Source organism: Cryptomeria japonica, chromosome 8, assembly GCF_030272615.1.
Source record: "Cryptomeria japonica chromosome 8, Sugi_1.0, whole genome shotgun sequence".
In the NCBI taxonomy this organism is placed as follows: Eukaryota; Viridiplantae; Streptophyta; class Pinopsida; order Cupressales; family Cupressaceae; genus Cryptomeria; species Cryptomeria japonica.
The window spans coordinates 171960379-172032467 of record NC_081412.1 but is presented as its reverse complement, the minus strand read 5'-3'; the positions used below and the strand labels follow the sequence as shown (position 1 = coordinate 172032467).

Here is a 72089-nt window from a genome sequence, read left to right as displayed (position 1 = left end):
CTCTGCTATGATTGTGGATAATTCCTGGAATATTGTAAGGAATGTATGGTTTTAAATGTATCTTGCCAATGGATTATGGCGTTTGTAAAAGATTTAGCAATAATATTTCATTTATTTATGGAAAGATTCTATGTGCAATTTGACCTTTGTTGAATGAGTTTCAGGGCTGATGCGTACGACATGTTCTTCATCTAGCTTTACGACTTCCAGGAGTAAGTCGGAACCTAGGGGGGGAGAATGTAGTACCCCTACCCTAGTCTACGTCTAACCTTGGTTTAATCTGGATTAGTTTATCGTAATATTATGATTAGTGTCAGATGTTTGATTTAACGCCTAACTATTGATGTGGTTCTCACACTAGTTGTATGCAGGTTATTCAGTGTACCTATTTCGTGATTTTAGTATCGGACTAACGCTTTCATTAGATTTTATAAATGTATGCATGTATGATCTTTTGTTGCAGGAGATTTCAGGTACGAAGTCGCAGGAGTGCGAGGTTCGTCGTCACCTGATTTTACAGGTTTGAGTGTACCCTTTTAATCCTTAGAGTTGGATTAGGTGGTCGTAAGACCTTAGTCGACCTTAGTCGTGCTCAAGTGAGCATTGCCAGTCGTCGTCGGTAATCCCTTCTTGTTTGGGTTTGCGAGTCGTCTGTTTGGTTGACCTTCTCGGTTTGCGTGCCTGGTGTGTTTGGTTAATCGATTAATTAGTCCTTAATAATTATCTTGATTAAATATGCGTTTGTGCATTGATGATTAATGGATTAAATTGATTGAGAATTTGTTATGCGATTTTCGTTGTTAATGAATTGCCTGTTTTAAATTGGAAGTAAATTTGAATTAATGACTGATTTTGATTATTAAATGCATTTGTATATGCGGATGAAAAGAAAGTTGTGTATTTATCGCAATGGACGTAATTACATTCTGTTGAATTATTAAATTAGAAAGATTAAATTTCGATAAAATGAGAAATCGTTTCTTGATTTGATAAAGCAAGTTATTTTGTGGTTGCATTTAGAAAAGGGTTATTTTTTTTTTTGAGGAATTATTTGAAAATAAAAGTTTTAATTCCAAAAATGGAATTCTTGGGTCAACTCTCCCATATAACCCAAATTTGGGGAAATTGGAAGGGATGGACATTTTGGAAGAGATTTTGGCTGGAGAGATTTTTGGGGGTTTTGGAGTAGAGGCAATTGGTTGATTCTGGCAGGATTGGGCTCTCCCTCAGCCATACCAGGATTGCGAATGAAGGTAGGAATTCTGAATTGCCTTCTTGTTGCCAAAAGAAATTTATTGTGTTGATTGAAAGAAATGAATTTGTGATTGAAAATCAATTTGTTTGGCTGGAGATTTTAAATGGAAATGTGTATTTTTCTTCATGGCTGTTGGGCGTTTGAAACCCTTGGCTGCTTGTTGAGAATGAGAAAACCCAACATGAAAACGTGAATATCAATCTCAGTTGTTAAAAAAAAACCGAATTGTATTGAATCGGAATTCATTATCAACCTGGTAGTGGGCGTTTTGTTTTATAGTTCGAACTGTGTTTTTAAGAAAAATGGAAACATTATTTTTTTATATCGAACTGTGTGTATTAAAGAAAAAATAAATAAAGGAAAGATTTTATTTTCGAACTGTGCGTTCGTTTTGTTTGTTCGGACTGTGCGTATTTGTGTTTAAACCGAACTGGGCGCGTGTTTATACTTTATTAAAAACGCGTGGGTTTAGGGTATGGAGGCGGGGAGCGGAGCTCCACCGCTCCCTCTCCCCTCTCCCCCGCGCGTTCCTCCCCCTTCTCCTCCGTTCTCGCCCCGCAGTGTTTGTGTTGTGCGTGGTCTGCGGCCCACGGCGGTGGCCGCAGGGGCCGCGACACCTGCGGGCACCGTCGTGAGCGCCGCCCACGAGGACCCTCAATGCTTGCGGCTGGGGTAGGGTTAGGGCACGGCCCGCCCTCCCCCTTTGCCAAATACGTTTTTTTTTAATTAGTTTTCTTTTAAATGCGATTTTCGTTGGTGTAAAAAAAAAAAATGGTTTATTAAATGTTTTTTTTTTTAATGTGTATTTTTTTAATCATTCAAAAAAAAAATAAAAAATGCAAATGATATGTAATAGCATGTTAATGTAGGTTATTTTAAATGTTGAGTATCAACTAGTTCTTAATCTTGGTTAAGACAACAAAAGGATGATAACGATAATTTGATGTTAATTAACTCTATAATGGAGTTTGTAAGTTAGTCAATATCCAATCTCATTTCATGACTTATGCTCTTTTTCTATTTAAGTTCTAAAACTATTGATTATCGCAATTGAATATTGTTGATTATATTTTGTCTGATCTTGGATTAATAAACCTAGATCCTACCTTCTAGCTAATTAGAACACTTGGCTAAGCGAGGTAGTCCTGGTTAAAAATTCTAGAGAATAATATGTATTGGAAGATCATTGAAATTACGAAACTGTAGAGGTCAGTTTTGGACCGGTATGTAATGACGTTTTGTTGGAGATTAAATGTATCCTTGTTTAAATTGCTTAATGGTTGTCAATTTTATTAATATGAATTGGTTAAGACTCTTTATGGCTTAATTTGCCTGTTCGATGTTTTGAACCGTAGGAGTTAGAAAACCAAGAACATCTTAACCCTTGATGAGATAGATAACTGTAATCGGATTTAGATCTTGTAGAAAACTTGATCGACTTTAATGATTAAATCTATTTGAGGAATATTGTCTTTTCTGATTATTGCCTTGCGAGTTTAATTACTGTATTCGCTTTAATTTATGAAATGACATGTTTTGCTTTGTTTAAAAGGACCCTGTCGTATGGATGATTTGGTGTTCCTGTTTCAGTCCTCGAATTTTGAGTTGACTATGGATTGTGACGTTGACTTAGTTGGTTATATCCTCTTTGTGTGAGTCGAATGCTGATCCATGGCTAACCTTAGTTGTCAGGTCTCTAGTTAGAGTACCGTCAGTAAGTGATTACCCTTGAGTCGTGTTTGACCAGATGATTTTCTCTTCTTGAACTCCGTTCGTCTTGCCATGTGTATTCCGTGGTTTGAGTTCGCCTGAGTATAGTCTAGTGTCGTATGGGAAAGTGGCTTTCGATTGGGGGCCGCGCCCAAAGTGGCTGCTGGGTAACCCGTCGAAAGTGAGTCTAATAAGTGATAACCTAAGTAGATTAGAAAATAAACTCTAAATAAGATAATGTGCCTCACACATGGGACGAATGCTATCATAGATTCGGCATGCTGTGAGAAGGCCTGAAATGGCAAACCATCTTCCTTGTCTTCACGAAAGGATGTGTGGGTCCACACGAGGCTTGGATGGGCCGGAAGTTCGGATTAGGTTGCCAGGGTTACCAGTGTATGGGCCGGGACCTATGAAGACTTGCCATGGTATCCATACCAGGTTGTGTGATGACACTTGTCCCTACGTTCGCTAGTGTGTTGTCGTTTGTCCTTTGTAAGTCGTCATTTCGTCTCTGCCCTTGTGAGTGTCAGTTCCATGTTTGACCTTGGGTGGTGATGGCTCAGTGTTATGGATGCTCTTCTGGACCTCTTGTATTAGCTTGATTATGTTCAGCTGGATCCTGTTCTTCTTAAGGATCGTTTATGTATTAATGGACCGATGCGGTCGTTTGTATATTGTTATGTATCGCCTTGAGGGCTGGATTGTATGATGTAACCTCTTGTACTCTTAACCTTATTATTTATCAGAGGGGGTCTTGCAGTTGAGCAGACCCGGAGATGTAGCCCTTTAGGGGTGAACTCCGAGATCACTATGGTGTTATGTGATGCGTTCTTTTATGTCTCTTATTTCAGCTTTATCATGTAGGATTAATTTATGTTGAATGGTTAAGTGGATAATTGGAATTAACTATAAATGCTTTTATTCAGTTCTTTCTTGAATGCCATGTGGATCGAATGCATAATTGGTTGAGATGCGATTTATCGTAATGCATATGTGAAATCGTCCTTTTAATGCAATAGGTTGGTATATGAATGGATGTAACTTAGAGTAACGAATTATACTTGTTGTTGTTAAGGAATTTAAATATGCTTGGAAAGATCTCATATGTTATGATGAAATCCTTGTGAATTAGAATGTTGATGTATGGTTTGTAATTTTAAATGAAAAGCTTGAATGGGAAATTATGAATGGACCTTATTGGATTAATGGTGTGAGTTAAATGAATTGTGAAATCTAAGTAATCTCGTTGGGAAACTCTTTAGGAGTTAGTTGAAGTCTTCCGCTATGTAACCTGAATCTTTGTTATCTTGTTGCATCTTATGTGTTGTAACTTTTAAAAAAAAAAATTTGCACTCTATTCTTGTGTTTTGGCTTAATCCCTTCGGGGTTTCCTAGCGGGGCATTACACAACAACTGGTGCAAGGCTCCCCAATATCCAAGAATTTGCATAAAATCAAATTAAAAAAACTAAGTTTCATTCAAAACATAGAAGAAAACTGAACAATTTGAAGCAATGGAGGACTGCATATTTAATATGACATGATCAACTGTTTCCCAGAAAAATTCAAATTTGAAAATAGCTAGCTACCACAATAGAATGCATTGCACATTCGAATTATATTATAAGACAAAATATTTCATGTCACTTTCATTGCATATTCCTGAGCTCTAGAAATAGCCTTTACACATTCCTTATTCAAGCGTGCACATTCAGGTTGGTACACACAGAATAACTAAATTCCCTCTGCAGTCAACGTTAAATGCCATAAATCTTTCAATTGAAATTATACTATTTTCAATGAACCAAAATTTCTTTCAATATAGTCACTGTAAATAATATTAACAACCATATTGGATGTCCAATGATGGTTTAGCTCCTTCATAGCTGCATTATGCTTTGTCTGTTGATGATTTCTTTGTATGCGGTTTACAGTTTCATTTCAATGCTCTCTTACAGTTTAATAGTGCCGAAATCCTCACAGAGAATGGCAAAACAATTGAATATCTCTTCATTTTCTTCGAAACCCTTAATTATTTATCATTTCATTTTATGGGTGCAGTGTTAAATGGTGTGTCTCTATTTATAATGCCAAAATCATTACAGAGAATGAAAAAAATATTGATTATTGTTCATAATTATTCGAAACCCCTTCATTAGTTATCATTACAATAATGTGTATGCCTGATACTATTACTTACAGTGACTATAAGGTTGGTGTCCACATATGTGTGTGTGTTATTGTCGACATATAACAACCTTCTCACATACATGTTATGAGCCACTTGGCACGAATTATTGCCAACTACATTGCCCTAAAAACTTTGGGAAATGAAGATTTTTTGAGGCATTTTCATTGTTTGCTCTTCCTTCAATTTGTTAATATACTCACTGTAAATAATATTATCATGCATACAATAAATTACTTCCAATAAATTTCATATGAGAAATACAAAATCATCATTCAATCATTAGTCATTTGAGAAATGAATATGCATCTTAATACTATATCAGAAATATCCAGTTTTTAATCACATCACAGTTACAATTTTCACTCATGCATCTCGTGCCTCTAGTTTCTCTCCTTGTTATATAATGTTTTAATTTATGTACCTCTGTGTGTGTGTGTGTGTGTGTGTGTGTGTGTTTGTTTATACACACACACAACACAATTTTATTTTGTTGAAACATGTTCAATGATGTAATTGTTCACTATCTAATAGAATATCAACAATATCCAATTTTCAATCACATCACAGTTACATACTTAACTCCTGCATGGTTGTTTCGAGTGCTCTGGCTATATGGTTATTGTCTATATTATCAGACATACAGAAATAGAGACACAATATCATTTTATTTTGTTCAACGATGTTCAATGACGGATTTGTACTCATTGGTACCTACAGAAATTGATTTGTTTTTCATCATTTATCTCAATGGCATTGAGGGTTTCATTTCAATGATTTATCTTTGTATATATATTTATATAGGCACACACAGTTGCATTTTATCGTTGGTACCTTATCGTTGCAGGTTCACTAAACATAATGGCATGAGGTACAAAAGGGAAACAAATGTGTTAGACATTGAACAATTAGAGTCACTTGTGGGGTGCACTTCCTTGATGAAGATAGTTTTGTCCAAAATAAAGACCTAGTGACTCCTGTTGTAGATGACCAATCACCTAACAATGCAAATAATGTGGAAAGTATTGTTGTACATGACCATTCTACTACAACTTGTAATCGTATTCCAGAAACACCACAAGTACAGGTGGCCTCAAAGGTTCCTAAACCAAAATGGAGCATATCTGACATGAAAGAAGCAATATCATGCATATAAGACAAGCACATGTCTCTTAGAGGCACATCAATAAATTATGGTATCCCCATATCCTCTTTGAGGGCATGGCTGATGGGAACCACAACCATGACTGTGAGGGGTCCACGCACCATTTTATCAGCAGAGGAGGAGGATGAAGTTGTCCAATGGTGCAAAGACATGGCTAAAATTGGTCACCATCTCCAAATCAGTCAACTTCAATCAACCGTTTTCCAAATTACCGAGAATAGGCCTAATCCATTCAAAAATGGGATTCCAAGGAGGTCATGGTGGGCAGGTTTTAAATGAAGGCACCCTGATCTAATGATGAGAACAATAGAAGGAGTAGAATTCGATAGGGATATTATGTTTCAACCTTGTATTGTTGCCTCTTTCTATGACAACTTGGAGGTAATGTATAACCTCAATCACTATGGTATCAGTCAGATTTGGAATTGTGATGAGACTGGTGTGCAAGTTTGGAGGAATTATGGAATAAGAGTGATAGCCAAATTAAGCCAGAGGTGTGTACCACACCTAATTTCCAAGTGTAGAGAGTGGATTATTGTTTTGACATGTGTTAGTGCATGTGGTTTCAGCATTCCTCGATTTTATTTGTTCAAATCTAAGAGGCATATTTGAAACTACATTGCAAACTGTGAGCCAGGAGCATGCATGGATCACAAAGGAGTTGTTCTTCAATTGGTTGGAATATTTTGCACGTTCATTCCCTGATGGAGTTTCACACTCATGTAGGGCCCTACTGATCTTCGACGGTCATGGCAACCATGTAGCCTTGAAGACAATTGAAGAAGCAAGGTGGATAGGTATAGATTTGGTAACCCTTTTGGCTCATACAAGACACAAACTGCAACCACTTGATGTTTCTATATTCTCACCTTTCAAGAATTATTTTAAACAATAGATGAGTATATATGGATGTCAAAGTACCCAGAAATTGAAATTGGAAGGGAAGAATTGGCAACTCTTGCAAGCAAGGCCTTTGCCCAAGCATTGATACCAGCTAATGTAATCAGTGGCTTCTGTAGGATAGGGATTTGGCCACTTAACCAACACGCATTATAGAATGATATGAGACCAAGTGAGGCATTTGAGGTTGCAGTTGATATATAACAGTTGTTGGAACAGAACATGATGACACTTCAAGGTATGAAGAATTAGAGTATATGGCATCGGAAGCTTGCTTGCGGTTGGCTAGTTGTAATGATGAAGACATTCAAGATTTTGTAGAACGCCATAGCGGAACACAAGGAATGGTTGAGGGTACAAGTTTGACACCACAAACTACTCAATCAGGTTTGCCCCCACAAACCTGTCAACCAAATGAGGGTTTGGAAAGTACATCAACAGGCATGTCTTTGCCAACACAAGCTGACATACCAGAATGGACTCAAGAAGCAGCCAACTATGATGATGTAACCCTTTCCATGCCAAGTCTTCCATAAATTGATCCAGCAAATGTGATACATTACTTCACCAATGCAGTCAACTGGGAGCAACAAGATGGTGTTGATTGTGAAGACGAAGTTCACATAAGTGAAGACTAACTTGAGTTTGTGACATGTACACAAGAGGATGGGCAGCAAGTTCCAAGGCAAATCACCATATTAAGACTTTGAGTGCAGAGAATGAATCAATCTTCACGTGGAGGTAGGAAAGGGGTGCTACATCTTAGTAGCCAGTCACAGATCTTGACATCTGAAGAGTACATTCAAAGGAAAAAAGATAAAGATGTTGAAAGGAAAAGAGATGAGGAAGTGGCAGAATGAAAGAAAGAACAAATGAGACAGAGGAAGGCACAACGTGAAGCAGAAGTGATAGAAAAGGAGGCTATGAGGGTGAAAAAACAGGCCAACAAATTGTAGGATTCCCAATACAAGTTCATTCAAAGACAAGAAGGGAAAGAATGAAAATGCCTCAAGTGAGTATATTAACAAATTGAAGGCATAACAAACAATGAAAATGCCTCAAAAAATATTCATTTCCTAAAGTTTTTAGGGCAATGCAGTTGGCGGCAATTCGTGCCAAGTGGCCCATAACATGTATGTGAGAAGGTTGGTTTTTATATATATATATATACATATATATATATATATATATATATACATATATATATATATATAGATAGAGAGAGAGAGAGAGAGAGAGAGAGAGAGAGAGAGAGAGAGAGAGAGAGACACACACACACACATATATACATACATATATATACATATATACATATATATATATATACATACATATATATATATATATATGTATGTATGTATGTATATATAGATATATGTATGTACGTATACATATGTATATACATATATATACGAGTATATATATGAGGACAACAACCTTATAACTAGTATCAGACATACACATTATTGTAATGATAAATAATGAAGGGGTTTCAAATAATTATGAACAATAATCAATCTTTTTTACATTCTTTGTAATGATTTTGGCATTATAAATAGAGAGACACCATTTAACAGCACACCCATAAAATGAAATGATAAATAATGAAGGGGTTTTGAACAATTATGAACAATAACCAATTTTTTTTGCATTCACTATAATGATTTTGACATTATAAATAGAGCGAAACCATTTAACAGTGCACCCATAAAATGAAATGATAAATAATGAAGGGGTTTCGAACAATTATGAACAATAATAAAAAAAAAAATTGCATTCACTATAATGATTTTGACATTATAAATAGAAAGACACCATTTAACAACACACCCATAAAATGAAATGATAAATAATGAAGGGGTTTCAAACAATTATGAACAATAATCATTTTTTTTTGCATTCACTATAATGATTTCGGCATTATAAACAGAGAGACACCATTTAACCACGCACCCATAAAATGAAATGATAAATAATGAAGGGGTTTCGAACAATTATGAACAATAATCATTTTTTTTGCATTCACTGTAATGATTTCAACATTATAAACAAAGAGACACCATTTAACAACGCACTCATAAAATGAAATGATAAATAATGAAGGGGTTTCGAACAATTATGAACAATAATCAATTTGTTTTGCATTCATTGTAATGATTTTGGCATTATAAACAGAGAGACACCATTTAACAGCGCACCCATAAAATGAAATGATAAATAATGATGGTGTTTCGAAGAAAATGAAGAGATAATCAATTGTTCTGTCATTCTCTGTGAGGATTTCGGTATTATAAACAGAGAAACACCATTTAACAATGCAACCATAAAATGAAATGAAAAATAATGTTGGGGTTTCAAAGTAAATGAAGAGATATTCAATTGTTTTGCCATTCTCTATGAGGATTTCAACATTATTAAGCTATAACAGAGCATTGAAATGAAACCCTAAACCACATACAAAGAAATCATCAATAGACAAAGGATAATGCACTTGCAAATGAGCAAAACCATCATTAGACATCCAATATGCAAGGAGGAAGAATGTGACCGTTACCTGGAAGCACAGAAGAGCCAACAAAATGTTGCAGAGGAGGCCAACTAATGGTTGCAATGAATGTATTTTTAATAATATGCATAACATAAACTTTTTAGGTTAATTTTTTTTTTATAAAAAGGTGAAAAACATATTAGTTTTTAGGTATTTTATAAATGGGTATTGGCCTTTTCGTGTGCGGGTATTGGCGCAAAAGAGGTCAAGTATCGGGCGACACTTTGAAATTACCACTTTTTGACCTTTCGATGCATAACGACCCATAGAGATCAGATCATTACTACCCGAAAGCCAGATCAACAGGTTTAAGCAATTAAGTTGCATACGAAGACAACAACAAAAAAAATCCAAATCCGATCTATCGTTTAGGATCTGTGGGTGCACGAAGTTAGCTATGATGCTGGTAAGTTATTTTTTGAACTATGATGACTGATATATTTATTTATTTTCACATGCTTCCTCCTTTTTATTTCAAGAAGTCTTGTTTCACTTCTATTAATTTTGTTGCATGAGCATCACACTTTCTAAAATTCTTTCAAAAAAAATTGTTCGTTTCTAAAATACAGTAAAAAAAACACAAACCTAAATTATATTTTTCAGTAAATTTTAACTTTATTATATCTTTCTACACACCTAATATAAGAGTTGAATTTTAATTCAAGGTCTGCTTGTGACTTACCTTAAAGCTTACATTTTTATACACAAGTTATTCAATGGTACTTCCATAATACTAAAAGTAGTCTCTTCACTAAATCCAAATTGTTAGCCATTGTTCATTATAAATCCTACATCTTTTCTATTATTGGATGAATCTTTTTCATGAATTGGTGAGGGCAAGATGAAGAAGGCTCAACTAAATAAGATTTAAAAAAATAAAAAAATAAATTAAATAAAAAAACATAGAAAGAAAATATAGGCCCACGAATGGGCATCGTCAGGTGAATTCAAGTAATGACAAGCAATTTAAGGAAAAATAGTGTAAGCCAAAGGAGGGTTGGATTAAAATAAACTTTGATAGAGCTTCAAAGGGTAATCTGATACCATCGGGTATTAGATTTGTGGCTCAAGATTGGCAAGGAAATATTTTGGCATTTGGAGCGAAAAGAATAGATGATGGGACAAATAACATAGTGAAGGCAATGGCAGTTCTAACAATAGTTCAGTTTGGAAAGAGTTTGGGTTTCTCAAAGATTCATATGGAAGGATATTCTCTAATCATCATTAATGTGATTATTGCGGGTGGATGTCATGCATGGCACTTGGGAAAGATGATCTTAGCAGTCTGGAATGAGCTGGCTCAGGTTCAACATCTTCATGTGAGTCATGTTTGGTGATCAATGAATGACATTGCAGACACCTTGGCAAAGTGGGCGGTTGGATTTGAAAGGGTTGGGGAATTACGCATTGAATATTTACGTATCATTCCTTCTGATGAAATTTGAGATGGATCTCATTTTCATAAATGTGACATTTATGAGACTGCAAGGAAAATTATAATGTGATGGGACTTCACATGTGTGGGTGGCATTGTATTGGCAACTGGTTGTAGTCGTGTCATTCCTAATTTGGTTTGCAACAATTTGAGGTGGTGGGTTAACATGGAGGCAAACTTTCCTCTTTAAACAGACAGACCACAAGGTGCATTATTTGGGTTAGTCTCGTCGTTGCAGAGGAAGCAACTTTTCAAGATTAAGGATGATGAATTCATCCATTTCATGGAAATGTTATTTGGAGAGGTTTTTCTTGATGCGAGACACAAATATCACTAGAATATGGATGTGGTTACCATGGTGGTTGCATGGGGGCTTGAATTGGGTGACTCAGATTACATTTTATGGGTGGCGAGGTCGATTATGGATGATGAATGGTTAGTGGGGTTGAATTTGGTACTAGAATGGGCTATTCCAGGTGCAGGATTTGATGTTAGTGAATGTTTTGAGGATCTAAGAATGGCAGAACTGCATGAACTCTTTCCTTTCATGCGTTGGCCGACGGGGTACAACGTAAATGTGCGCCAAGTTGAGACCTTAATTGCATGGGATTCCCTAAAATATCTCCTCCGACAAAGGGAAGTTGTGGGTGGTGGAGTGGTGGTTCTGATGGGTAATGTGGGTGGTGCGAATGGAGAACGATAGAGGGGAAGACGATGAGGAAGAAGAGCTCAGGTGTAGTGATCAGGGTGTGTACGTGGGTGACTATTTTTTGACAGCTCTACATGATGATCCCCAATGTCTCATTTCAACATATTTTCTTGGAAAATGTTTTGTTCTCTGGTTTAATGCAAATTGGTCAAGACAATCCTTTGGTTAAATTTAGTACATTATGTAATGGCTTTGGCTGGATTTTGTATATTTGTAAAGGTGATTAGGGTTTGGACTGTAGATTTAAATATGTCTCTCATAGTTGCAGGGTCTGTGAATTTGGTTCTCTATCCTTGATGATGGGCAAATTCATTTTTTATGTTGATATAGAGTTTTTTTGGTAGTTGTATGGCAGATGATAATAGTGGATGCTTACTGATTAGAGTCTGGTTTGTTGACTGTTCGGAGGCTAGGGCAGGGGTTTTTTGGTTTGGCTCTATAAGTTTTCTCATACATAGTGCTTTTGCATAGTGATCTCATAAGCATTGTAATCCCTTTTCGAATGAATATTAATAAAATATCAATATTACCAATCAAAAAAAAAGAAAGAAAATATATAAACAATTAAAGGAATGAAATGGCAATAAATAAATATATATATATATAAAGGATGTTATGTTCCTAGTGAGAGAAATGGCAGCACTGGATGGTAGTAGGATCGACACTACCGATAGGAACAAGGTTACCGATGTGCACTATTCTGGCGCTCAGTCTACGAAGGTTGGATCTTGGAGTGATGAAGTGGACATTGCCTTCCCCATCGAGATAGGTAGATTGCATGTTGTTTAGAAACCGGTTAATGCTGGGAAAGCAGATATGTTCCAGGGCAACAGATATTCCAGGTCGCAGATATGTTCCCTATTGACCCACATAAGTGGAAGGAGAATGGTTCCATTTGGAATAACAAAGGTTGGTTTCGAAAGGCTAAGCATCATGCATCTAAGGCCCCTCGAAATTGGTTTCCACCTCCTCAACCTAGCATTTCTGGTGTGGCACTCCAGAGAGGCAATCCTCACACTGACTCTTTTTTGGTTCCCCCAGTTGATCATGGTAATTTCCAAAAGCGGAATGGGCGCTTTAGGCAAGATAACTCTAGGGCAGATCAAGCCAGGTTTTGGAGATCCAACTTCCGTCCTAAAAATCATAACCCTTGGTCGAACCAAGAAAGACGCCCTGACTTTCGAAGAGCAGCCTCCCTCCCTTAGCGACCCCATTTTCATAAACCGATAAGAAAAAACTCAAGACCCACCATCTTTTTGGATGAGAATAAAATTAATTCTGCTAGGTCAAATTTGTTGGAGTCTTGCCTTTTCATCTGTAATGCCCATACCCTAGTCGGACTTTTAAAACCCATTTAACCTTGATTGACTTCCTATGTGGCATTCTCGAATGGTAGATTAACCGATATGCAATGTGTAGTTTAGATAATATAAATAAACAGAGCATACTTATTATTGTGTTTTTTGCATCGATTCTCATGTAAATGCAATTGTTCCTAACCCTTGTGATAAATCTTGAGCTAACATCTTCATTGAATATGTATTTGTATATGCATGCTTGTATGAATTCATGGGTGCAGGAGATTGCAGGTACAACACCGCTTATGGCAAGGTTCATCTCCTTTGGAATTTGCAAGGTTGAGTATGCTCCTTCATCTTTTGAATTCGGATTTAGGGGTCATATAACTCTCGTCTTGCCTTAGCCATGGTTAGGTGAGCATTGTGTGTGGATTCGTGGGGCTTGCTTTTCATTGGGATGCATGTCGAGAGATTGGAGGACTCCCTTGATTTGCGTGCCATGCGCCAGGTAAGTGAGGTTTGTGATCCTAAGTATTAAATTCAAATTTATGAGTAGACGAGCACATTAGAAATTTAGAAATTTAAATGGGTAGCTTCTTTTATATGATTAATCATTAATTTAAGAAATTGCCTTAAATTATTAATGTAGCAGGCTTAAGGTATTTAACTGGGGTTAGTGTGCTCATTTATGCAATTGTAACTTTTACGTATTTGTAATTGAGAAATTAGCATAAATAAGACTCTTGTACTAGATTAGTCATGTATTTTAAAATGTCGCTTTATTTTGTTGCAGCGAGTTAATTTAATAGTTAATTTTAATAACGACGATTTTAATAAATTACGCGTTTTAGAAAGTAAAAATTTTAAAGTCATTGAGAGATAGAATTAAATTACTCATTTTCGCACTTTGGAAGAAAAAGGGGTAAGTTATTATTACTTAAATGAAATTATTTTCTTTTACTTGTAAAGTCGATAAAGTATAAAAGTTTGACTTTTAGAAAATTAAATTAATCAAATGCCTTACCCGGTCAATAGTTCCAAAATATAAATGTAGAACTAAATCGATATTGAGAAATTAAAAATTTAAAAAGAAATAGAAGCATTATAATTTTAATAAGGAAAACAAATGAGATGTATTAAATAAGGTAAATGAATGACTTCCATTTCATTTTTCATTCATTTTATTTCAAAAATAAATGCCTAATTTCGAAATTAAAAATTAGGGCAAAATTAGGGCTTTTTCTTTTTAACCTAGTTTTGGAGACATTTTGGGGGTTCTTGGCTTGGGAGTTTTTTTTTGAAGAAAAATGGGGAATTTGCAATGGAGCAGCAGATTGGGGAAACTCTTCATCAAGATTCATGCCCGGGATTGCACTATGAGGTAGGATTTGAATCTACCTTTCTACTTCTTGTTAAAAAAAAAAGAGAGAGAATTTTTACTCATGAATGTGTTTTCTTTGAAGAATAGTTGCAGTTTGCTTCTTTAAGCTTGGTTGATTTAGAATGAAGTTTGATGTTGTGTTTCAGCTTGATGAGGAAATATAGTTTTCTCTTAATGGAGTTTATTTTTTTTAGGAAAAATCTGATAAAAGAATGAGGGTTTTTACATTTGTTTTGGTTGATTGGTTCATGAACTTTTCAAAAAAATACAGTTTCCCCAGTTGGTTGTTTGCTATGAGAAATCTGGAAATCTATTTTAGGACTGTAAAAATGGGGTTTTATTTGTTTTACTTTTTCATTTGGGATGTTTTGTTCATGATATTTAAAAAAAATAATACATATAAAAATCTGCTGTAGAATGTTCTTTTCTTTCAGTCTCAGGCTGTGTGAGTGCACTGAGAACCTGGTTATTTCTTTTATTTGTTTTTGACTGTAGTTTAATGGCCTTAACAAAAATAAATTTTTTAAAAAAAGAAAATTTAAAAAAAAACTGTTTTTTTGATGGGCCTTGGTAGCTGCTACCAGCTGGTAGCAACGCTACCAGTGGTAGCAGCGCTACCAAAGGTAGCGCTCTGCTACCATTTGGTAGCAGCGCTACCATCTGTAGCGTAGGCTGCCAATGGGGGGGGGGGGGGGCACGTGGGTTCCCTCCCTCCCTTTTTTTTTGAAACTTCAAAAAAAGGGTTTAGTTTAGTTGTTTTTTTTTAAATTATTATTTGTTTATTATTTTTTTTATATAATATGTTTTAAAAGAAAAAAAAAGGGGATATATGCATGTCACATATAAAAAAAAAGAATTTAGTTTATTTAGTGAATTAAAAATTAGTTTAAGAGATTTGAATCTAGTTGCTTTGATATTAAGTAATTTTTAAATTCAGTATCTTATTTAATTTCAAACTAGTAAATAATATATTTGGAATCCGAGAAGCAACATTTAGTAAATCCTTAGGCGAACACCAGTTTTTAATTTCATGTTGATCACATTATACTCGAGTTGATACTCATTTTTAACATGGAATAACTAGTGATGGTGGTTAATAAGAGTTTTAAATAAAAGTTATTTTAGCTAGTATACCGAAGTATCGATATTATTAGCCAGGGCAATATGATAAAACGAATACCTCTACCGGTTAATGCCTATGTCGAATTAGACTTCTATTATTGATTTTGGGTTATGTAACGGTAAGATTTGGCATGGCAGTGTCTGGTTACAAGTTGGACAAGCCCCTAGTTAGGGTACCGTCAAACAATAGAATTTAGGTTTGTTGTCTTCTTATGTTATGATTTAATTTGACCCGTTTTTAAAAGGGATCACTATGTAATAAACTAACGAGGTAGAGGTGGAATGGTGTATGTGTTCGCCTAAAAGGCAAGATTGTAAAGACATGTAATTATGTAACCTTAACTATATTAAATACCAAAAGGGTCTTGCAGTTGAGCAGACCCGGAGATGTAGCCCATCCGGGGTGAACTCCGAGATCATATCTGTGTTATGTGATGTTTATAGCGTGCATTGTTTTATGTTTTAAATTTTCAGGTATGGTTGTAATCTTGCATGAGTGTATGGTGGAAGTTTAATGAATTCAAATTTAAAAGCATAATATTAAACATCTGGATAAATGTAGTTAATTAAGTTCATAAAACGTTGTGAGTTATGAATATGGCATGGTATTTAAATATTGAAATTAAAGCGTGGGAAAAGTAAATTGGTAATGTTAATTTAAATTGTAATAGAGGAAGAAATCTAGATAGAATTACTTCATTGGACTAATTGTTAAAAAGTATGTTAATGGAATGAATGTAAAAGGGAAAAAAACAAGGATAAAAAAAAATAAAATTATGTCACAATTCCTAAATCGAAATCTAAAAGATGAACATAATAGAAATATCTATCCTTTACCTTAGTAAACGAATCTCGCCATGTCAATTATGTTTCATTGCTTTGGGTAAATATGTTAAGTTATTTCACGTTTTAATCTTAACAATAAACCTCACCAGAGTAAATTGATATTCGTGTGGACTCAATTAGGTAATTCATGTTGTATATTGGGTGAATATACTTAGTAATCTATGTTGTAATTTTAATCAATAATCCTCACCAGTTTAGTTTTAAAATTGGGTTATCTCAACTAGTCTTTAATAATTATAACCTCAACAATGAATTTCTTTAAGATTGCTAAAGATGAACTGAAAAAAAGGGGGATTCAATTAGTTGTTGATACATTAAATCTAATAAAAGAATCTCTCTCACATTATATTCATTTAACGATAAAAAAAAAGTGATTTGCAACGAGATAATTGTAATTCAATCCTAATGGAAGAGCATCTCTTGGAATTTATACTCTAATCTTGAAATGTTAGATAATATCTTGCTAACTATATCTTATAGTTAAAGGATGAACTCTGGTGGCTCAATACATTTTCAACGTAATGATTCTAGACAATCTAGTAGTATTATTTTAAAACTTCAAGTGAATTCCCATGGCTACTCACACTATACCTATCATAAGAATTTTCAACCCATCAGTTGGCTACTCATGGATCCAAATGAAGGGATCTCACTCTGATTGTTGTAGTTAATCCCTAAGGAACGAATTCTTCCTATGAACCATACTTTTTAATATTTAAGAAAGATATCAAATGTGGGTGAATATCTTAAAATCAAATGAAGGAATCCTCGTTTAACTAATCGTAGCTTAACCCTAAAAGAATGAATTCTCGTTAGGCATACTTATAGCATCAAAGGATGATGTCAAGCGTAGATGGTTATTTTTAAAACTCTAATGAATGAACTTGGTTACATTTAAAACGCTTGAACCCATTTGGAGACCTCCTAATGAAATTATGAATTAAAGTGCCTTGAGTAATTAACCTCTCAAGGGTCTCCTCATCAACCAAAGAAATTGAACGCTTCCTAAAATTTTAAGATGTCATACCTTGAAAACACATATATAATCAAGACCTATGCATTTTCCTGTAATATAAGTTATCCAGTTTAATGGATCTAATGACGCAAGTTGAGTTAGGTGTAAGGTTGTGTAATCGCATTAGGAAACTCCTTAGGATTGGCTGAGCCTTCCGTTGTGATATCTAAGTTGACAGATAATCTCCATTGTATTTTTAATGTCGTGTCTAATAATGAATTGAGTTAACTTCAATTTATCTTAATATTGTAACCTTTTCATTAACACTCTTAATTATTATTAAAAAAAATAAAAATAAAAAATTTACACTCTATTTGAGTGTTTTTAATTTAAACCCTTAGGGGTTTCTTGGCGGGGCATTACATCATCAAGTGGGGTGGTAGAAAGCGGGTTAAGGACAACTTTGAATCCTGGTGCAGAGCGCAGTGGGGAAAGGATATTAACATTAATATTCTCCCCAATGATTTCTATATGATTGAATTTATGAGCAATGAGGAGAAATGGAAAGCTAAAAATAAAGGTGCATACATCTTAGATGGCATTGAAATTCACATCATTGATTGGCATCCCAATTTCAACCCCCAAACGTATGTATTGTCGGACAACAAGGTATGGATAAGACTGTATAATTGTCCCTCAGATTATAGGCACATTGATGTCATTAAGGATATATGCAAATACCTTGGCACCTTTGTATCGACAAATGACATCTTGGAGGATAAACTATGGGGAAGCTTCCTCAGAATTTGTATTAGCACAAATCAAATCACCAAGATCCCGGACGAAGTCATAATTATTGGGGCAGGAAGATCTGGATCCAAAAGATTGATAGAGAAGATCAACTGCATATTTGTCCTAAATGCTTTTCCTTGGATCATATTGGTATTAATTGTGATGTTTCGGCAACGATACAATGAAGTTACTCCTGTATGCAATCTCCTATCGAGGCAAAATTGCAACTGGAACCTCCTATTGCCTTTGACACCGAGGATTCTTTTAGCAACGATACTCTTGATAAGGAGAATGTTCCACTAATAGAGGAAACCCCTTTGATCATAGTTCCTCCCTCCTTTGGTCAAAGCGAGAGCCAACAAGATCTTCTCACACTTCTGGAGGAGACCAAAACCCTACAGGCAGACATTGAATCCAAGTTAGCAGATTCACTTCCACCCTCCCCCTTTGTGCCCAGGAATCAACTGGCAATTGAAGATGGCAATTTTTACTCTCAGGGTATGGAGACTGGCACTATGGGGGAGATGGGAGGGCAGATCTGCTCCATGATAGGCATTGAACTCGAAGATGGTGAAATTGAAACCTCCTCCTCGGAGGGGGAGGAAGACTTTGAACTTGAATCAGGTCTTATATTGGAGGGTTCTTCAAAAGGTTTTGGAAAGTCAGATTCAACTATTGAAAAACCAAATTTTAAGCTAAAAAGGTGTGCGGGGGTGCAAGTCCGAAAAATTTATGCTAGCAGTGGCTGGTGCTGCTAGTGGTCAAACCAAACTTAATTTAGGGAAGGGAAATGCCCTTTCCCAAGAGCAATGGAACTCATATCTTGGAATGTCAGTGGCATCAATACCCCTGACAAATGGCACTTGATTAAGCGCCAGATTGATGACACCAAAGGAGATATTTGGCTACTACAGGAAACTAAATGGAGCAAGGTTGAGATTGATGCTAAAATGAGAGTTTGAAAACAGTGGAATGGGATTTTTAGGCAATCGGATGGAGCCTCTGGTGGCTTGGGAATCATTTGGAGCCCCATGAATGTTAAGATCTCACTTGTTGGGGATGATAAGTATTGGCAACATTGCTCGGTTACTATTCTTGGACGGAATGAGAATTTCAATCTTTTCAATGTGTATGGACCATCTACTGCTAGTGATAAACGGGCTCTCTAAGATCTCTTATCCATCAAACTAAATAGTATTACCGATGGTAGTTGTGTGGTAGCCGGGGACTTCAATGCGATCCTTTTTGGCATTGAGAAAAGTGGGGGTATTCAGAGGACTGGTACATCCCAGAAGGACTTTTTGGATTTTGTTGAGAAGAATCACCTTTTAGACATTGTTTTGAAAAATGGAATTTTCACATGGACAAATCGGAGAGTGGGTTTTACTAATATTGTTGAACGGCTTGACCGGTTTCTTGTTACTGGTGAGTGGTTAGGACAAAATCTAGCCTTAGAATCGTTAATTCTCTCGCTTATCAGATCAGATCATTACCCAATCTGTCTAGAGGTTGCCTTGGGTCAAGCGGAGTGAGGTACCCCATTTCGGTTTAAGAAAATGTGGTTCAAAGTGCCTGAACTATATGATCTTATAGCTGCTTGGTGGAATCAACCGGTTTTTGGGAATCAATCGAGACTACTTATTCTCAATGAAAATCTCAAGTATATTAAGGTCAAGATCAAAGAATGGAATAAGAGCCATTTGAAGAATATTCATATGGAGAAATTAAGAATTAAGGTTGAAGTGGCAGATCTAACCAAATCTGTTATCACTTCAGGAATGACTGAGGATCTATTTATCAAAGAAAATTCTCTCAAATCTGATCTAAATGAAATCCTTCGGTGTGAGGAAATCCACTGGCGTCAAAAATCAAGGGAGTTATGGCTAAAGGAAGGTGATAAAAACACCAAATTCTTCCACCAGTCGGCCATTGCCAATTGAAATAGAAACAAAATATCAAAGATTATGAGACCGGATGGAGTCACTGTCGGGAATTATGAGGACATTGCGCAGGAAGCTGTAAGATTCTTTGACTCTTTGTTGAATGGTGACCATCAGATTAACATGAAGCAAGAGCCAGAATTATGAACTCAATCCTATCTGTGATATCCGTTAATCAAAATACATCTCTCTGTACTCCTATTTCAATTGATGAAGTAAGAAATACTACCTTCCAGTTGAAACCAGATAAGACTCTTGGCCCGTATGGCTTTCCTGCTACTTTCTTCAATCATTTCTGGGATATCATTGCTCGAGATCTACATCTTGTAGTAGAAGAATCAAGAAAGAAGATGACTATGATAGGGGCTATCAATCACACCTTTTTTACTCTAATCCCAAAGAAGCAAAATCCACAACAGATGAGTGGCTTTAGGCCCATTGCTCTATGTAACACTATATATAAGATTGTAACAAAGATCATAGCTAACATATTGAAGCCCCTCCTTAAACACATCATATCAGATGAACAAAGTGGTTTTGCCCCTAGAAGATCCATTGTGGAAGGCATTATCGTTGCTCATGAAATGCTTCACACAACCAAGAAGACCAAAGACTCCTGTATGATTTTAAAACTAGACATCCTGAAAGCTTATGACATGGTGGACAGGGATTTCCTATTTGATGTTCTTGATAAATTTGGCTTCTACAAGGAATGGCTCACTTGGGTCATGAGTTGTCTCTCTTCCCCCAAATTCTCTATTCTGGTTAATGGGTCGTCCCATGGTTCTTCTCTTTGACAAGAGGAATCAGACAAGGTGATCCATTATCACCATTTCTGTTTATCATAATGGCTGAAGCTTTAGGTCGATCTATAAGAGCTCTTCAACAAGATGATCATTGGGTTGGAGTTAATGTGGCAACAGGGGTTGAAAAAATGACTCATCTTCAGTTTGCTGATGACACCATTCTGTTTGGTTCGGCCTGTAGGAGGGAAGCTAGAACAATTAAAACATGCATTGATGATTATTGTATGGCTTCTGGGAAAAAAATCAACTAGCACAAATCTGAAGTTCTTTTTGTCAACACTCCGCTTAACTCGCAAGTTGTATTATCAAGGATTCTTAATCTCAGAGTCGTAAACTTCCCAGGGAAGTTTCTTGGAACCCCCCTCTTCATTGGCAGTAACAGAACTCACTACTGGAAGATCTTATTGATAAGTGCAAATCCAAGCTTGCATCTTGGAAAGGCAAGTGGTTATCCTCTGTTGGGAAGCTCACTATGATAAAATTGGTTCTTTCAGCGCTACCGGTTTTTTCCATGGCTTGCCTGAGATTACCGGTGGCAATTGAAGATGATTTGATTTCTCTAATGAGAAATTTCCTTTGGAATGGTTCGGATGACAAAGGTAAATTTCCTTTGATAGCTTGGAAAAAGATCTGCCAACCAAAAAAGGCAGGAGGTGCTAGCATTCGCCAAATCTTGATCATGAATTTAGCAATGGGAGCTAAACTGGTTTGGGAAATTTGTAGCGACAGGAAACGAAAATGGGCAAGGCTCCTGAAACATAAATATTTGGACTCCCTAGAGCCTAAAAGGATTCTGACTATCAACAATCCTCCTAGAGGCTTGGCTATCTAGAATTTTATTGTGGACAACAGGGAAATCATAAGTGATCAGGTTACCTGGGAGGTCAGGAATGGTAGGGATGCCTCCTTTTAGTTTGATTCTTGGTATGGTGAAGATGCCCTATGTCACAAACCCTCTCTGCAACCTATTATGGCATAAACCTGTCGCCTTTGGGTGCACAATATCTATGATTATGGCTATCAGATCCATGAAAATGGTATTGCTAAATGGAAATGGAACTCTTTGGATCAACTAAACTTGGATCAGCTTTAGAAGGACTTGTTTACTGACATTCTCAACAAAAGGATTATTTTCCCTTCCCCTCATAAGGACATTATTAGGTGGTGTAGTTCCTCTGATGGTAAATACAAAGTATGTTTTGGTTACAAGTTGAAAGAAGAAGCTATAGATAAAAAAGACTGGTCTGTTAATCTTTTTTGGCATCAACACCTCCTTCCTAAAGCGGGCTCCTTTGCCTGGTTGGCTTGTCAGAGAAAAATATTAACTCAAGAAAGACTCCATTCAATGGGTATCAATGGACCCATCAGATGTACTTCATGTCTAGAGCAGGAAGAGACTACAGATCATCTTCTTCTCCAATGCAAATTCTTCAGTCACTGTTGGTGGCATTTCATGGGAAAACTGAGAATCTTCGGCCCGTTCCAAGCAGGGCTGGATAAGTGGTTTTTGCAATGGCCTAAACTGGCAGGTAAGGTTGTTTTTGCTGATTTGCTTTTTATCCTCCCATCACTTTTGATTTTGGAAATTTGGAAAGAAAGGAACCATAGAATCTTTCAGGGTAAAGAAATGAGCTTATTGTCTCTTTGTGGGAAAAATGAGAACCACCTAACTGAGCTCCTGAATGAGGTTGCCCAATCCAAAACATTAAAGAAAAATCTGTTCACGGACTGGGATTGTAAGATTAAGCTGGTTCTTCCAAACCTACTCATCCCACCGATCTTCGGTCTGGTCACCCTGGTGGATCAGTCCAATCCAAGAGTGGGGGTGAAATGGGATGCGCTAGAGGATGGGTGGAGCAAGTTAAACTTTGATGGTGCTTCTGCAAAAAACCCAGGTCAAAGTGCTATTGGTTGTATTTTGAGGGACTCTAATGGTCTCTGTATAAAAGAAATCTCTGAAAAGATTGGAGTAGCTACTAATAATGAAGCGGAATTCAAAGTGGCTTTAAGAGGACTTCAGTTAGGGAAGGAGCTAGGGGTGTAGATTATTCATTTGGAGGGAGACTCATTAAATTTTGTTAATGCGATCCACTGTAATAACATCCCTAGTTGGCACCTTAACCAGTGGCTTCAACCAATCCTGGCGCTGCTAGCTACCTTTGATGAATTTCGAGTTAGCCACATCTACAGGGAAGGTAATGGTGAAGTTGATAGACTTTCTAAATTGGCTATAGCTATTAGAGACCCCACCTGAATATCCACCAATGATGATTTTTTGTTGGGCTAGTTGGTGATGTGGCATTGCTTCCACCGGTTGACATGCTATCCTCACTTTCCATTGAGGGGGGACGCTTTCCGATTGGGTCTATTGATGGTTGCACGCTCTCCGGTTCTTTCCACAACTTCCGGTTGTGGAGCAAACCGGTGCTTTGCTCCTCGGTAGCTGCTTTACCCCCTCTCCAATTTATGGTCATGGTTTCCGGTGGAGAGAGCGACAATCTACCCTGTTAACCTATTAAGGCTTCTTCTTATCTACGAGATGTGACACATTGTCGGCATCATTGATTCGTGCTGGTTTTTGGCCCCGTGGCAATTAAATATAAGTGTACTTTATTAATATCTAGTTATGACTAGATCCTCTCAATATTTGTCTATGATCACTTGATGCTTAAAGTCAGTCGACACCAAGTTGAGGAGCTTTGGTGCAGATGGTTTTTTGGATACTGTCAACTCACGCATGTGGGTATTTAATGGGTATGAATTGCTTGCAGGGTGTCGTATTCTCATGTTTGATGCCTTGCTATTTATCAATGGAATACCCTTTCTTTGCATCAAACAATTGCTTTCATTTCTTGGCGACTCACTATGGAGACCCCAATCCTCCTTGAAGCTATTTGTCGCCAAATGGATTTCCTGGGTGAAATCACGGACAAACGTCTGCAAGAGGTCCTCTTCTCTCAACATCCTCTTATTCTCCACAACCTTAAGAGGATTATGGGAAAGGAATTCCTTATGGCTTACCACAGGTACAGAGCCAATGCCGATATCCCAACTTTTTTTCTTGCAATGATAATTTGCATGGGGACTAGTAAGCAGAAAGAAAAACTGTTAACTCAAATGATGTTTAAGCATCGCCTATTGGGGGAAATAGATGTTGTATTGGACAATATTGATGCCAATCTTAGAATTCCACTTCCCAAAAATTACTATATGTCACTAAGAAACGTAGCGGAGGTGAAGAAGCTTGTGATTGTTAATTACCTGGATTTCGAGTCTCTCCAAGCATCCTAGCCTCTCATCTCCAGGAACATTGATTTCTTGCTTAAAGCGGCTGGCATACAAAGCGACTTCATGCCAGAATGGAGGGTAAATTTTCTTTGTGATAAAGAGCTAGCGAGTATTGATGACTTTGGGATTTTGGAGAATGGACATCTGGTGGATGGAAATGACTGGGGTTTTGGGTTGGGCAAAGAGTGGTTCCCATACGACTACCGAATCCCTAAGGAGAAGGAAGAATCGAAAACTCATTCGAACTATGGCACTGAATGTCCCATTGTCCTGGATGTGGCCAATGCGCTTGTGGATGATGCTTTTGAAGACTCTCTTTGATTCCGGTTGACATTAGGTCCTCCGGTCTCTCTGTTTTTTGAGATTGTCTGTTTTTGTCTTAAAACCTCTACATCTTTATGAGGTTGGTATATTTTTGTACTCATCCAGCATTCAGGGTTGGTCTTTCTTGTCTAGGGACTAGAGCTAAGGTAGAGGGTTTTATTCTTGGTTCTTTCCCCCTACCACTCTTATTGAATCAGGCCTTGTATTCTCTTTTTTGTTTAATACAAGGGTGTTGCCCCTCTGCAACTATTTACTTATTAAAAAAAAAAGAAATATTTATATAATTAATTTAAAAAAATGGTAAATATAAAAAGACATAAAGAAGAAATAACAAGAAAAAAATAAACATTTAATAAAAAAGAAAGAAATAAAAGATTAGTGAAAAGATTAAAAATAATAAGAATAGATATATGTCTCTCCTATATATTTAAAATCAAAGAAAACAATGATTAATTCAATACTTTGTCTTAGGTTTATACATATACTTATACATTTTAATTAAGAGGACAAGAGAAGTATATTATAAGAAACCATATACCAAGATGAAGATAAGCATAAAGAAGGCAATACATGGTAGTACAATATAACATGGAATTTAATGTAGGCAAAGGCGAAGTGAAAAATCTAACATGAGAAACGATATAAGATAAATGAGATGTGCATATAATAGATCAAAAGTAATATTGAGAGTGGAATATAAGATGCATAAAGAGTGAATAAGCACTAAAGATGAAACATAAAAACTATGCCTTCAAGAGGGTTAGAAGAAGCGAATATCATAATACCAAAGGGTGAAATGAGAATAGGAAGTAGTGGATAAGGCAAATCAAGAAGCCAAAGTGTAAGGAATCAATGGTTAAATTGGGTAAAAATAAAAGAGAATCAAAAGACACATTGATCCTTTGTTTCACCCTTTGGTATCTAGTAGAAAGAGTCATGTGGTATCTACACAGACCCCTCATGCATATATTTTAGGTAAGTGTTATACCCCTATCCTTCAGCAAGTTTTTTGCAATAATGACACAATTAATTGTTGTGATTCCTAAACCAAGTCTATTAGTTCTCAAGTGCAATTTTCCCACCTTCTTTTGTGTTCCTTGAGTCAACTTTTAAAACCGACCTTCCCCCCTCCACATGCCCTACTCCCTATATTGTATGTGCCTTATGTGTGTAGTCTTTTTATCTTAACATTGGTAGGATCCTAAGCCTAGGGGCTATCACATCTCTCAACTTAGTGTTGTCCCATCTTATCAGTGTTTTGATGAAAATACTTTGCCTTCTTCATACTTTACTTTGTAAGAACACAATTTCATACCGCCACTAAAGTGAAGGTTGTATGTAACATCATAAATTGTCACTGCTTATAATTTCACACTAGGTTTGATACTCAATTTAGCATGTGTGTTTGTTGTTCTTGTTTTATTACCTTTCTAAACATATTGGTTAAGTCCTTTGTTTTTGTTTTTGTTTTTTTGAACAAAAGTGACAAGCCACTGATATATATATATATATATTAATAAGATAATTGATTCAAGAGCTCAATAGGGAAAGAATCAGGAAGAAAACCCTATATCCTTTCTCAGATACAATGAACAAAGAGGAAAAGAGTCTTTGAGAAGGAGCCCCCAAAAGATCCGAAGAGAGAGATAGAACTTGCCCATAGAACAAGCCAGTGAAGTCCTTTGTTACTGGGTCCTTTAAGAACAAATTATGCTTGGACCCTAGCATGATGGACTAGCATCTCAATTGTACGTGTCAAAAGATTTGAATTCAAATGTTGGCCTAGTTACACAAAATGCCACAACCTTGCTTGATGGTCTTACCCAAACAGTTACTTGTAGATGTTCTTAGTTTCATATTTAAGTAAGCTTCTCTCTCCCTCATGAAGGAGAGGAGGGACAAGATACAATACATATAAGATTTGAACTAAGTTCATTTTTCATGCTTGTAAAATTGACCCATAATAAAGAATGGATAAATTGTAAATCAAGTTTGGTCCCTTACATAAAAGACAAATAAGTGAAGACAAGACTGCAATGAAAGGAAAAAAAGCAAGGTGTGCGATTATTACCACTTTAAACTCATAAATAAAATGTCATCAAATGATCTTTGATTTTTATAAAACTGAATGGCTCACAAAAATCCACCAAAAATCAAGTCTTAAAATGCAAAAGTCATGTTGAAAGATCAAAATTATAGCTTTGATCAACTCTCATGGAATGAAGTGCCCTTAATTGAGAGTGATTAGCCAAAAAGTATACTCCTAATATTTAACACCAAGGTAAATGATGTCAATAATTAGTCAATAGGCTAACCTAGTGAGAAAACTCACAACTGAAAAATTTGTCTAACTTCGGAAAAGTCTCACACCGACAATGACTGAAAGATAAGAACATTAAATGAATAGGTCAATTTTGTTAGGATTAAGGTGTCATCTACCTTGGTAAATCTTATGACATGGTTCCAACATCCTTGTAAAGTGTCCTAACACTTATAGATGTCAAGAATAAGATATTTAATGACTTGGGAAGTGGACAAATGAGTGACCTATGGGCTTCTCCAAGTAGAACTTAGAAGAGGCAACAAGTTTCTCTTGGCATTATATCATTTATAACATTTAATGTAATGTTTATCTTGCAAGAATCTGTGCCCAAGTTGGAGGAAAAATGCTAGAGTCAAAATTGGTGTCTTTTCGAGTTTTATGGAGGAATTGCAAGGGTTGTGGTCGTGAGAAATGAAAAGGCTTCTTTGGACATCTTTATTGGTGGTTTTAGAGCTCTTGCTATTCTATAAATTTAGCCTTTTGGGTGTAGAATTATGATATAATAGTTGAATGTAGGTGGGAAGCATAAGGAGGTTGATCACATGTACAAAAGTGCTACTATGGTGGATGCAGAGAGGAGAATGAAAGTGATTGTATTGTAAGTGCATTTATTGTTGATAATGCAAACTTGGCCTCTCTTAACTTGTTTATTTTCCAACAAGTTTTACAACATGCATTAAATGCAACCGGTTTGCTAACTATTTATTATATGCAACCAACTATTTCCACTATGATCAATTTTACAAACATGGGAGTGCACGCCTCCTTGTGACAATTAAAAGAACCAAAATTTATTTATTAAAAAATATTTTTATGTTAAAAAGGAAGGGAAATAAAGTTTTTCACTCCAGCTAATTTAATTGAACGTTTCTTATATTCCATATGAAACCAACACTACAAGATAATATTGTAAAAATATTGTACAAATAATATAAGATAATATAAAAATACTAATTAATTAATAATATTGTAAAAATAATATAAGATAATATTAATCTTCTCCCTCAATTTCTATGTACTCTACCTTACATCTTCACTATTTATATTAATCCTTAAGACTATTATATATGTTATTTTCCATTGTATAATATTTAAGCTATTACTTTTTCTTTTTTTTTAAATTTATTTATTTATTTTTTAATTTTTTTTTTTTCTATGGTAAGAGCTATCATTAAAGGGGATAGCGCCCTTATATTAACTTCAAAAAGTATTACAAAATTGGCTTCTAGGCCTGATATCATCATCCCTCTACCTAATATAACCCCCTGGAAATACAAAAATCCATCTACATGTCATCCTAATACTCTACCTATCTAGACCCTTACATTCTTTAAATATTTGCAGAGAACAGTAAGTCCAAAAGTGGGGATCTTCTCATATCCAAAGACAGAAATAGTAACCACATTATGCACCTCCAAGGAGGGCTTGCATAATAACCCCAACGTACTCACCCACACTGACCACCATGTCATTTAAGCTATTACTTTTAATTTCTATTATATTTATTTGTTTACAAATTTGTTCACCAATTAAATTTAAATATTAAGTTAATTTAAAATATTAATCATCCATATGCTATAACATATTATTATATTGACATCTAATAACTCTAAAGACATATTTAAGATGAAGAATGACAATATATCAAAACATATATAGATTTTAATTATTATATAACTAATTATATAACAATATAATTCATTTAAGTTTTCCCTCCAATATCATATGGACATATCCCTTGACCCTACTAGTTCAATAATTTTTAAGGAGGGAAAAAAGAGACAAAATTCAAGCTGTAAATGATCTTCCCTGTCATAAGCCTCTGCCCCATTTTCCCACTCGGAAATCCATTCGAATTGTATTGATTAGGTGTTCAGCTTTTGCCCGGAGTGGATTAGTTGCACTGAACAACCGAGTCACGTCACTTTTCTCCAAACTCTGAAGAAGGTACATCATATCCACTACTCTATTTTTGTAGTTTGTCTTCTTAATCAGCAACCACTGTATATTGATTTTTTGTTTTCTCTTAACAGAGTTGTGTGTAAATCAAACACAAACATTTCACTAGTACAGGCCCCAGGGTGTGGGTTTAATAGATATGGAAATGGGTGCTAGCACAGAGGATGTAAAAATAACCAATAACAGTGGTAGGCAAAATTCGTATGGAGACAATGGGCGCAGGGCATGGATTCCTAGAGGTAGAGGAAACCATAATCAAAACCCTAACCCTAACACCAATGGGCGCAGGGTTTGGACTCCTAGAGGTAGAGGTAGAGCATCCAAGTGTGGACATAATTCATCATCTCAGGATTTAATGCTCCCCATGAATGACAGAAAGCATCCTTCACAATCTGTACACCATAAGAGATCAGAAATGGAGGATCTTGGACTTATGAACAGGAGTAGTAGCCAGGATTGGAGGTATCACGCTCCATCGTCAGAAGTTAATGCTCGGCCACTTTTGAAGCAGGAAAGTGAGGAGGTTATTCATTTGGAGAGATCAAACGTGCCAAATCTTGTGCAGGAGATTGAACGGAAGCTTCAACAAAGCAAGGTGGAATGCATGATTTGCTATGAGATGGTGGGAAAATCAGCGGCAATATGGTCTTGTAATAGCTGCTATGCACTCTTTCACCTACATTGCATAAGGAAGTGGGCACGAGCTCCGACTTCCAGAGATTTGTCTGCTGGGCAAAGTCAGAGATCTAATTGGAGATGCCCAGGTTGTCAATCAGTGCAGTATTCAAGACCAGAGGATCTTCAGTATTATTGTTTCTGCGGAAAAATGCAAAACCCATACAATGATTTCTATCTGACTCCACACTCATGTGGAGAGCCATGTGGAAAATCACTTGATAAAGGGAAGGAACTGTCTCGTTGCCCTCATACTTGCACACTCCTATGTCATCCAGGCCCTTGTCCTCCTTGCACAGCAATGGCTGCACCTCAGCCATGCCCATGCGGTAAAAAAACAACTACAAGAAGATGTTCCGATCAGAAACCAGCTGAAACATGTGGACAAGTGTGCGAGCAGCTTCTTACCTGTGGTCGACATCTTTGTGATAAAATATGCCATGAGGGTCCTTGTGGTTCATGCACTATTTTAACAAATGCTTCATGCTTTTGTGGGAAAAAAGAGAACATGATGCTTTGCGGGGACCTGGAGTTCCATGGAGAATTAGAGTGGAAAAGTGGTGTATATGCATGTGAGAATCTTTGTATGAAGATGCTCTCGTGTCAAAATCACAATTGCAGCTTGGGATGTCATCCAGGAGAATGCAAAGAATGTGATTTATTACCTGAGAAGTTAAAAACATGCCCCTGTGGTAAAACGCAAATACTAAATCAAAGGAAGAGTTGCCTGGATCCTGTGCCAACATGCTCAGAAGTATGTGAAAAGCTTCTTCCTTGTGGGAAACACAAGTGCATAAATTCTTGTCACCAGGGCATCTGCCCTCCTTGTCTGGTTTCTGTGGATCAGAAATGTCGATGTGGATCTTCTTCCAGAAAAGTCAGTTGTTGGAAAACAACATCAGTCACAAAGGACAACAAAGAATTTTTGTGTGAAAAGGTTTGTGGACAGAAGAAAAACTGTGGTAGACACAGATGCAATGAAAAATGCTGCTCTCTGTCACATCGAGGTCGGTCTGCTATTCAAACAGGTGACTGGGATCCACATTTATGTCTTATGCCATGTGGGAAAAAGATGAGATGTGGTCAACATTACTGCCAGGAACTTTGCCATAGTGGCTACTGCCCCCCATGTCTTGAAACTAATTTTACTGATCTCTCTTGTGCATGTGGGAAGACATCAATTCCTCCTCCAGTACCATGTGGAACACCTATTCCTTCATGTGCATATCCTTGCTCCATTCCTCAGCCATGTGGACATTCTGCAACTCATAATTGCCATCTTGGAGAGTGCCCTCCTTGCACAGCGAGTGCTGCAAAAAAATGTGTAGGAAGTCATGTAATCCTTAGAAATGTTCTATGTGGTTCACGAGAAATAAAATGCAATAAGCTTTGTGGGAAAACAAGGCAATGTGGAATGCATGCTTGTACTAGGACATGCCATATACCACCCTGTGACCCAGTTTCCATGGAAAGTTCATCATCTAAAGCCAGAATCTCATGTGGGCAAACTTGTGGAGCTAGTCGTAGAGATTGCAAACATACGTGTATTTCTCTGTGTCACCCACCTAGGCCTTGCCCTGATACCAGATGCACATTTCCAGTGACTATTACTTGCTCATGTGGTCGAATGACAGCAAAAGTTCCATGTGATGCCGGAGGTAACAATATCAGAGCTGATCCAGTCTTTGAAGCTTCTATTTATCACAAATTGCCTGCTCCCCTTCAGCCAACAGAGTCACATTTGACCAGAGTTCCAATGGGCCAGAGAAAGCTTGCATGTGATGATGAATGTGCAAAGTTGGAGAGGAAGAAGACTCTAGCAAATGCCTTCGACATTTCAACAACAGTTGATCTACAAGAGGTGAATGGAAAAACATCAGAAATGCTTGCTGACTTGATTCGGAGAGAGCCTCAATGGGTCTCAGATGTTGAAGATAGGTTTAAATATTTAGTTCTGGGAAGGACAAAAATAAACACAAACGGTATTCGTGTCCACATTTTCAATGCTGTGCCAAAGGAGAAAAGGGACATATTGAAGCTACTTGCAGGAAGGTGGAATCTTTCTGTATTTTGGGCTGGATGGGAACCAAGACGCTTTTTAATTGTACAGGCCACACAAAAGTCAAGAGCCCCAGCACGCAACCTGTTACTTAATGGTCCATTGCAAACCACAGGGCAGGTGCAACCTCCCATTTTTAATTCATTGGTAGACATGGATCCGAGGCTTGTATTTGCCTTATTTGATTTACCAAGAGAAACAGATGTCAGTGTAAGCTCCCTAATTCTGAGATTCGGTGGGGAGTGTGAACTTGTTTGGCTGAATGACAAGAATGCATTAGCCATATTTACAGACAGGACAAGGGCTGCAACGGCTATGAGACGTGTGGCGCATGCAACTGCATATCAGGGTGCTGTCAATCAAAGGAGCACACCAATAGGTTAGTTGTTCAGCTGAGGATTGGGTCCAGATGTAAGATGGGCAGATGCATGGTCCCCAAAGAAGATTGGGAAGAAACCTCATTTTCTGCAACAAAGGGGTAGTTGAAACTGAACAACACTTCATTATTGATTGTGCAGCATATGAGGATATTCACATTCAGTTTGAAAATATTTTGCAGGTGGACAGTCTGAATAAGATCTTTGAAGAGACAAGACTTCACAATTTCACAAGTTTCTTAATCAAGATACATAATATACATGGAAAGAAGCATGAAAATGGATTAAAGACCCTGATCTCATGAACATAATTAATTTTTTTATTAGTAATAAGTGATGATGATATGAACTATAGTTGACCAAAATAGAAAATAAAATCTTCTAAAATAATAAAACTACTAGATTTTAATGTTAAGGATGGACCTGTCAACTCATATAATAGATATTGCATAAAAATACAGGTGTTGATATCACAATTAGGAAAATAAGAAAATATATGATGTCTATACCAATAAGATCAATTTACATTTTTTTTTAGAAAAACATAATTTAACCATAGAAGTAAATACACAAAAAAAAAGAAAAAAGAAAAAAGAAATAAAAAATAAATGAAAGCCATCAAGTCTGTCATTTTCTTGACTGCAAGAATTAATGTGGGTGATGCATTGATATGCTCTACATAAATGCCAAAATAGAGGCAAATCCACCAAACCGGAAACTTGTTGCTTAAACTCAAGAAACCACTCAAAAGATAGTTTGACTAAGGATTTGGATCTCATTAGACACAGGCCTAAATATGAAAAAGAGAGCACAAAAAATAAATGCAAGACTTGAGAATATGAAACTAAATCTTTACCTCATGCCTAATTACACTTTCATATAAATTTTAAGATACAAGTGAATCCAAAGATACAAGACTACACACAAGCCTCTCAATGTCTCTTCTTGTACACTTTGTTGGGATTTGCTCGATATTTTGGAGGTGGAAATGAAGGTATGTGGATGCTCGATATTTTGGAGGTGGAAATGAAGTAAATATAATGAGAATGTTTGAGAGGGTAGACATTAGGAGAGATGATATTTAATATGGTGTAAATATGAGAGATATTATTTCAAGTTGAAAGGGATTGATCATAGACAATATATATGAAGAAGATAATGGTTCGTATCATAGGTGTATGGAGTGATGGTAAGGGTGAATTGAAGTCGAATTTAGATATGAGATTGATATATTTGGTACTAATAATTGCAGTAGAAGATATTGATACCAACATAATTAGAGAGAAGAGATTATGTACTGTGAAATCAAGATTGAAGATGTAATGATTTAGCTAAAGAAGTAGAGGTGAATTATTACTCTATGGTATAACAAATCAAAGTTGTGGAATTAATGATAGCAACCTAGAGTTGATGATAGACAAAGATATGATGTGGATGATATAATTGTTTGCAATAAATGAAGAATATAATTGGGAAGGTGATGAATTGAAGAGATAGTTTTGGAGACAATTTATAGTAATAAATGATAAAAATAAAAAAACATAAGGAACAATGTAGTAGAATTTACAAAAATACATGATAAATTATGCAATAATACTGAAAAATGGTAGAAATGAACTTCTCAAATAAAATAATAGGAACTTTGTGAAAATGGATTAGGCGATATAACATGTATTGGCTGGATACCACAAATAAGGAAAAATATAGAAAGTGGTCTACAAGATGAATTTTAGTTTGAGTTGAGAAAGATAGGTTGAGGGCTGATGGAAGAGATTTAGTTCTTGGAGAGTCAATTGGAAGATAAAAAAGAAACAATTTAAGGGGATTATAAGTGCATGCAAAAAAATAAATATTGGAGTAGGCCCTAGTTCCTTGATTGGGACTATTAGAGGTGAAAGAAGAAACATAGTTGACTTAATTATAGGAGCTTATCCATTTTTTCAGGGCACATTGAGGTTGGTTACTAGATGAGAGGGTGATTACATTGTTGAACCATTTTTTTTAGAATTATCCTCACAAGTCTTCTACCCAAGATATCTAATGTAAGAGCATCCCATGGTGTACGAGCAATCTTGTATTAACCAAAATATTTTCTTTAATTGTTCAGTTTATTTACAAGTTTTATTTCACATTAGACTCATTACAATTTTATATCACATTTCACTACATCTACATATTTCACCTTGCCATTGGAAACATGCATTCATCTTGGATTCTTCAATGACATAAAAGTCCAATGAGATTATATTTATTATGAAAGCATATAATAATTTATGACCCTTAACAAGCACATCAAAATAATAAGACATTCAATATTATTTTTCAAGGTTTTCATCAACTTCTCAAGGCTTTTGGGAGCTAAGGAACACATTGCAAGGTACATTGGGCCCAATAGATATTATAGCTTGGACCAAACAAAGATTATCAATCCTTTAGTGGAACATTCATTCGAGAAGATGTACCTAAAATTTTTAGAAGGAATTGATATCTATGCCATCTTCTACCAACTAAGAATATCCTCTACAATTATAAGTTGATATTTAAACACTCCCGAAGATCATTAGAAAGTAGCAAAGCGTGTTGGAAAAGAATGTATGTACAATTTGTGGATGAGTCCGTATTAACATATCTTTCAAGTTTTATAATTTTTTTTTTTAGTCAAATTTTCAAGGCCTAGCATGTTGGAAACCCACTATGGTACTCTATAAATCTATTATGACTATGGATTAATAAGGAAAATGTGTTTATTGTATTTTTCATTGAGTTGTTTTGCATATTTATCTATTGTCTACACAACTAGATAATCCTTGGTTGAACCCTTTGGCTATGACTGTGTTAACTGTCTATAAATTCCTTATATGATGCAATGTTAAGAAAACATGAGCCTAAGGGTGGATGAATACAAATATCAGGACTTGAAAAAATAGTATCATCACTATGCATCATAACATCATGGATATCTATTAGAAATCGGCTCTGATCACATACAATATCATCCCTAGTTGTATCACTATGAAATATGGACGCCTCTTAAATATTTATTATATAAGGTATGTCATCATCATGAATCAAAGTTTTTAAAGAAAAATTGCCTAAAGTAAAAATTTCATGGTGCACTAGTCATATAGAAGGTAGAAGGAAGATGGATCTCATGAACAAGTGAAGTGAAGATATCTAAAAGAGAGGCAAGAAAAAATACACTCTATAAAAAAGAAAAAAAAGATTAAAAAACATGATTCAAAATATTAATTTCATACAAAAGACGCTCCCATTTATAAGATACAAAGACATCAAAACATTAGGGATAAAATAGTTGGATGATACAAAGTATAGGAACACAATCAATATTAGTATGAAATGTATGTATAGAGACCAAAGGCAATGAGTGATCAATATTATGATAATTAACCTAGCAATAATACTCAAGGAAAATAGTAGAGTGTTGGTAGAAATAACATAGATGTCTTATAATGAATAAAAAAATAAATTCTACAAAGGAAGATTTCCTTCAAAGTTAACCTCACCCAATAATCTAGGCTAAACTAGTTTAATCTATAAAATAAAATAAAATACAAAATAACTAACTAAATTTGTTACTAAAACTAGATTTGTGAAAATATACAAATATAGAATAGTAAATGTAACTTTCTAATGATAAAATTAAAAAAAAAATGGACGAGAAAGAACATGGATGCCAACATGTCACATTAATGTCCATGTGTAGTTTTATCATCTATACAAATAAAAAACATTGAAACACCTAAAAAGTTTACAAAACTCTAATTTTGTGATTTACCAAACCTGCAAAACCAAAATAAAAAAACGTGCTAACAAATACTATGCAACAAAATACAAAAAAATAAACTAAGATTTAAATGATTGAAAATACTAGAAGAAATTATAAATAAGACAACACTTGGAAACTTATATGCGGTTGAGTTCTCTCAAATTATTTATAAACACAAGGAGAAGGAAAAATGTTTGGGGATTGACTTAGTCAAACCCCTACTTTGGTGATTCAACCTCCATAACGATTGAGATAGAGAAATACATAGAAAATAGTGTGTGAATGCTCCTATCCTAAGTGTTCCTCATAAAGGTCAAAGATAAGAATGTGAAATAGTGTAACTAAAATGAAATAAAGGGGATGTGATAATCCTAAGTCATTCAAGGGAACAAAAGAAAAAATGTTTGCAATAATAATGAAAACTGAAGCAGCTTGAATAAAATATTGCAAAAGAGTTGTAAGAGAGATTGTGATTGTTGTGTATTATAAGGAGGTACTACTTCAAATAGTCTTAGTTGTAATCATTCATCAAAATGGAACAAAACATAGTCAATTATTTAACATCTGAAACACAAAAATATCAAGTAGACTTAAAGGAGAACTAATCACACATGCGTATGATATTATTATCGCATTCTCCTTTTTCACACTCATTTGTGATGAGGGGTGACACAATTAAGTTGGGATCATTATCTTTGGGATCAAATTGGAAATATATCTTTGATTCTTGGGTTCTGTTTCAAGAGCAGGCTTGGTGATCTTTTTCTCTTCCAGGAACTTGTTTAGCAATTGTAGTTCTTTTTCATTCATTTTGTCTCTACCTTATGAGAAGAAGTGAGGGAATTTGATTTTTGTTTCGTAAAATATCATGATTCCCTCCTTCAACACGATAAACCACAAATTCTAGTAGATAAACCACAATTATGCAAAAGATGACCAACAACAAGTTTTTTGAGAATAAGAAACTAGCAAAAACAAGCATTTAAGGGAGCAATCGAGTTTTACTAGATATGGAGCAACCTATGTGACCAAATAGTTTCAAACCAGTTAAGGTTCTAAGAAGGATTAAGCCAATTATAAACCTCCCCCTAGCCTACTGACATCATGTATATCTTGTTGATTGATACATCTCGAAATTAGATCCGTCCTTCCATTTGAGCTTATTGATTAGATCAAAATCTTTTAAAATTCTACCTAGGAACTAGTCCCCCAGCCCTTTTAATACCATTGAGTATGTTTTATTATGTTAATAAGGTATGTTGTACATTATATTCATCTATTCTCAAGACCTCATTTGACCATCAACCAAAAGATCCTAACATCTCTTAACCCCCAATTAGTTTCAATTCTTTGAAATCAGGCCTATGAGATAACCAAGGGCTTTCCATTATGAGCAGTATTCTACCATATGGATTTGTTGGCCACACAAAAAGGAGTTTTTTCCTATACATCCCCATTTAGAAACAACTATCTGACTTTACACCATGCCTTCCAAAGGGTGATAAAAACACTTGAGCCAAATATTTTAACCTCAAAGAAGATGTTATGAATATGTAAGGAAGCCCATTGTTTGCCCTTTTTTGGTTTGGAAAAAGTCAAAATGTTTTTAATCAACACTTTTTAGGTTTCATCTTTATCAAGGGCTTTGAAGATCCATTTGGAGGCTAGATCTTAGCCTTGGATTCTTAAATCCTTAAGTCTAAGACCACACATATTCTTGGGTAAACAACACCAAGCCCAATTCACACCATGTATTTTCTTATTCCCTTTGCCATCAAACCATAAAAATTCTCTAATAATTTTCTAAAGCTTATCAAACTAAACATAAGAAAATAGCGAGGTCAAGGAATGATAAACTGCATATGAGGCAATGACCTTTTGTACAACCTAGATCCTACCTACAAGAGAGAACACGTGATTTTGCCACTTAATAATTTTTTTTAATTTTTAAAATATCCACTCCCATATGCATTTGAGTGATGGGAAGATAGTAAAGGGTATGCCCAAATATATAACAACCTTATTTGGATCAGCCCACTACCAACTCCTCATTACCAACTAGTTATGGGGATCTTTAGGCCACCCTAGCATAATAGCCTTATGAGGGGAGATCTTAGATTCCACAGCATCATAGAAGACCTCCAATCTTTTAATTTTATCAAAATTGGCTTCTATTAATGCAATGAATAAAGTGGTATCATCCACAAATTGAGCATTTAGCAGTTGTTCCTATTTGGGATGTGTAGCTTCCTAAATTGTACTCACCTACATTTTTGTCCTCACTGAGGACTCACTTTGGTGTTCGTCTTCTACGGCCTAAATGGAGCATTGATTATTATCACACCAACTATCAAACACAATTCCCATGTCCACACTATCTGCCCTTGATCTTGGAGCCCTGATTTTTAGGATAATGATGTCCAATGCCATGGTCCTCTAAAAAAGGGCCCAGTTTGGGGCCTCATAACAATCACCTAATTTGGGTAGGGACATAGATCCCATGTCTTCCTATGTCAAAAATTCAAAAAAAAAATCGACCAACAAGTATAAAAGGAGGTCTACCCCTCTCGTTTCAAACTTAATTCGAATCCATAATCAACTCAAGAGAGCAAAATTAAGATCCTACATTCAAGTGAGCAAGTAATCAGTCTTCTATCAATCATTGGAGCTAACATTCATGTTCTATGTTTTATGAAGAGTATCCACATGAAATACTAATTCCTTGTGAAGACAAACAAAACTTCATTAAAGGGATATCATTAGTGTTTCATTGATTTTGAGCCTTTCGCTCAAAAGGAAAGTATTTTTTTGTAGTACTACATTTACATTTTCAATTCAATTTCATGGTTAATTCCAAAACCAAGGCTTGACCTAAGGCAAACCCCTATTCCCAACAATTTCCCCTTTTTCACTGTGTGTAGGAACATGTATAGAGCTGTGTTCGGGAGGATCAATAAGATTCACAAGTACGAACAAGTTCACCTTTTAATGACGAGAAATTCAAAGGACCAGGGAGACCACCACCACGACCCCCAAAAAATTAGGTCGACTTTTTGGGAATAGATCCAAACCATCCTCTTCTACTCAAATCTATGTTGGTGGCTCCACAGAACATTTGTAGCTCATTGTTCTTGCATGATCTCTTTAATAATTCACTATTTTGCCCTAATGTTTAACAATTCAAAAATTCAATTCAATCTTAGGGAAGGAAGAGCTCCATTTAAGAGGCTTGGAATCTGATCATAATCTTGATCTCTCAAAGTCAAATCTATCAAATTCTTATATTTTCCTATTGTAATGGTAAATTAAGCAAAACCAATGGTTTTATTACATTTTATGGTGAAACCCTAATTTTCACCATTACATTTTTGGTGAACCCAACTTCTTACACCTTAATTTATGATTTGCAATCTCAAATCTAAATGTATGCATTTTCAAATTCAGATTTTCATGTTGTAGCTATCCAAGCCTTGTTCTCACCCTTTGATTAGTTTATTAGATAGAGATTAATTTTCACAATTTTTGTTATTGAACTTGTTTATTTGCCAACAAGTTTTACAACATGCATTAAATGAAACCGGTCTGCTAATTATTTATTAAATACAACTAACTACTAACTATTTCCACTATGGTAAATTTTACAAGCATGTGAGTGCACGTCTCATTGTCACAATTAAAAGCATCGAAATTTATTTATTGAAAAATATTTTTGTGTTAAAAAGGAAGGGAAACAAAGCATTTCACTCCAACTAATTTAAGTAAATGTTTTCTTATATTCCATATTAAACCAACACTGCAAGAGGAACCCCAATAATTTAATTATATTATAATAATAATATAAGATAATATAAAAAATACTAAAATGTTAACATAATAATAAAAAATAATATAAGATATAATATAATACTATTATAATCATAATATAATAGTAATAAAATTAAAATTCAATAACACTATAATATTATATATAATTTTGGGGATGACCCCACAACGTAGCGGTTAGCTAGGAGCCTCCTACACGGGAGGTCTTAGGTTCAAACCTGTCTCAAATTCATTATGCATGGCCCGGGTTTGCCATTGGTGACAGACAACGACATGTATGGATTGCCACGGTGGATACAAAGGCTAGAGGAGTTGCCATGGTGGATGTGGTGTGCTAGAGAGATAAGGTATAAGCGTTGGTGGAGAGATAAGGGGATTTGAATGGAATGATAAGGAGGAATGATTTTAGAAAGGAAAATGGAGGTGTTAACACCTCACCTTTGTATTTGCGGATGAGGTCTCCCTCTATGACCCCACTAGTTCAAAGTTCCAATCAAAAGCAATTGGCTTCGGTCTCAAACCTAGCAAATATATATATGTGTGTGTGTGTGTATTATAGTAAAGATAATATAAGATAAGGGTTGGGGGCCTAGCTCAATTGACAAGAGATTCCAGTGGTGAAGCACGAGGTCACGATGTCTTGTCTCCCCCAACCCACGTGGTATTGGAGGACGTATCGCGCCAGAGTCACCGATCACATTGAAAAGTTTACCTAACACATTACAGTTTATATAGGAGGGTGCTTGGTATACCCAATTCCTACAATCTAAAAAAAAAAGATAATATACGATAATATTAGTTACAATATAATAATATTATAAAAAAAATAAGATAATATTAAAATTTAATAATATAATAATATAAGATTATATATAAATAATACATATGTTATTTTTAGGGGTATAATATTTAAGCTATTACTTTTAATTTCTATTATATTTATTTGTTTACAAATTTGTTCATCGCCTAAATTTAAATATTAAGTTAATTTAAAATATTAATCATTCATCTGCTATAACATATTATTATATTAATATCCAATAACTTTAAAGACATATTTAACATTAAGAAAGATACTCAACAATATATCAAAACATATATAAATTTTAATTATTATATAACTAATTATATAATTCATTAAGGTTTACCTTCAATATCATATGGACATATCCCTTGACCCTACTAGTTCAATAATTTTAAAGGACAAAAAAACGAAGAAAGAGACACAAAATTCAACACTGTTAATGATCTTCCCTGTCATAAGCCTCTGCTCCATTTTCCCACACGGAAATCCATTCGAATTGTATTGATTAGGCGTTCAGCTTTTGAACGGAGTGGATTTGTCCCGCTGAACAATCGAGTCACGTCGTTTTTCTCCAAATTCTGAAGAAGGTACATCATATCACGTAGTTTGTCTTTTTAATCACAAACCATTGTATATTGATTTTTTGTTTTCTTTGAACAGAGTTGTGTCTAAATCAAACACAAACATTTCGCTAGTACAGGGTGTGGGTTTAATCGATATGGAAATGGGTGCTAGCACAGAGGGTGTAGAAATAACTAATAACAGTGGTAGGCAAAACTCGTATGGAAACAATGGGCGCAGGGCATGGATTCCTAGAGGTAGACGAAACCATAATCAAAACCCTAACCCTAACACCAATGGGCATAGGGTTTGGACGCCTAGAGGAAGCGCATCCAAGTCTGGACATAATTCATCAGCTCAGGATTTAATTCTCTCCATGAATGACATAAAACATCTTTCACAATCTGTGAATCATAAGAGATCAGAAATGGAGGATCTCGAACTTAAGAACAGGAGTAGCAGCTAGGACTGGAGGTATCATAACCATTGTCAGAGGTTAATGCTCGACCACTTTTGAAGCAGGAAAGTGAGGAGGTTATTCATTTTAACAGATCAAACGTGCCAAATCTTTTGCAGGAGATTGAACGGAAGCTTCAAAAAAGGAAGGTGGAATGCATGATTTGCCAGGAGATGGTGGGAAAATCAGCGGCAATATGGTCTTGTAATAGTTGCTATGCACTCTTTCACCTACATTGCATAAGGAAGTGGGCACGAGCTCCAACTCCCAGAGATTTGTCTGCTGGGCAAAGTCAGAGATCGAATTGGAGATGCCCAGGTTGTCAATCAGTGCAGTATTCAAGACCAGAGGATCTTCAGTATTATTGTTTCTGCGGAAAAATGCAAAACCCATACAATGATTTCTATCTGACTTCACACTCATGTGGAGAGCCATGTGGAAAATCACTTGATAAAGGGAAGGAAATGTCTCGTTGCCCTCATACTTGCACACTCCTATGTCATCCAGGCCCTTGTCCTCCTTGCACAGCAATGGCTGCACCTCAGCCATGCCCATGCGGTAAAAAAACAATTACAAGAAGATGTTCCGATCAGAAACCAGCTGAAACATGAGGACAAGTGTGCGAGCAGCTTCTTACCTGTGGTCGACATCTTTGTGATAAAATATGCCATGAGGGTCCTTGTGGTTCATGCACTATTTTAATAAATGCCTCATGCTTTTGTGGGAGAAAAGAGAACATGATGCTTTGCGGGGACCTGGAGTTCCATGGAGAATTAGAGTGGAAAAGTGGTGTGTATGCATGTGAGAATCTTTGAATGAAGATGCTCTGCTGACAAAATCACAATTGCAACTTGGGATGTCATCCTGGAGAATGCAATGAATGTGATTTATTACCTGAGAAGTTAAAAACATGCCCCTGTGGTAAAACACAAATACTAAATCAAAGGAAGAGTTGCCTGGATGCTGTGCCAACATGCTCAGAAGTATGTGAAAAGCTTCTTCCTTGTGGGAAACACAAGTGCATAAATTCTTGTCACCAGGGCATCTGCCCTCCTTGTCTGGTTTATGTGGATCAGAAATGTCGATGTGGATCTTCTTCCAGAAAAGTCAGTTGTTGGAAAACAACATCAGTCACAGAGGACAACAAAGAAGTTTTGTGTGAAAAGGTTTGTGGACAAAATAAAAACTGTGGTAGACACAGATGCAATGAAAAATGTTGCCCTCTGTCACATCGAGGTCGGTCTGATATTCAAACAGGTGACTGGGATCCACATTTATGTCTTATGCCATGCGGGAAAAAGATGAGATGTGGTCAACATTACTGCCAGGAACTTTGCCATAGTGGCTATTGCCTCCATGTCTTGAAACTAATTTTACTGATCTCTCTTGTGCATGTGGGAAGACATCAATTCGTCCTCTAGTACTATATGTAACACCTATTCCTTCATGTGCATATCCTTGCTCAATTCCTTAGCCATGTGGACATTCTGCAACTTATAATTGCCATCTTGGAGAGTGCCCTCTTTGCACAACGAGTGCTGCAAAAAAATGTGTAGGAAGTCATGTAATCGTTAGAAATGTTCTATGTCGTTCACGAGAAATAAGATGCAATAAGCTTTGTGGGAAAACAAGGCAATGTGGAATGCATGCTTGTACTAGGACATGCCATATACCGCATTGTGACACACTTTCCATGGAAAGTTCATCATCTAAAGCCAAAATCTCATGTGGGCAAACTTGTGGAGGTACTCGTAGAGATTGCAAACATACGTGTATTTCTCTCTGTGTCACTAGTGCAAGAGTACCTAAGGGTTGAAATGCCCTTGACCAGTTTTGGCTTTTGAGACCTTCCAATGGTCATTCACCTACATAAGGACTGGCTCTAAGTTCATTTGTTTGGTTGTTTATGGCAGTTTTTGAAATTTTCCTTATCGATAAGACCTACCTTGATCGGCAAGACTTACCCCGATGAGGTCGCTAGAGTATGGAGTGGAGTCATCGGATATCGGAGGGAGTGGTTTCACATTACCCTGATGAGCAAGCATTGGGAGAGGAGCTTTTTCGGAGTATCAAGGCGAGTAGTTTTAAGCTATCCCGATGACCCGACAACAAAGCACGAGCAAAATGAGGCGAGTTAACGACCTTGCAGGTTGAAGGCGGATCAATGGCGGTTGCTATACCGCTATGGCAAGGTGCACGAGGTTTATCTCCTGCGACTTGGCGAAAAAGGTGGGGCCCGACAAGAAAAAAGCTCAGACAAGTTAACAAGTGAGCAAGTCCGGGATGATCGGACGATTGTTGCTATACCGCTATGGCGAGTTGCACAAAGTTTATTCCCCGCGACTTGGAGACCATGGTGGGACCCAACAACAAAGAAGAATTCTGGGTGGTTAGTGAGGTCGTGCTTAGGTGGCAGGACAAGGACCTTGGAGCCAATCAGGGGGTGCCACGTGGCAGAGCGCGGAAAGTTGTAATCATCCATCGAAAAAGAGAAATATAATGCTACTCGATGACCTGATGGAACATCACAAAGTGGAGGAAAGCATCGGCTATTAGACGAAGGGATTTCTTGCTATCCCGACGCCCGATGGAAAAATTGTGAGTGATGGAAAAGTGCAAGCTTTGCAATGAGCATCAGAAGCCAGGTTTTGAGGCTACGCTGATGAACCGTTAAGAAACTGTTTTTCCAGTTTGTAAATGTCTGTGTTTCACGACGGATGGATAAGCTATAAAAGACAAATTGTAAGGCGTTGGATTGTTGGTTGGATACTATAGAAAAGACAAGAGAAATACATACAAGTTTGTTTTCTGGTTTTCTATTGCTGAGTGTTGTACTGTCTTGTTTTTGTTAAGTTTTTCACTACAGTTTTGTAACTAAAGTTTCTTTTTTGTTGTTCGTTTCTTTGTTTTGAGTTCACAGTGTAAATATGGCTTTGTCTTGAACCTCCACCATGGGATCCACATGGCCATTGGAGTTCTTCGAGAAGAGTCAAAAATGTACAGTAAGAGTAGAGTAGCAGTAGGAGGAAACCAAGAAATGGCAATCACCGTTTCTGCATACTGAGCCTAGGTGAGCTTGGTGATAGTCTGGCTAGGTATCGGTAATTTGAAGGAGATAACTTGCAGGGGAAGGGAATTGTTGAGAACTGGAAGAAGATCCAAAATGTGTGTGTCCTTCACCCTTGCAAGGATTTAGTGAACAAGCTTACTTTGTGAGCTTAAGGAAGGCGAGTTAAGCAAACAAATGGTAGGGAAGCCTTTAGAAGACTAGAGGGGTAGACTTGGAACCCGAAAAGGGATAGAAGCAAACCATTAAAGAAACCTATTTGATAGTAAACTAGGTAGCCTCCCTATCATATTGGTATTAGAGCCAAGTTTAGACTTGGGAAGAAAGTAGTTGATGTCAGATACTGACTCAGTAGGAGAAAATAGTCTCAGAATGGTGACTAATGCAGAGTTAGCCAAGAAGGTAGAAGACCAAGAAGAAGACAATAGGCTCCTCAGAGAAAGATTATTACAACTGGAGAGCAAACTAGATGTAGTTGAAGACAAAAGTGAGAAAGTGACAATCAAGGTCAATGAGGGGAAAGGCAAAGAATCAGTGGAAGAGGATAGAATACCTGAACCAGACCCTATCCTTCTTGAAGAACCTTTCCTTAAAGCAATTAAAGCCTTAGGAGGAAAATATTTAGAAGGAGTGCCACTTTTTCATGGGAAAATGGAGCCTAAAGTAGTCCTCGAATGGATAAAGGGATTGGAGAATCACTTTGAGTGTGATGGAATCAGTGAGGCACAAAAGGTGAAGGTGGCCAAGTCTAGATTGAGAGGGGCAAATTTGACTTGGTGGAAGTTTATCCGAGAAGAGAGGCAAAAAGAGGGCAAGAACCCCATAGCTACTTGGAAGGGTATGTTAGCCAAGGTGAAAGAGGCATACATCCATGAAGATTATGAAATCCAATTGCACAAAAAGAGACAAAACCTGAGACAAAGAGACTTGGATGTGAGCAGCTACAATGAGGAATTTCAGAAGTTGTGTCTGAGATCCAAGGTGGTAGAGGATGAGAGCATCAAGGTAGCTAGATACTTGAATGGCTTGAGATGGAATATTCAAGAGGAGTTGAGTTTGTTATGTCCTAACACCGTGCATAAGTGCTATCAATTGGCACTGAAGGCGGAGGAAAAAAGTAAAAAGAAGCAAGAACAAAGCAACAGAGGAAGAGGTAGAGGAAAAGATGGTAGAGGCCAAAGAGGCAGTTTTGGTGGAAGAGGAGCAGATCAAAGGTCCCAAGGAAAGTCCAAACTTATAGAGAAAAGTGAAGATTCATATAGCAAGAGCAACTATAGAGGAAGGGGATCATCTAGCAACCCAGGAAGAGGTAGATCTAGTGGACCGGGAAAAGGGTCCTACTTCTCCACCATGAAGTGTTACATTTGCCAAAAGTTGGGTCATCCTGCCTATAGATGTCTAGAGAAATCCTCTTCTTCTCAAGGAAGTGAAAGAAGAGTGACATATGCACAAGAAGATGCAGAAAGAAGCAAGACACAAGATGTGAGCTTAGCTCCTTAAGATGGAGAAAATTTAATGATGAGAAGAGCTTTTATTAAGGAACCAATCAAAGAAGAACAAACTCAAAGAAGAGCTTTGTTTAGAATCAAATGCAAGGTCCTTGGTAAGGTTTGTAGAGTGGTGATAGACTCAGGGTCTATTGACAACATTATGTCAGAGGAAGCAGTAAGTAAATTGAAGTTGAAAAGAATTCCACATAGTAATCCATATAGGGTCACTTGGCTCAACAAGGAGCAGCATGTGGTAGTGAATGAACAAACATGGGTTGAGTTCAACATAGGTAGTTATAAGGATAAAATCTTGTGTGACATCTTGCCTATGGATGCTTGCCATCTACTTCTTGGTAGACCATGATAGTTTGACAGAAAGGCCATTCACAATGGAGAGAAGAGCTCCTATTCTTTTCAAAAGGATGGAGTTACATACCATATTCAGTCCCTAAGTGATGAAGGAGAGAGCAACAAAACTAAAGGCCCAAATGTGTTATTGGTGGGTGAAAATGAGTTCATTATCACTCTCAAGGAAGGAGGAGTGGGATTTTCTCTTATAGTGAAACCAAAGGAAGAAAACCAAGAAAATAAGGTTCAAATACCTCATGAAGTGCATCAGATACTAGACAACTTCAAAGCGATCATAAGTGATGGAGCACCAACAACCCTACCTCCTATTAGAGTCATAAGCCATCAGATTGATTTTATTCTAGGAGCATCATTACCCATCAAAGCAGCCTATAAGATGACTCCCGAACAGAACGAGGAAGTGGCTAGAGAAGTCCAAGAATTGATGGACCAAGGGTTGATAAAAAAAGAGCATAAGTCCTTGTGTCGTACCTACAGTGTTAGCACCCAAGAAAGGAGGACCATGGAGGCTATGCATAGATTCAAGAGCCATAAATAGAATTACTATCAGGTACAAATTTCCTATCCAAGAATTGAAGACTTGATGGATTGCTTGGGAAGTGCAAAGTATTTCACTAAGATTGATCTCAAGAGTGGATACCACCAGATCAGGATAAAGGAAGGTGATGAATGGAAAACAACCTTCAAAACCAATGAAGGACTTTATGAGTGGCTTGTTATGCCATTTGGTCTTAGTAATGCTCCCTGTACATTCATGAGACTCATGAATGAAGTGCCGAAAGATTTTATTGGTAAATTTGTTGTTGTATACCTAGATGATAACTTGATTTTCAGTAGAATTAAAGAGGAGCATCTAGAGCATCTTAGTATTGTAGTGCAAAAATTGTATGACGAGCAACTAACAATAAACTTGGAGAAGTGTGAGTTTATGAAGCAGGAACTTGTCTATCTTGGATTTGTAGTTTCAGGAGGAGATTTGAGGATGGACACATAAAAGGTGGAAGCCATCACAAATTGGCCAACACCAAAGACAACAAGTGCAGTAAGAAGTTTTCACGGTTTGGCTCAGTTCTACAGGAAGTTTATTAGAGGGTTCAGTGAGATTTGTGCACCCATGTTGGATACCATCGAAGGAGGAGTTAAGACTAAGTTTCAGTGGACCAATGCAGCTAACAAAGGGTTTGAACTTTTGAAACAAAAGATAGCTACACAACTAATACTCATTCTTCCTAGTTTTGACAAGTTGTTCACAATTGAATGTGATGCAAGTAATATAACAGTTCGTGTTGTTTTGAGTCAAGAGAATAGATCTATAACTTTCTTTAGTGAGAAGCTCAATGATGCCAAGAAGAAGTATTCATTTTATGATCTCAAGTTGTATGCTCTTGTCCAAGCTCTTAGGAAGTGGAGGCACTACTTGTTACCTAAGGAGTTTGTTGTTTACACATATAATCAAGCTTTAAGTTTTCTGAATTCACAAGATAAGTTGAGTCATAGGCATGCTAAATGGGTTGAGTATTTGCAGTCATATACTTTTATATTAAGCATAAGAAAGGACAGTGTAATAAAGTAGCAAATGCTTTGAGTAGAAGGCTACTAACAGTGCATATTTGGAGTATTGGAGTTGATTCCTTCAAGGATTTGTACCCCAATGATGAAGATTTTGCAGCCATTTACAAGGTTTGTCAAGAATTTTAGAATCGCTTTCATAGTGAATATGCTGACTTTACTTTGCAGAATGGTTTGTTGTTTAAAGGTGGGCAGTTGTGTGTTCCCAAAGGATCGATGAGGGAAAATCTAATCCAAGAAAAGCACAATGGATGTTTGAGTGGTCATTTTGGCCTTAATAAGACACTGGAACTTGTTCAAAGGTTCTACTATTGGCCCAGAATGCAAAGGGATATCAGAAGGTATGTTGAGCAGTGTATGCTTTGTCAGAAAGCAAAAGGTACAACTACTAATGCTGGTCTTTATCAACCATTACCTATTCCTACAAGGCCATGCAAATGTATAAGTATGGATTTTGTGGTTGGCTTACCCAAAACAAAGCTTGGTTGTGATAGCATTTTTGTTGTTGTTGACAGATTCAGTAAAATGGCATATTTTATTCCTTGTAAAACTACTCATGATGTTAGTCACATTGCACACTTGTTTTTCAAAGAGGTTATAAGAATCCACGGTTTTCCGGTTAGTATTGTTTCAGATAGAGATGTCAAATTTATTGGACATTTTTGGAAAACTCTTTGGAAAAGACTGGGTACTAATTTGTCTTTTAGTTCAACCTATCATCCCCAAATAGATGGTCAAACAAAGGTAGTCAATAGGACACTTGGAAACCTTTTAAGGTGCTTGACAAAAGAATATGGACAGAGTTGGGATCAAGTTCTTCACCAGGCAGAGTTTGCGTACAATGACAGTGTCAACAGATCTACTGGGAAGAGTCCTTTTGAGATAGTGTATGGTATGCACCCACGAGGTGCTATGGAATTACGAGATCTTGGTAATTTGTCGCACAGAAGTGGTCAAGTTGATGATGTCGCTCAATCTATGAAGGAGGTTCATGACCAAGTCAGGCGAGCTCTCCAAGATTCTTCACGAAAAGTTAAAGCCAGAGTTCATGCCACACGGAGAGATGTGCAATTTTCAGTTGGAGATTCGGTGATGGTACATTTGGACAAGGCTCAACTTCAGAAAGGGATTCCCAACAAGCTACAAATGAGGAGAATAGGCCCACGCAAATTTTTAGCCAAGTATGGCTCTAATGCCTATAAGATTGATTTGCCATCTGATATTGCTTTGTCTCCCATTTTCAATGTTATAGATTTGGTTGCCTACAAGGGGCAACTTCCCAAGGAGGATGCACGAGTTTCAGATGTTCAACAGTCACTTGCTGACCTGCCATTACTTTCTTCTTCCATGCCTGAGGCTAAGAAAGTGTTGGATTCCCGCGTTCTTAAGAAGACTCGACAACAGGTCTACATGGAACATTTGGTCAAATGGATGCATAAACCTGATTCTAAAGTGACTTGGGTCCCTAAATCAGACTTTGTTAAGTCGGGAATTGATCTTTCCTTTCTGCCACGCGCAATCACTTGACTTCTTCGTTTTTGGGAGAGTATGGTGTAGGAGCACCTAAGGGTTGAAATGCCCTTGGCCAGTCTTGGCTTTTGAGACCTTCCAGTGGTCATGTACATACATAAGGACTAGCTCTAAGTCCATTTGTTTGGTTGTTTATGGCAGTTTTTGAAATTTTCCTTATCGGCAAGACCTACCCCGATTGGCAAGACTTACCCCGATGAGGTCGCTAGAGTATGGAGTGGAGTCATTGGATATCAGAGGGAGTGGTTTCATGTTACCTCGATGACCCGATGAGCAAGCATTCGGAGCAGAGCGCTTCTAAGTATTAGGGCAAGTAGTTTAAGCTATCCCGACGACCCGACGACAAAGCACGAGCAAAATGAGGCGAGTTAACGACCGTGTAGGTTGAAGGTGGATCAACGAGAGTCGCTATACCGCTATGGCAAGGTGCACATGGTTTATCTCCCACGACTTGGTGACCAAGGTTGGGCCCGACAAGAAAGAAGCTCACGTAAGTTAATGAGTGAGCAAGTCTGGGATGATCAGACGATTGCTGCTATACCGCTATGGCGAGTTGCACAAAGTTTATTCCCCGTGACTTGGCGACCATGGTGGGATCCAACGACAAAGAAGAATTCTGGGCAGTTAGTGAGACCGTGCTTAGGTGGCAGGGCAGGGACCCTAAAGCCAATCGGGGGGTGCCACGTGCCAGAGCGCAGAAAGTTGTAATCGGCCATCAGAAGGAACGCTTCAGTGTTATCCTGATGATCTGATGACAAGGCACAAGTGAAGGAGGTAGACATTGGTGACATCGGCCATCGGAAAAGCGAAATGTAATGCTACCTGATGAGCCGATGGAACATCAAAAAGAAGAGGAAAGCATCGGCTATCGGACGAAGGGATTTCTTGCTATCCCGATGCCCAAAGGAAAAAGTGCGAGTGATGGAAAAGTGCGAACTGTGCAACCGGCATCGGAAGCCAAAATCTCATGTGGGCAAACTTGTGGAGCTACTCGTAGAGATTGCAAACATACGTGTATTTCTCTGTGTCACCCATCTAGGCCTTGCCGTGATACCAGATGCACATTTCCAGTGACTATTACTTGCTCATGTGGTCGAATGACAACAAAAGTTCCATGTGATGTCGGGGGTAACAATAATAGAGTTGATCCAGTCTTTGAAGCTTCTATCTATAAAGTAACGATTTTATATGTATATATATATATATATAGAGAGAGAGAGAGAGAGAGAGAGAGAGAGAGAGAGAGAGAGAGAGAGAGAGAGAGAGAGAGAGAGAGAGAGAGAGAGACCTTATTGTGAGGTCCACAAAAACAGTCTTTAATCTTCTCCCTCAATTTCTATGTACTCTACCTAACATCTTCACTATTTATATTAATCCTTAAGATTATTATATATGTTAGTTTCCATCGTATAATATTTAAGCTATTACTTTTAATTTCTATTATATTTATTTGTTTACGAATTTGTTCACCAATTAAATTTAAATATTAAGTTAATTTAATATATTAATCATCCATATGCTATAACATATTATTATATTGATATCTAATAACTCTAAAGACATATTTAACATGAAGGATGACAATATATCAAAACATATATAGATTTTAATTATTATATAACTAATTATATAAAAATATAATTCATTTAAGTTTTCCCTCCAATATCATATGGACATATCCCTCGACCCTACTAGTACAATAATTTTAAAGGAGGAAAAAAAGAGACAAAATTCACGCTGTAAATGATCTTCCCTGTCATAAGCCTCTGCCCCATTTTCCCACTCGGAAATCCATTCGAATTGTATTGATTAGGTGTTCAACTTTTGCCCAGAGTGGATTAGTTGCACTGAACAACTGAGTCACGTCACTGTTCTCCAAACTCTGAAGAAGGTACATCATATCCACTACTCTATTTTTGAAGTTTGTCTTCTTAATTAGAAACCACTGTATATTGATCTTTTGTTTTCTCTTAACAGAGTTGTGTGTAAATCAAACACAAACATTTCACTAGTACAGAGTGTGGGTTTAATCGATGTGGAAATGGATGCTAGCACAAAGGATGTAAACTTAACTAATAACAGTGGTAGGCAAAACTCGTATGGAAACAATGGGCGCAGGGCATGGATTCCTAGAGGTAGAGGGAACCATAATCAAAACCCTAACCCTAACACCAATGGGCGCAGGGTTTGGACTCCTAGAGGTAGAGGTAGAGGTAGAGCATCCAAGTCTAGGCATAATTCATCAGCTCAGGATTTAATTCTCCCCATGAATGACATAAAGCATCTTTCACAACCTGTAAATCATAAGAGATCAGAAATGCAGGATCTTGAACTTATGAACAGGAGGAGTAGCCAGGATTGGAGGTATCATGCTCCATTGTCAGAGGTTAATGCTTGGCCACTTTTGAAGCAGGAAACTGGGGAGGTTATTCATTTTGACAGATCAAACGTGCCAAATATTGTGCAGGAGATTGAACGGAAGCTTCAAAAAAGCAAGGTGGAATGCATGATTTGCTATGAGATGGTGGGAAAATCAAGGGCAATATGGTCTTGTAATAGTTGCTATGGACTCTTTCACATGCATTGCATAAGGAAGTGGGCACAAGCACCAACTTGCAGAGATTTGTCTGATGGGCAAAGTCCGAGATCGAATAGGAGATGCCCAGGTTGTCAATCAGTGCAGTATTCAAGACCAGAGGATCTTCAGTATTATTGTTTCTGCGAAAAAATACAAAACCCATACAATGATTTCTATCTGACTCAACTCTCATGTGGAGAGCCATGTGGAAAATCACTTGATAAAGGGAAGGAAATGTCTTGTTGCCCTCATACTTGCACACTCCTATGTCATCCAGGTCCTTGTCCTCCTTGCACAGCAATTGCTGCACCTCAGCCATGCCCATGTGGTAAAAAAACAATTACAAGAAGATGTTCCGATCAGAAACCAGCTGAATCATGTGGACAAGTGTGCGAGCAACTTCTTACCTGTGGTCGACATCTTTGTGATAAAATATGCCATGAGGGTCCTTGTGGTTCATGCACTATTTTAATAAATGCCTCATTCTTTTGTGGGAAAAAAGAGAACATGATGCTTTGCGGGGACTTGGAGTTCCATGGAGAATTAGAGTGTAAAAGTGGTGTGTATGCATGTGAGAATATTTGTATGAAGATGCTCTCATGTCAAAATCACAATTGCAGCTTGGGATGTCATCCGAGAGAATGAAAAGAATGTGATTTATTACCCGAGAAGTTAAAAACATGCCCGTGGTAAAACACAAATACTAAATCAAAGGAAGAGTTGCCTGGATCCTGTGCCAACATGCTCAGAAGTATGTGAAAAGCTTCTTCCTTGTGGGAAACACAAGTGCATAAATTATTGTCACCAGGGCATCTGCCCACCTTGTCTGGTTTCTGTGGATCCGAAATGTCGATGTGGATCTTCTTCCAGAAAAGTCAGTTGTTGGAAAACAACATCAGTCAGAGGACAACAAATATCTTTTGTGTGAAAAGGTTTGTGGACAGAAGAAAAATTGCATGTGATGATGAATGTGCAAAGTTGGAGAATTGTGAAAAATTTAATTAAATCTATTTCTTTTAATTTGATTGTTTCTTCTAAAATTTGACACTCATAATAATAGATGCAAGTTCCTTGACAATCATTATGATAGAATTTATCTCTATGCTAAGATTCATATAGTTCAATGAATAAGGTTGTTCACATTCTAAATAATATTGTTGGAGGCCTTTGTTTGCTAGCTTCACAAGAATCTTCACCAAGTAACATTTTTGTTAAACAAAATATCACCTTCCATGTCTTTTCCCTTAATTTTTGAATCTTTAGAATCCTTATGATCAAGGGAGGAGGAAACCTGTGATTGAGGGACTTCATTTTGGTATTTGTCATACCGGTATTTCATCTTTTTTGGAGTGGGAGATGATGGTACATCTGTCATCTGGAAACAACTGGGAATGCTGCAATGTAAATCCCAAAGTATCAAGGTAATATCAAAGTCAGTATCTTGAGACATTTTTCTCCTCCAAATGGGAAGGTTCAACTTTCGTACTTTGGCTTTGTGAGAGGAAATATAAGCTTTTGACTTATTTCGGGTTTTGAAACATGTTTTGCAAGTACATAAGAGGGAAGTACAAATGTGCAATCGAGTTTCCAAATTCCGAATGCAACTATACTCGCAAAACAAGAAGCATGAATAAATGAAAGGAGAATGAATTTTTCAGTTTGGAAGTTGGGAAGAACACATTTGCAATTGGTTTTCTAAATCCAAATGCAAACTTATTTACAAACTGAAAATCAAAGGAATGGATGAAAAAATGGTATTTAGGCATGTAGGAAATGATGAAGATGATAAGTATGGATGAGGGAATTGGAAGTGGATAGGTAAAAATGAATTTCAAGAAGATCACTTGGAATTTTGCCATGCAAAAATGGGAAGAACTTTCAACTTGCAATCCAGATTTCAAAACTCGAAATTGGGAAGAACTTGATTTTTTAATCATTGAAGCTTGATTTTTGGACTAAAGAAGGTTAAGTCTTTGTCCAAAAAGGGAAGAACACTAATTTTCCTCTTACTTGCAATCAGGTTTTTAAAACCCGAATGCAAGTAAAGAAGGAGAAATTCCAAAGGGGAAGAACAACTTTACTTTACAAATTTCTTTGTAAAATGGGGAATTTCCTTTCATAAACCCATTTTGAACATGAACAAAACTAAAACTAAACAAGAAAATGCAAGGAAATAAATAAGAAAGAAAGACAAAAATAAAAATTACCTTGCAAAGTTGAGAAGAGATCCAAACTTGAAGAATCAACCAAACATGGAAGATGAAGCCCTTTAAATAGAATTTAAACAATGGAAAAAACTTAGCCACACATTGTGACAATAGAAAAACCAATTTGCTATAAAAATGCCATGTAAAATTGCTAATGAAATGGTTCGAAACTGATTTCATTCATCATTAATCACAAGACAAAGCAAAAATGACTTAGGATTGTAAGCATAACTCTTTATGACTTTTGTCATTTACTTTGTCTCTTCAATATGTAACCATTTACTTGTTTGGATAGGACTTTTTCAACCCCCAAACTAAATCTTACCATCTTGAAAATCCTCCTCTGCCACAAGATCTATATATAGAAAACAAAACCAACTTTACATTCCCCATATAAACACATTTTAAATGATATAATATTTATTAAAGCACTCTTTATGAGAAACAATTATCAATTAGCCCTAATAAAAGATGGGGACTCATATTCTAGGTGTATACACCATTTCACATATGATCGTGAATATAAACATCTTTTACAATTGTTCCTTTGTCCTTTTTAAAAATATATTTGGCGACTCACACATATGATGACAACGTAACAGTAGGGCCCACCCTAGAGGCATAACAAGCGGGGATCATGAACATTCATGTCTACGCAAATTGGTGAATTTGAAAACATTTTCAAATAGTTTTAGCCATCTCAACATCCAAGTGCACTATTAATAGAATAATGACATGTCTCTTTGGTTCTAATGGCTATGCCAATATGTGGTGGAACTAAATGACATCATGTGTGATAGTTTGTAAGGTACTCGGGCATCTCATGCATGGTGGTATCTCACTAGTCTACAATGTTTTTGTGTTATTCTTTGGTCTATGTGTCAATTCATAATTGGACTATATATTGCCACATGGATGGATTGGTAAGTTTGTAGGCCATATGCAATAGACTTGGATTGTTGGTCTTAAGTCAAAGGATAACACTAACTACATATTGTTGTGTGGATGGACTTGTAAATTTGAAGGCCTCAAACACCACATACAATAGACTTAGATCGATTGTCAGCCTTAAGTCAAAGGTTAAAATTAACTTAATTGCTAAAGATTGAGCCACTGAAATCCCATCAGATGGTAGGTGTGGCAAGGTTGAAATACTACAATTAGCACATGGTGATGGACTTTCATGCTAAAAAACTTGAGTCACTAGCTTACATTCATGTGCCACCCGCTAGAGTATAACACATGGTTGAGGTGAGCTTGAAATGTCAATTATGAAGGAATAAAGTTATCTAATCTAAAAAAGCAAATAAGCATTTATAAAACAAATAGCACACAACTTAAATGTCAATTGAAATATATGTTTTGATGACTAAGATCTAATGATGGGTGCTCGGTGGATCATCTCAAAAGTGATCAATTGAAGTTCTCTTACTAGCTATGAATCAACCACTACCAAATGTTAACATTTCCAACATCTTGTCCTTTGTTGCCAATGTTTAATTATAAAAAAACTATTGTATTGAACAATTGTTTTTTAAACCAAGAGGATTATATGAGGAATTTTATTTTTCTCAAGGCATATGAGAGTATACTTAACCAACATAAAGTTTTAAGACAAGGTTAATGTCTATTCATGATAAAAATTCAACCAAGGTGAGCCTAAGGACTCCTTCAAAGTGTAAGTAAATCTAGTAAAATATATAAAGGATTCTAACTAGGACTCCAAAAGAGGAATGATGAATCGAGTCATTTCAAAAAATACAATGTGAAGACTTAACCATGTATGCATAAGAAGACTTCTATAAACAATTCAACTAAAAATATTCTCAAGACAAAACTTTGGATACATAATACAAATATGACTTTTATAACAAACTAAATAAGCATGCAATACACTACTTTAACAAACATAGAAGAATACCAAATACTCTTTAATGAGCTCAAGGTTATTAGTGACTTATTCAAACTTTAAAGTAAAATTCTTCCATCTTCTCATTGTGTATGAAAAATGAAAGAATAGTGTATTATGATCCTCCTCATTAATTTTATTTTAGATTTTTTTTCCCAAAAAAACTTTTCACATATGTAAATTTCCTCAAGATAAAAGGCCACCTAAATCAATTTGATTTGCTATTTGAAGCTTGGCTATTCTATTTTTTAGAATTTTTTTTATAAAATATATTTTTAAAAGAAAATTTATTCTTGTCTTTAAACTTAAGGGTCTTTATCTTCTTGGAAATTATATTAATATTAGTGTCAATAAGAAAAACAGTTCTATTGTTGTTTGCACAATATACATCCCATCTCCTTGAAGAAAATATGGGACCCTTATTTTTAATATATTGATTCATAGTCTTTTGGAGTTTTGTCTTGTTTGGTTTAGTTCCAAGCCATGTTTCAATTGAGTTACAACTTTCTCTATTTGAGTTGCAAGTACATATTGTACTATGTTTAGTTATTTTACCTCTCTTCTATAAGCTTCATGCTTCACTATTTTTAGTTTTAGATCATCATCTAATAGAGGTTTTAGACTTTTTAATCTTCTTTATCATCTAGTGGTCTCCATTATTTATCAAAGGAAGAAGTAGATAGGAGAGAAGTAGAATCATTTCTTTCAAATTCTATTCCTTCTAAAATTGGCTTGGAGGAAAATAAAATCCTAATGATAAAAATATTCATAAAATATTAATTTTGAATGAGTATATGTAAGCTACTTCAAGCAATTATAAGATCTGAAAACACTTTAGAAAGAGTATATGTTAATTTTTTCAAGCAATTACAGAAGAAGTTTTAGTAATAGAATTAATAGTTGAAAGTCATACCCAGATTTTCCAATCTGTTTAAGCCACATATTTCTCAATGCAACCAGTTTGAATATAGGGGAAGAGTACCAATAGATAACATAGTTCCAGTAACCATCACCTTATTGTCATGTCAACCCCTCAAAACATAAAAAACAAATTGTCAGTATATAAATATAAAAATACTAGTAAATATTTATTTTAACACCAATACATGGTCACAAATGAATTAGTAGTTGACAACAAAAAAGTAAAAAAATAAACAACTACGGGTACATTTTATATTGTAATACAAAACAACTTACACAAATAATAAATATTTTTTATTTTTTAAACAACTTAATGTTTACATTTGGCACTTTATGCAAGTGGCTAAAAATTACAAATGTACTCCAATTACAATTACATATGTGTTAGTTCCCCCCCAGTTTTCATTAAAATTTTAAACGAAGAGGTCGCCTTTTTGTCTTTCTTTTCCCTTTCGGTCATATATTTTCTATCTCTGAACCCAAGTCCTTGAACCTTTTAAAAGTTCAAGGTTCAAAAGTTCAAAATGCGCTCAAAGGGCTTCTCTTCACGACTTTGTTCTATGATAAGGCAGGCGCTATGTTGTAATTCTTATTGAACTTGAACCGTTGAACCCTTTTTGGTTCAAGGTTCAAGGTTCAAAGTTGGTCATGTGTCGGTCTCATCTTCGCTCATTAATTGTTATTTGTCTTGTCACAAAGTTGATGTTCTATGTTGTTTTGTGTTATTTCTCTTCTGTGAACTTCAACCTTTGAACCCTTTTTCGTTCAAGGTTTAAGGTTCAAAGTCTGAATTCTTAAAGACCAAAAATTTCTATGGAGAGTTAATACATGCATCATTAAGTAAGGTGGCGGCGGGAAAAGATAATATTCCGGGTATTTCAAAAAGGTTAGTTTCTCAAAAATATGACAAGCAATTATGATAAGGTGTGAGTCATGCGATGAAGTGATCTGAACATTAAATTCATGTTGGCTATATGTCAAATCAGGCGATAGCTTGCACGAACTTCCTTAATTTGTACAACTTGCTAAGTTTTAAGTGTAATTTTGTCTATCATTGTTGTGAAAGCTAGCAATTGTCTCTAGAATTTTCTTCAATTGTAATGCAAGCGGGAGAAATTGAAGGTATTTTGTTTCAACTTAGAAGCTTTTCAAGAATTTTCTATTGAAACCAGGTTAGTTTCAGTCATTCTCTCTTCTGCTATATTTTCTTATTCAGGAAATAAGTTGTCGTTTGTTCTCCTTTGTTGTGTATAAGTTCATTGCATCCCTGTAAATTGCTTGTTTAAATGAGAGGCACCATAATGAGGCCCACCTTGCCCAAACTAGGTCGCAATTCTTGCCTGGTTAGTTCACTCCCAAAGATGGGAGATACTTCACTAGCTCTAGCGGACCTCTCTGATTTGAGAGAGAGAGAGAGAGAGAGAGAGAGAGAGAGAGAGAGAGAGAGAGAGAGAGAGAGAGAGAGAGAGAGAGCCAAAAACCCAGTTCAAAATTCAATGATGGAAAGAATAGTGAAGAGTGGTTTGGTTGAAGTCGCTGCATTCCCTATTGATGCGCCATGCCCATAGTTGGTACTAGAATATATGAATAGGTATGATGTAGAGCACAAATGTATCAGGAATGTCAATGGCGAAATATTGTTAAAAATTGACAGAGAAACTATAATGGCAGCCATGGGTATACCTCATAAAGAGCCATATGAGGACTGGACTATTGGCACATCATATTCATTCTTCTCTGAGAAGAAGAGCACTTATAGAGGCGTGATTGCAAGAAATTGTCCACTGAAGATTCAAAAAGGGGGGTCTAGATTGTCGAGGCCGCTTACCAGAGAACACTTCATAGCAGAGGTGCGGGACATTGTCATTCTTTTGAATAGGTTAAAAGGGAATGCCCGTGCTTTCTATTGGGAAGACAGGATGTACTTCTATATCCAAGTCATGTTGAATGGTAGTGCCTACCTGGATTGGGGGTAGGTAATTGCAGATAGATTGCATGAAAGTTTGAACAGGTTTGCAAGAATGAGTGGCTTCTTTATGTCATCTTATTTGTTTTATATGCTTGCATGTACTCGAGATTGGAATGGGCTGCATCATGAACCGTGGATTGATGGGATAAAGGTGTATGAATATTATCCTCACCTGTAAGAACAAAAATATGCAGAGAATTTTATGAAGTGGAATGACATTTTTGCAAGGAGATTGGTTCATGAGATGTAGGGAAACATAAATAAAATATTGACAACAAAGGCCATGGAATTCATTGGCATTTATGGTAGTTATTTTATCCAATTTCCCCAGTTTACTTATATTCCAGTTAGCGGTTTCCAGGGTGAACCTTTCAGGTTGCCCCGGTTTGTGTTAGATAGTTATGTTTTAATTAAGGTTTGTCATCAACTGGCATACATTGACAAAAAGAGTGGAGGGAAGTCCGAGGTGATATTTCTTGTGGAACTTGACCACTATAGTTGTGCATTTGTTTTAGACACACTGAACCTTGAACTTGAATTCCAAAAGTTCATGCTTCAACCGTATGTTTCCAGATACAAATTTGATAGCCGAGCATTTGCTAGAGAAAATTTAGAAGTGGAAAATGATTTTTGGCATGAACCTCAATTGGAGGATTATTGGGAACACTGTATTGATGAGTTCAAAGTTCGAAGAAGGTTGTCATCAAGGTTCACAATTAAACAAATTATCACAATGGGCCTATCCATGAATGTTTCTAGGGTGCAAGAAGGAGATGAAGAAGTAGTCGACCCTGAGTTTGATGAGAAGATACAGGGACATCCTATCCCAGGAATTGATTGGAGTAGAAAAGGGGACGATAGCATTCAGTCCAGAACCTTTAATGTAATCAGAAGAACAGAGAAATGGTTGAAGGATCGTCATTTCGAACAAAATCCCATTCCTGCACTTAAGGATAAGAAAGTCAGTCAAACTCGTGCGGCTTCCCAAACATCTCTTCCTTCTTCTAATGTTGTTGTTGATATTGCATGTGAAAGGAAATAGAGGATGACGAAGAATAAAAAGAAAGGTCTAGGAGAGTCTTCAATGGGTTCAACTTGCACCCGTGTTACCAGATCACACAGTAGGAAAAGTAATCAGAAAACCTTGGAAATTTCACTGGTAGTGGACTTAGATTCTGAGGAGGAAGCTCAAGAAACAATGGATGCCCAAATGCAAGATCAACCCCTCCTAGATGCAACAGATAGTGAAAAAGAAATCATGCAAGCAAAATATTCTGGGAATACTATGGCCATTGTCACCAGTGATCAACAATCACCATTGACAAAGGAAACATCCACCACTCCTAAGTGGATGAGTGCCTCACTTACCAAAAAGAGGAACATCGTCCCTATTTCAATTCCAATGGAGGATATGGTTAGCAAATGCCTAGGGAGGACTTCAAAGACCAAAATACTCAAAACAGAAACCATGATTGATGTAGATGAGTATACGGGACACTGGGTTGTAGAGGTAGCTAGACCTCTGGTAGATAGAGAGATTGAGAATGTTACCGAGAAAGATTTTATCATTGAAAAGATCGATCTAGGGACAACTTCTCTGTAGTAACCCACCATAATTAAGTCAATGAAATTGAGTATTCTTTTTTTTTGTGTGTTTAATTTAATCATTATGTTTTATTCAATTGCATACTCTGGGCATCCATCCATTTGGATTAGGCATTCATCCATCCGGGATGAGCATCTAACCATATGGGTTAGGCATTTGTCCATACGGGACATAAGATTTCATCTATCCAATACGGGATAAGCATCTACCCATACGGGGTAGGCATCTATCCAATCGAGATAGGAGGTGCTCTGGCCAGAGACTTAGACTCATCGGGACCATTCGGGTCCAGAGCCACTCACTAAGTACTACACTCTTCTAACAAAAGTGCACCGAGGTCACCGTCCTTAGGAGTAATTAAATAACATAATACAAGCTTGAATTCCGCCTTGGAATTTGGCTTAAAGCCTTGGGAAGTCAAGCGAATCCATATGGGATTCCTTCCGAGTATGCATTGAATTACTTTTTCCAATTTAATTATCTTTATATTTCAAAATAGGATTCTTACTCAATCCTTCCTTTACCAAGCCTAGACCCCACCCACGAATGCCTGAGTACGAGGGACAACTCCGTCCCAAGACTGCCTACATACCCGCTTCGGCACGGGATCAAGGCGTAAAGTATGTAGTTCTATTTTCTATTCTATGGTTTGATGTAAACTGATTAGTGGGTACGCAACCCTTTCTAGGGTCAATGTCCCAGACAGTTTCTCTGCGGTTGCTACCCACGATGGTAGCACTTAAACAAAGGCTCAAGATGGCCTATTGTTTGTGGCCTAACAACTACATCCTAACACCTATCATGAGCGTCACCCTTGGCCAAATTGCCAATCACTAATATCTCTTCAAAATAAAGAAACAATTTCATAAAAGCGTTTTACTTAACCAACCCTAAAGGGGGTTTACTATGGTTTCTCTCAACGGATGAAAAATTATTTAAAAATTATCTTATTAGATTATCGATCCAAAGGGGATTACCCGCCCCTTGGATTTTAACTTCCAAGTGACCCTTATTACTCCCCGACGATTTATAGGGACGATGCCACAGACGTCGTTGATGTAACTTTATTAGGCATTAAGTGCAGTAGTTCAACACGACGACATTACCTGTAAGCATGACCCAGAGGCACCGTATATACCGAACGCTACTAGGTTTAGGTTTCCATCTTCCTTTATTTTGTTTTCTAACTAAGAAGCTATGAAAACATCATGCTTGAAAACAATTACTAATTGAACGAGCATAATTTCTAATTGATTGAAATAACCGCTTGATGAATTACGTAGAATAAAACCATAACTTGAAATATAACTTGGATACGAAAAACTTGCATATTAATAATTATATGTGTACTTGCATGATATCGTCAAATAAATGTAGTTAATCTATAAGAAATTTGCATGATATAAGAATAGTGTAACTTGCGTGCATAATTAAGCAATCCAAAAATAGTGATTAATTTAGGCATTCGATTCAAATTATATTAATGTGAATTAGTTGCTAAAGGCCAACTAAGTGCCGAATGGATCTTATATGGAATGAATGATTCTAGTTAAAAGAATTGGTCCATTATAGTTTACGAATATAAAATTTACCAAAGATACTTTAATCATGAATAATCCCCAATATTTATAAACTTTCCTAAAATTTATACTAAGGAAGGAATTTAATATTTTCTAAATTTAACAATTAAAAATTAAAAATCTAAGCAATTAACTTTAATCCCAAAGTAATTACTAAAATTTTCTAATTTACAAATTAAAAGATAAAAAAAACTATTTACAAAATGAAAAAAAAACAAAACGAATTTATTGTTTTATTTGCAAATGGGGGAGTGGGGACCACGGGTCCCATCACCCCCCTGCGGTCCTGCATGTGCAGGCCCGCAGGGTTGAGGGGGCCTCGTGGTCCCCTCCACTCCCCTGCGGCCACTTATAGTGACCGCAGGGTAGTGGGGGGTACCGCTACCTTGGCAGTTTCAATACCACCGCCCTGCATGCTGCCATTATGTCTTCGGACATTTTTCGAAGACCGTGCCAAAACATTAAAATATATTGACATTGAGTGCGATTTTTCTTATAATTATATTGCGACGTTAATATATATGTTAACATTCAAAATAACTTTATATATATATATATATACATATATATATATATATACATATATATATATATACATACATACATATATATATACATATATATATATATATATATACATATATATATATTATATATATATATATATATATATATATGTATATATGTATATATATATATAGATGTATATGTATATATATGTATATATATACATATACATATATATACATATATATATGTATATATATGTATATGTATATATATACATATATATACATATACATCTATATATATATACATATATACATATATATATATATACATATGTATATATATATGTATATATATATATATATGGTTTCATATTTCCTAAAAAAAACAAAAGAGATTTATTTATGAAAGTAAGAACAAAAATAGATGATCAAATAATTTTTTATTTTTTTTATTGATTATCACAGTAAACAGGAGTTTATCATTTAGAGAGAGAGAGAGAGAGAGAGAGAGAGCTTTATCCAGCATTCACAGGGAGGGAGTTTATTTCCAAACTTCACAGGGAAATTGTTTATTTCTAGGATTCGTTTCTTGTATTCACAGGAGGATTTATTCAACTGATATTCACAGAGAGGTCTTTGTTCAACTCATAGGGAGATTCAAAAATAATCACAGGGAGAGATTTAGAATAATCAAAGAGGAAATAATCGCAGTGAGATCTATCCTTTCTTTTTAACTAATTTTCACAAAGAAAATATATAACTAGATAATGGAATCAAATGAGAATATCACAGAGGATTATTCACAGTGAAATCTATCCTTTCATTTCAACTAATTTTCACAGAAAATTTATATAACCAGATAATGAAATCAAATGAGAATATCATAGAGGATTATTCATAGCGAAATCTATCCTTTCATTTCAACTAAATTTCATAGAGAATATATATATATATATATATATATATATATATATATATATATATATATATATATAACCAAATAATGAAATCAAATGAGAATATCATAGAGGATTATTCACAGCGAAATCTATCCTTTCATTTCAACTAATTTTCAGAGAAAATTTATATAACCAGATAATGAAATCAAATGAGAATATCACAAAGGATAATTTACAGCGAAATCTATCCTTTCATTTCAACTAATTTTCAGAGAAAATTTATATAACCAGATAATGAAATCAAATGAGAATATCATAGAGGATTATTCACAGCGAAATCTATCCTTTCATTTCAACTAATTTTCACAGAGAATATATATATATATATATATATATATATATATATATATATATATATATATTTATATATATATATATATATATATATATATATAAAACCGGATAATGAAATCAAATGAGAATATCACAGAGGATTATTCACAGCGAGATCTATTAAAAGGATGAGATTCAGATTTCTATTCGAAAAACCAGAGAGATGAATAAATATTGATCTAATCTAGTTCTCAATAAGAAACTGAAACAAATTGATCTGATTCTCATCAAGGAATTTGAACAAATTGATCTAATCTAATTCACAACAAGAATAAGATGCATGATTCAAAATAAAATAAAACTAAATAAAAAGAACCTGGATGCTTGCAATTGATGTAGAATCCCCTATGAATCCTTCAATTAGCCTCCCTTGATCCTTCAAACTTTAAAGAAATCCTCCAAAGCAATCTTAGCTATTTTCAAAAAAATGAAATATGACTACAATTTTTTTTTTTGAGAGAAGAATTTCTTTATGGAATAACCAACTCCCATTTTTGAAAACTTGCATATCATTTATAAAAAAAATCCCTCTATTCCACTATCTATAATTTTAATTAAAAAAAGAGATTCTTTCCCAATTTTGGACTTCATGCAAATTGATTAGACTCAGTGGGAGGAGTTACATGCAAGGTGGTGGAGAATCCTCTAGAAGCTTCTTATTCTTCCTAGAACATGTGCTATAATTGGATGAGGAAAACTAAATAAATAATTAAGAAAAAATGTATATTTTCCATGTGTGTGTGAGAGTTTTATTATTTATCTTTTTATAATATTCATTCAATCATTTAAATAGCTTATCCAAAAAAATATAATAGAGTTTGTATTTTAAATTCAAAAGTGATAAAGGAGGGTTGTGACATCCTCCCCCCCTTAATTTGTGCATCGTTTCGATGCACTTATTGAATGCATCCAAAAGAGCCTATAGTTCATGATTAAAACAAAAAAGGAAACAACTGCCGCATCTCCTTAGTATCTTCCCACGTGGCATTCTTTTCATCATACTGGTCCCATTGCACTTTGCACTGATCAACCTCTCTGTTGCGCAACTGGCACTGGCGCCTCTCGAAGATTCTGAATGGCTCTATCATTATTCCTCCCATTTCCTGGACCTGTAAAGCATCCCAATTCAAAATGTGTTTCTCATCAGGTACATATTTTTTTAGAAGAGATACATGGAAGAAATCATGGATTCGGCTCAACTGGGGAGGTAAGGCCAACTGGTATGCAACTGGATTAATCCTTCCCAATATTTCAAAGGGTCCAACATAACGGGGTGCAAGCTTAGTCTTTTTCCCAAATCTTATGGAATTTTTGTGTGGCCTAACCCTTAGGAAGACTTTCTCTCCTACCTCAAACTCCCTTGGTGTTCTGTTTTTGTCTGCATAACTTTTCTGCCGATCTGAGGCTTCCTTCAATCTTTGCCTAATTTCCTTAGTTTTCCTTTCCACCTCCTTCAACATATCTGGTCCAACAATTACTCTATCTTCAAGACTATCCCAACTCATGTTACTACTTATCAAATTGCCATTAGTTTCATATCTAAAGTCATACTATATTCTAGTCGGTTAGTATTATCGAATCATGCAGTCGGTACACACAGAGAAGTCGGTATGAACAACCTAGTAGGTTACTGAAGAAAATAGTCACAAAACACAGTATTCACCGAGCTGTTTACTGAGTAAAGGTTCATGGCTACCGAGTGGTAAAGTTAACTCACCGAGTGAAACGTCTTACTAGATACATTGAACCTGGACATGCACATGAAAACATGTTACAAGATCCAGGCACATCTAACCGGTTTTTGCATTGGAAATTGCACTAGGAGATTGTGCATGATTATAAGATCAATCTAACCTATGAGATATTTTGTTTAATCGAAGAATCTTTTTGTAAGATCGAAGCAATGAATCAGATCACCGTTGTAAGAGATCTATATATACAACATGATTCTAGGGTTAGACATAAGACATGATATGATGTGATAAGAGATGCAATGAGATAGCAGTGTGTATACATGAAGGAAGACTGTTATAGAGACACAGAGAGGTCACCGAGAAGGTTATCAGTGAATAGTCGAAGAACAGAGTAAACAGAAAGGTTTACCGAGTCTCATTATGGGTTACCAAGGTATGCTACAAGCTAGGTAATCTTATTCAGAGCACATAGAATCTGCTTTAACATTTCAGATGTAAAGTTGCAGATATTTGTAATGATTATATTGTAATATTTTGAAGTTGTAAGAGAAACCTTTAACAGGGTAAAAGACTCTAACCAAGTCTATAAATTGTAAATCCTTTAACCAGGTGCTACACTTATATAGTGTTGTACAAATCCTTTAGTAAGGTAGATCTAACTGATCTTAATACTCCTAACAGGGTAAGCTATCAGAAATAGCTAAATGTAGCTCTAACTGAGCATTCTTTATTATTGCAGTAGTGAAGTTGTGGGTGCCATTCCCACCGCAGTTTTTCTCTCTAACCAAGAGTTTCTGCGTGACCAAAATATATGTGTTATGGAGTGAATCATGTATGATTGTTATCTATTGATTATAGTTTTATTTTATGTTACTACACTATTCTATTTATGCATAACAGTAAGGTTATTACAAAGGAAAAGTTTTGGAGTACTAATTCACCCCTCCCCTCTCAGTACATTAGCTTTCTATATTGGGCCTAACAATTGGTATCAGAGCTTGAATCTTGGAAAAGGGTTTAACCACCTGAAGAGAAAGATCTTAGCAATGGAAGGCTACAAACAATCTCGGAGGATTGTGCATCTTCAAGAAGAGCTGGATAATGCAAATCAAGTGATTGCAGACATGCAGAGGCAAATGCAAAAATCTCTGAAAGTAAGGAGAAGATTATCTGATGACTTGCAGGATTCTCAAGAGCTGGTGGAACAAATTGAGACATCATTTGAGAACAGTATATCTGAAGAAACTAAAGAAATGATTGGAATGTTGAAAGAAAAGAACAAAGCATTGGCTGATCAACTAAAAGCAATGAAAAGAGAACATGAACATTTCAGTACACAAATGACTGAAAATCTAGATGCATTAAGGAGAGCTGAGGATAAAGCAAGAGATCTACAAAGAGAGAAACAACAACTTGAAGCTCTAGTATCTGATAAGGATGATGAAATCATGAGGTTAACTGGTATTCAAAAAAATATGATAGATCAACTAGGTTATGCTCATCATGAAGCAATTATGAAGAATGATGAAAATCAATCATTGAAACTTGAAGTATCAAGGTTAACTGGTGAACTTGAAACAGAAAAGAAATCCAAAGAATCATTGGAGAAAAGTTATGAAGCATCAAAGATGTTGGATGGGAAACTGAATACAAGAAGACTCTACAAAGATGGAGGACTCGACTACAAAGGAATTAATACTACCGAGAAAGGAGAATCATCAAAACAAGCTAAAAAAAGAAATAACATCAAAAGGAAGAAGCCTATTTGCTACTACTGTGGAAATCAAGGTCATACTTCCAACATATGCTAGATCAGAAAAGGTAAGCAACTGAATATCTCTAAGTCCAATGAATATTGTTATAATTGCAATAAATATGGTCACATACCTAATCAATGTAGAAAAAAGTCTGTTAACAACCATCAGAAGGCAAAATTCAAAGGGTTTTGTAAAAACTGAAATAGATATGAACATAGTACCAAGATATGCTGGTTTAAGCGAAAGAACTACATGAAGTATCCACACCGAGCAAACACTGGAGGTTACTGAACTCACACAGATTCTTACCGACAATATGCAGCAGTACCATGGGATTACAATACGAGGATATGGTGCGAATGTTGTGGAAGATATGGACATATAAGTGCCAACTATTTTATAAGGTTTGGAATGAACAACCGGAGATCATGGAGAAATCCCGATATGGCATGTTTTCATTGTCACAAAGCTGGACATTTAGCTGGAGATTGCAGAGATCAACCGAGAAGAGACACTGAGGAGATAAAAGAAAAATTCAAGATGATTTGGAAAAAGAAAGAAATTATGTCTGATGAAGAAAGCACCTTACCTACCGAGTTAGGTGCACCTATTTCAAATTAGTCAAGAAAAGGTATGAAGGGACTGCATTCTTTAAAAGTTAAATCATAACAGTTCCTATTTTATTATGAACAGAATTCAAAATCTGCATAGTTAAGATGCAATTAGTCAGTTTACATACTATAAAGGAAACCTATCAAGTCGGTGTATACAAGAAACCTGTCAAGTCGGTTAACAAAGCAAAGTTGAATACTCGGTGAAAACAGAAAATGAAGTAAATCGGTAAAAGGTGAACCGAGTGCATTTAATACCATGACCTAACTTGCACGGAGCCCAATAAGGTATTTTTGAGTACTTAAAAGTGTTTTCATGGTCATTTTCATTCACCCAAGTTTTCGAGAAGCAGAGCAGAGCAAATCAAAGCGACCAAATTTCAGTTAGAACAAATTTTCAAGGTATTTACATCAATCTATTCACACTGTTTAGCTGGTTTCTGATCTAGTCAAATTGCTAGTATCTACCGAGTGTAAAGAGTAAGCTACTTGTAAACCCTAAGGATAACCTATCAAATTTTTACTCGAGATCTACCATGGCACCCAAGATCCAAGACCCTGTAGTTGTCCAAAATGTGGAGAAGCCATCTCTGAAGTATTCCCTAACTCCTTAAGTCGCCTTAGAACCGGATGATAAAATTGCATTTTCACTCATCCCGGATCGAGTCTTATTGGTAGAAGATGTCAGATTCTTTACCAAGTGCCGTGTTGAGGAACTCGGTCATGTAGAGATTAGTGACACATATGATGAACTGTGCACTGACGGCAAACTGGATAGTAAATTTGAACATATCAAAATCAAGGGATTAACTGAAGCCCTAGTCTATCCTCGTGTGTTCAAACCCCAATGGGTTAAGTTTGTATTGAGTAGAGTACATGACGATTTCATGTGGCTACAAGAGCAACCGTTCAAGATCACGAAGGAAGTCATTCACTTGATCACCGGATATCCCATCTACGATCATGCTCGTGCATAGGAAAATGATATCACAAAAGGAGCTAATCAGTCTAACTGGAGTAGAATCTGATTACCGAGGACTGAAATTGAATAATGTCACTGATGCTGAACTGAAATTTGCAATCAGAGTCATTGGTTACTGTTTCTTCCAATCTGCAAGGGAAAACAGTGTACCATGTGCTGCAGTGGACCTGGCCTACAAAATAGTAAAGAAGGGAATGAAAGTAGACTTGTGTGAAGTACTACTAAAGAACTTATTTGAGAACCTAAACACAATAAGGAAGCCGAAGAAGAACAACTCGGCAAACACACTCAAGTTCGGTTCACTACTTGTTTGTATGTTTTTCTATTTTGAAAAGTTCTTTCCCTCAGTCGGTAAAGTAGTATGGGAGCTACACCAACCTATCACCCATCAGATCAATGATTACATCAATAAGTTAGGAGATAACTTTAATGATGTCATGGATGATTACTTTAGCAAATTCCAAGAGAAAATGCACAACAGGTACAGGATCCCACCACAGCTGGTTGAAAAATACAAGGACAATATTTGTTTTGAAGTCGACACTGATTACTGCTATGTAAATGTTGTTGAACCGAGGATTCAGTCGTTGCAACCAATGGGTTATGAAATTGATCATGACATCGCACAACAACAAATTGATGCCTACCTATCATTGCCAAGGCATGCAACTGAACTAAGGTATGGAACCTATGAAGAGGTAAAGGAGAAAGTAAAAATGAGCATTGTAGTTCCTAAGGCTACAAGGAAAACAACAAAGATGATAAAAGCTTTATCTGAGAAATTCGGAGAAGAATCCTCATCTACACCTGTCAAAGGCAATCTTGCCATTATCGAGGAAGAATCAAAAGTACAGGAGGCTGCAATAACATTGAACACAGAGTTGCCAAAGGGAAAAGTTCTAAAAAGAAAGAAACAGGACATTTCAAAGGCCCTACCAACTCCACCAACAAAGAGACCCAACACCAGAGCATCAGCCGCATCACCGAGCAAGAAACAAAAGACTGTTGCTGCTCCTAAGGTAACAAAGACTTACAAGAAATCTACTCGGAGACTCATTTTGGCAAAAGAGTCGAGTGATATAGAGTCTGATGATGCTAACAAATTCCAGATTGTGAAGAGCAAAAAGGCAAACATTCACAGTGTTGAAAACTTTTGTGCCAATCTTAAGGAATACGGTGGGTTTGTAGGATTCAGATATGTTAAGTATGAGTCTAGGAACAATGATGAGAAATGGCAGATTGAAGAAGCTGTCATATGTACACTTCTGAAGTTTCGGTTAGCACCATTGGAACTAGCAAAGTCACTTCCAAGTGAACTCTACTCACATATTGATAACATATGGAAATATGCAATGGATTCAGAGAGACAAATAAGAGAAAGAAGTCTTGGCCACTTATTTCCTGACATGTCCGTAGCTGAAATCAAGGAGCATTTGTCCACATACAATTCAAAATTTCTTGTGAAACAGAGAGCCTTAAAATTGATGAATGGGCTATATATTGACGTGGAGAATGAGACTAAGGCCAAGTGGCAGGAGATCTTCAAACAAAAGGATGTCGGTGAACAATCTTAAATTGAAATTGTTGATGTCACCGAGCAAGATCCAGATGTCACCGAGCAAGGTCCAGACCCGGTTGACACAATACAAATTGATGAAGATGTAATGGATGAAGCCGCACCGGAGAAAGAAATGATTGAAGGCACCACTTATGCAAAACTTGTGTCTAGTGAATCGGTCTTAGAACAAGTTCAGCCTTATCAGCCGGTGAAGCCAACAGTACCAACCGAAGCCCCCAAGGACACCGAACAAGTTACCGAAGTTAACAAATCTGAAGCTGCAGAAGATGCAGGTAACAAATTTGAAGCTGTAGTAGACACAACAAAAGATCAATCGTCTCAGGGATAGACAAGCACAACAAATATTACAGTAGAGACGCCTAGCACCAAGCCATCCAAAGACACTACAACTACTACAGGAACAGTGCAAAGTGTTGCATCTACCGAGCAACCTACTGAGGGACAACATGCCTCACAAGCACTTGTCTTAGTACCCCAGACAAAAGGAAAAGAGAAAAAGGTGAGAAAGCATGGTTTTAAATTTGACTTATCTAAACCGATCGTGTTGCCCAATGTCGACATCTCTAAATTAAAAGGGCAAGCACTCACTGAATTCAGTGAACTATGCAAAGCAAAGGCCAAATAGGAGAAACAACTGGCAATACAGAAAAAGAACAAGGTACTTCAAAAGGTTAGGACACTGCTCACAAAAATGCTACCATCAGCAACAATGTCAACTAATGCAGCCATCCATATTCAGTTGGATGAACTCCTTAATCAGATTGAAACATTTGGAGTTGATGCATCTGAATACCTAAGCAAGCTCAAGGATAAAGAGCTCATAGAAAAAATGATAGAGGAAGTCCAAAAATCAATTGCTGTTGGCAAGGTAAAACTTGTCAAATTCATTGCTGAGTTGACCCCTCAACTCAAGCACATTCTTTATTTATTCCAGAAATTGTGTACATTTTCTTTATTTATTAAAGACATCAACAATAAAACTGATGCAATTGAGAAAGAGATCATCGATCTCTCCTTGAAGTTGACCACTGAGCCTAATTCAGTTCAGACTTTTTACAAAAAGCTACAACAGCTCATGGCTCAACAGTTAGAACTAAGGAATGAAGAGCATAAAATTAGGATGGATATAATGACCCTTCAAACATTATTCCTTCCTCATCTCTCATCAGTCCAAGAGCAGCTTAACCGAGCTACAAGCTTATCAACTACCCAAGAGGGAAGCACTCTTGATGGCTTGATATCACTCTTATCTGATATTCAAGCACAAAACTCATTAATGGAAAGTCTCAAGGACTCACTCTCAGTCGCCCTCATTGATGTTAGAGTATTCGGGTATTTACTTGATTAATTAAACATTCTTTGTTTAATTATTTAAGTT

At 36.2% G+C, this 72089-nt stretch overlaps 1 protein-coding gene and 1 pseudogene across 1 annotated transcript; both read left to right on the top strand.

The window, feature by feature from the left end:
* The first annotated feature begins 28801 nt into the window (after nt 1–28801).
* On the top strand, nt 28802–32341 carry LOC131050611 (NF-X1-type zinc finger protein NFXL1-like). The gene is made up of 2 exons (XM_057984806.2): nt 28802–28934; nt 29021–32341. The coding sequence occupies exon 2, from the start codon at nt 29086–29088 to the stop codon at nt 32062–32064; it is 2979 nt and encodes a 992-aa protein (XP_057840789.2). The 5' UTR covers nt 28802–28934; nt 29021–29085; the 3' UTR covers nt 32065–32341.
* An 8636-nt stretch (nt 32342–40977) lies between these two features.
* On the top strand, nt 40978–43305 carry LOC131050595 (NF-X1-type zinc finger protein NFXL1-like; annotated as a pseudogene).
* The last annotated feature ends 28784 nt before the right edge of the window (nt 43306–72089 follow it).

Excerpts from the sequence above, each read along its gene's own strand:
- LOC131050611 (XM_057984806.2), top strand. The coding sequence starts at position 29,086 with ATGGAAATGGGTGCTAGCACAGAGGATGTAAAAATAACCAATAACAGT.